This window comes from Staurois parvus, unplaced genomic scaffold, assembly GCF_062004578.1.
Source record: "Staurois parvus isolate SC_StPar_1 unplaced genomic scaffold, SC_StPar_1.0 ptg000906l, whole genome shotgun sequence".
NCBI classification, from domain to species: Eukaryota; Metazoa; Chordata; class Amphibia; order Anura; family Ranidae; genus Staurois; species Staurois parvus.
In genome coordinates this window covers 66,448-138,536 of record NW_028318702.1, presented here as the reverse complement: position 1 = coordinate 138,536, position 72,089 = coordinate 66,448, and the positions used below count along the sequence as shown (strand labels likewise).

Below are 72,089 nucleotides of genomic sequence, written 5' to 3'. Positions count from 1 at the left end.
GCTATGGGAGGCCCGTAATCTGCCAGCACCCTATGTCCAAAAATTCAACACACCAGCAGTGTGAAGAGACCTGAAAGTGGCACATGGCAGAGTGTGGCGATGGAGACAAAAGCAATGGGAGGCCGTACAGGGACCCATGAGAGACTCTGGACTTGGCAGCAGCATGAGGAGGCGGTATATAGGGGCCCATGGCAGATTAGGGGCCTGGCAGCAGCTATGGGAGGCCCGTAATCTGCCAGCACCCTATGTCAAAAAATTCAACACACCAGCAGTGTGAAGAGACCTGAAAGTGGCACATGGCAGAGTGTGGCGATGGAGACAGCAGCAATGGGAGGCCGTACAGGGACCCATGAGAGACTCTGGACTTGGCAGCAGCATGAGGAGGCGGTATATAGGGGCCCATGGCAGATTAGGGGCCTGGCAGCAGCTATGGGAGGCCCGTAATCTGCCAGCACCCTATGTCCAAAAATTGAACACAACAGCAGTGTGTGAGGAGACCTGAAAGTGGCACATGGCAGAGTGTGGCGATGGAGACAGCAGCAATGGGAGGCCCGTAATCTGCCAGCACCCTATGACAAAAAATGGAACACACCAGCAGTGTGTGAGGAGACATGAAAGTGGCACATGTTTGTGGCATGATTCATGGCGGATTTAGTCAGTTGTGTCAGGAACTGGTGGTTTGAAATCCAGACTAATCCACGCCTGATTCATTTTCACAAACGTGAGTCTCTCCACACTTTGGGTGGACAGTCGTGTCCTCCGCGGAGTTACAATACCTCCTGCCGCACTAAACACGCGCTCCGATGCCACGCTACTGGCCGGGCATGACAGCCTTTCAAGGGCAAATTCAGCTAGTTGGGGCCAAAGGTCAAGTTTCGTTGCCCAGTAGTCAAGGGGATTGTCTACCTCGGTTGGCAGGGTGCTGTCCAAGTAGGCCCAAGCCTGTTGTTTGAGCTCCTGCTCCAGGTCCACCTGATGCTGCTGCTGCTGCTGCTGCGGCTGGTTAGTAGTTTCCTCACTGCGCTGGTGAAGAAAGCTACTCATCATTGACTGCAGACTGAGGCAGCCGCTGCTGGTGGAGCTGCCACTGCTCCTACCACCCCACCCCTCCCCTGCTGCCATGGCAGCGGAACGCGAGCGCACAGGGCCCACAGTGTCTGAGGATGGACGTTGGCGCACAAAGGCAGAGACCAACTGACTACATAGGTGGTTTTTATAGTACGTAATTTTGGCCTCCCTCTCAGGTGTGAAAAAGGCCACCATTTTGGAACGATAGCGAGGGTCCAACAAGGTGGACAGCCAAAAGTCATCCCTCTGTCTGATGGTTATTATTCGGCTGTCGCTACGCAAGCAACCGAGCATGCTATGGGCCATTTGCGCCAAGGAATGCGAGGGACTCCCTGCCTCCATCTCCACAGCATACTGCCACGGTGCGTCTGGGTCCTCAGTCTCCTCCTCCTCCTCTCCCAGATGCTCCTGCTCCTCCACTCCTGTCCGCTGAGTGGAAAAACCACCCATTTCACTCAATAATTCCTGAGCACAAATGTCCTCTACCTCCTCCTCTTCTTCCTGTCCTGCCCCCACAGGGGTCATGTGGCATTGAGATCTGTGCGCCACGTCTACCGCACCCTGACCAGCCATTGTTAACAGCATTTGTTCAAGGACGTGCAACAGAGGAATGACGTCGTTCATCCCATAGTCCTGCCGACTCACGAATAGCGTGGCCTCCTCAAAGGGCCTGAGCAAGCGGCAGGTGTCACGCATGAGCTGCCAATGGCTGACATCGAAGTTACACAGGGGAGTACCTTTATCCGCTTGTAACATCAGGAAATCGGTGATGGCCTTTCGCTGCTCGTAAAGGCGGTCTAACATGTGTAGGGTTGAATTCCACCTTGTTGCAACGTCGCAGATCAGGTGATGATGTGGAATTCCGTTCTGCCGCTGCAGCTCAATGAGGGTGTGCTTTGCGGTGTAGGAATGGCTGAAATGCATGCAAAGTTTACGTGACATTTTAAGGATGTCTTGCAGTGGGATGGTGGATTTTAGGAACCGCTTGACAACCAGATTGAACACGTGAGCCATGCATGGCCCATGGCACAACCTTCCTTGACGCAGAGCAGACACCATGTTCTTTCCGTTGTCGGTCAACATGGTTCCGATTTTCAGTTTGCGCGGAGACAGCCATCTGTCGATTTCTCTGTTCATTACGCTCAGAAGTTCCTCCCCTGTGTGACTACGTTCGCCAAGGCATACCAGGTGCAGCACAGCGTGACACCGTTGCGCCCTGCACATGTGATATGCCGGTCGGGTAATGGGACTTGGCACGGGGGTGGCGGCTGAGGACACGGCGGAAGAAGAGGTGGTAGAGGTGGACATGTTTGCTGGACCAAGGACGTGCAAACGTGGAGGCAAAAGCGTCATGACCTGTCCAAGTTGCTGGTGCGGCTGTGCCGGCACCACGTTCACCCAGTGGGCCGTAAATGACATGTACTGTCCCTGACCGTAGTTACAGCTCCACACGTCGGCGCTGCCGTGCACTTTGGCAGAGACCGACATGCTCAAAGACTGGCCCATCATCTCTTCTACATGTGAATGCAGGGCTGGCACTGCCTTTTTGGCGAAGAAATGACGGCTTGGCACTCTCCACCGCGGCGCGGCACAAGCCATCATTTCTCGGAAAGGTGCTGAGTCCACCAGTTGGAAAGGGAGGGACTGCAGCACCAGCAACTTGGACAGGAGGACGTTCAGCTTTTGCACCGTCGGGTGCGTGCTCGCAAACTGTTGTCTCTTGGAAACGTATTCCAAGAAAGACTGCTGACGGAATCCGAGAAGAGGAGTAGCAGGAGAAGGAGCATCTGAACGAGCGGAAGATGCCAACGAGCGACAACTCCCCTCAGCAGAGGTGTTGGAGCCTTGACTGGCTGATAGAGGGCGATTGACGACGTCGGGTGACGGAGCAAGTAACGGAGCGGGTGATGGAGCGGGGGCTGGGGCAGGCAGAACCGCCGTATCTTTATCACGGTTTTCCCAGGCCACCGAATGGTGACGCTGCATATGCTGACGCAACGCTGTAGTCCCAACATGGGCCCCCTGGCCACGCTTGCATTTCTGGCCACATAGTCGACATACGGCTACATTTACTTCCTCGGGCGGCTTGACGAAAAATTGCCACACCACCGAGTAGGAAACTTTGCCCCCGCTACTCCTCACTGGCTGACTGCTACTTCCTCCGTGCGCACCGGCACCACTACTGGCCATGGTGGTAGGCTGCAGTGGAGCTGGTGCTCTACTCCGTGGCCGTTTGGCTCCACTGACACTGCTGCGACCCTGCTGCCTCCTGGGCAACCCACCGACTGTTTTGCTCGCTGCCAAGCTGGCACCCTCTTCTCCTGATGATGCGGAAGCAATAGCCTGATGACGACGAGGCTGCCAAGTGCGATCAGCCTCATCATCATCAATTAGGGTCTCCGCCTCACTACTAGCCCCCTCGGCTGCATGTGGGTCAGGAGACAGACCTGTCTCTAGACCGGCTACCGAGCCACTCTCCTCGCCAGTACTTCTTCGCCTGGCTGCTGAAGAGGCGGATGTCTCCCCCCGTTCCTGACCGCCCTCTGTTAGCTCTTCCTCACTGTACAGTGGGGCTGAGCCCACAGCATGCGATACTTCGCTTGGTGAGGGAACAGCAAAGGACAGGGGCAGGTAGAGGACACGTGATTTCAGTGGGCTTGCTCCCGGGCCATGCCAACTAACGGTTGTGTCTGACGTACACACTGACCGTTGGCTGTAGGTGTCAGAGGTGACCTGGGAAGAGGAAGACGACCGAGCCAACCAATCGATGACGGCAGGGTTGTCGGTGGAGACACGACCGCTGGATGACACCGGGAGCACTGGCCTCTGGCTGCGACCAGTGCTGCCTCGACCCCTTCCTCTGCTGCCACGTCTGCTCGCTCCTAAAACATTGCCTCCTCTGCCACTCCTCTGCATGTTGTCTGACATACTCTTTAATTCAACGATTATGTGTCCCTGAGTAACAATTCTGTGTCCCTGAGTAACAATTCTGTGTCTGTCCCTGAGTAACAATTCTGTGTCCCTGAGTAACAATTCTGTGTCCCTCAGTAACACTTCTGTGTCCCTCAGTAACAATTCTGTGTCCCTCAGTAACAATTCTGTGTCCCTCAGTAACAATTCTGTGTCTGTCCCTGAGTAACAATTCTGTGTCCCTCAGTAACAATTCTGTGTCCCTGAGTAACAATTCTGTGTCCCTCAGTAACAAATCTGTGTCCCTGAGTAACAATTATGTGTCCCTCAGTAACAATTCTGTGTCTGTCCCTGAGTTACAGTTCTGTGTCCCTGAGTAATTGTTCTGTGTCCCTGAGTAACAGTTCTGTGTCCCTCAGTAACAGTTCTGTGTCCCTCAGTAACAATTCTGTGTCTGTCCCTGAGTAACAATTCTGTGTCCCTCAGTAACAATTCTGTGTCCCTCAGTAACAATTCTGTGTCCCTCAGTAACAATTCTGTGTCTGTCCCTGAGTAACAGTTCTGTGTCCCTGAGTAACAGTTCTGTGTCCCTGAGTAACAGTTCTGTGTCCCTCAGTAACAGTTCTGTGTCCCTCAGTAGCAATTCTGTGTCTGTCCCTGAGTAACAATTCTGTGTCCCTCAGTAACAATTCTGTGTCCCTCAGTAACAATTCTGTGTCCCTCAGCAACAATTCTGTGTCTGTCCCTGAGTAACAGTTCTGTGTCCCTGAGTAACAGTTCTGTGTCCCTGAGTAACAGTTCTGTGTCCCTGAGTAACAGTTCTGTATCCCTCAGTAACAATTCTGTGTCTGCCCCTGAGTAACAATTCTGTGTCCCTCAGTAACAATTCTGTGTCCCTCAGTAACAATTCTGTGTCTGTCCCTGAGTAACAGTTCTGTGTCCCTGAGTAACAGTTCTGTGTCCCTGAGTAACAGTTCTGTGTCCCTCAGTAACAATTCTGTGTCTGTCCCTCAGTAACAATTCTGTGTCCCTCAGTAACAATTCTGTGTCCCTCAGTAACAATTCTGTGTCCCTCAGTAACAATTCTGTGTCTGTCCCTCAGTAACAATTCTGTGTCCCTGAGTAACAATTCTGTGTCCCTCAGTAACAATTCTGTGTCCCTCAGTAACAATTCTGTGTCCCTCAGTAACAATTCTGTGTCTGTCCCTCAGTAACAATTCTGTGTCCCTCAGTAACAATTCTGTGTCCCTCAGTAACAATTCTGTGTCCCTCAGTAACAATTCTGTGTCTGTCCCTGAGTAACAGTTCTGTGTCCCTGAGTAACAGTTCTGTGTCCCTCAGTAACAATTCTGTGTCTGTCCCTCAGTAACAATTCTGTGTCTCTCAGTAACAATTCTGTGTCCCTCAGTAACAATTCTGTGTCTGTCCCTGAGTAACAGTTCTGTGTCCCTGAGTAACAGTTCTGTGTCCCTGAGTAACAATTCTGTGTCCCTCAGTAACAATTCTGTGTCCCTCAGTAACAATTCTGTGTCTGTCCCTGAGTAACAGTTCTGTGTCCCTGAGTAACAGTTCTGTGTCCCTGAGTAACAGTTCTGTGTCCCTGAGTAACAGTTCTGTGTCCCTCAGTAACAATTCTGTGTCTGTCCCTGAGTAACAATTCTGTGTCCCTCAGTAACAATTCTGTGTCCCTCAGTAACAATTCTGTGTCCCTCAGTAACAATTCTGTGTCTGTCCCTGAGTAACAGTTCTGTGTCCCTGAGTAACAGTTCTGTGTCCCTGAGTAACAGTTCTGTGTCCCTCAGTAACAATTCTGTGTCTGTCCCTCAGTAACAATTCTGTGTCCCTCAGTAACAATTCTGTGTCCCTCAGTAACAATTCTGTGTCTGTTCCTGAGTAACAGTTCTGTGTCCCTGAGTAACAGTTCTGTGTCCCCGAGTAACAGTTCTGTGTCCCTCAGTAACAATTCTGTGTCTGTCCCTGAGTAACAATTCTGTGTCCCTCAGTAACAATTCTGTGTCCCTCAGTAACAATTCTGTGTCCCTCAGTAACAATTCTGTGTCTGTCCCTGAGTAACAGTTCTGTGTCCCTGAGTAACAGTTCTGTGTCCCTCAGTAACAATTCTGTGTCTGTCCCTCAGTAACAATTCTGTGTCCCTCAGTAACAATTCTGTGTCCCTCAGTAACAATTCTGTGTCTGTCCCTGAGTAACAGTTCTGTGTCCCTGAGTAACAGTTCTGTGTCCCTGAGTAACAATTCTGTGTCCCTCAGTAACAATTCTGTGTCCCTCAGTAACAATTCTGTGTCCCTCAGTAACAATTCTGTGTCTGTCCCTGAGTAACAGTTCTGTGTCCCTGAGTAACAGTTCTGTGTCCCTGAGTAACAGTTCTGTGTCCCTCAGTAACAATTCTGTGTCTGTCCCTGAGTAACAATTCTGTGTCCCTCAGTAACAATTCTGTGTCCCTCAGTAACAATTCTGTGTCTGTCCCTGAGTAACAGTTCTGTGTCCCTGAGTAACAGTTCTGTGTCCCTTAGTAACAGTTCTGTGTCCCTGAGTAATAGTTCTGTGTCCCTCAGTAACAATTCTGTGTCTGTCCCTCAGTAACAATTCTGTGTCCCTCAGTAACAATTCTGTGTCTGTCCCTGAGTAACAGTTCTGTGTCCCTGAGTAACAGTTCTGTGTCCCTGAGTAACAATTCTGTGTCCCTCAGTAACAATTCTGTGTCTGTCCCTGAGTAACAATTCTGTGTCCCTCAGTAAAAATTCTGTGTCCCTCAGTAAAAATTCTGTGTCCCTCAGTAACAATTCTGTGTCTGTCCTTGAGTAACAATTCTGTGTCTGTCCCTGAGTAACAATTCTGTGTCCCTCAGTAACAATTCTGTGTCCCTCAGTAACAATTCTGTGTCTGTCCCTGAGTAACAGTTCTGTGTCCCTGAGTAACAGTTCTGTGTCCCTGAGTAACAGTGCTGTGTCCCTCAGTAACAATTCTGTGTCCCTCAGTAACAATTCTGTGTCTGTCCCTGAGTAACAATTCTGTGTCTGTCTCTGAGTAACAATTCTGTGTCCCTCAGTAACAATTCTGTGTCCCTCAGTAACAATTCTGTGTCTGTCCCTGAGTAACAGTTCTGTGTCCCTGAGTAACAGTTCTGTGTCCCTGAGTAACAGTTCTGTGCCCCTCAGTAACAATTCTGTGTCTGTCCCTGAGTAACAATTCTGTGTCCCTCAGTAACAATTCTGTGTCCCTCAGTAACAATTCTGTGTCTATCCCTGAGTAACAGTTCTGTGTCCCTGAGTAACAGTTCTGTGTCCCTGAGTAACAGTTCTTTGTCCCTCAGTAACAATTCTGTGTCTGTCCTTGAGTAACAATTCTGTGTCCCTCAGTAACAATTCTGTGTCCCTCAGTAATAATTCTGTGTCCCTCAGTAACAATTCTGTGTCCCTCAGTAACAATTCTGTGTCTGTCCCTGAGTAACAGTTCTGTGTCCCTGAGTAACAGTTCTGTGTCCCTGAGTAACAGTTCTGTGTCCCTCAGTAACAATTCTGTGCCTGTCCCTCAGTAACAATTCTGTGTCCCTCAGTAACAATTCTGTGTCCCTCAGTAACAATTCTGTGCCTGTCCCTGAGTAACAGTTCTGTTTCCCTGAGTAACAGTTCTGTGTCCCTGAGTAACAGTTCTGTGTCCCTGAGTAACAATTCTGTGTCCCTCAGTAACAATTCTGTGTCTGTCCCTGAGTAACAATTCTGTGTCCCTCAGTAACAATTCTGTGTCCCTCAGTAACAATTCTGTGTCCCTCAGTAAAAATTCTGTGTCCCTCAGTAACAATTCTGTGTCTGTCCCTAAGTAACAATTCTGTGTCTGTCCCTGAGTAACAATTCTGTGTCCCTCAGTAACAATTATGTGTCCCTCAGTAACAATTCTGTGTCTGTCCCTGAGTAACAGTTCTGTGTCCCTGAGTAACAGTTCTGTGTCCCTCAGTAACAATTCTGTGTCCCTCAGTAACAATTCTGTGTCTGTCCCTGAGTAACAATTCTGTGTCTGTCCCTGAGTATCAATTCTGTGTCCCTCAGTAACAATTCTGTGTCTGTCCCTGAGTAACAGTTCTGTGTCCCTGAGTAACAGTTCTGTGTCCCTCAGTAACAATTCTGTGTCTGTCCCTAAGTAACAATTCTGTGTCCCTCAGTAACAATTCTGTGTCCCTCAGTAACAATTCTGTGTCCCTCAGTAACAATTCTGTGTCTGTCCCTGAGTAACAATTCTGTGTCTGTCCCTGAGTAACAATTCTGTGTCCCTCAGTAACAATTCTGTGTCCCTCAGTAACAATTCTGTGTCTGTCCCTGAGTAACAATTCTGTGTCTTTCCCTGAGTAACACTTCAGTGTCTGTCCCTGAGTAACAATTCGGTGTCCCTAAGTAACGTTTCTGTGTCCCTAAGTAACGTTTCTGTGGCCCTAAGTAACGTTTCTGTGGCCCTAAGTAACGATTCTGTGGCCCTAAGTAACGTTTCTGTGGCCCTGAGTAACGTTTCTGTGGCCCTAAGTAACGTTTTTGTGGCCCTAAGTAACGTTTCTGTGGCTCTAAGTAACGTTTCTGTGGCCCTAAGTAACGTTTCTGTGTCCCTAAGTAACGTTTCTGTGTCCCTAAGTAACGTTTCTGTGGCCCTAAGTAACGTTTCTGTGTCGCTAAGTAACGTTTCTGTGGCCCTAAGTAACGTTTCTGTGGCCCTAAGTAACGTTTCTGTGTCCCTGAGTAACGTTTCTGTGTCCCTAAGTAACGTTTCTGTGTCCCTAAGTAACGTTTCTGTGTCCCTAAGTAACGTTTCTGTGTCCCTAAGTAACGGTTCTGTGGCCCTAAGTAACGTTTCTGTGTCCCTAACTCTGTCCCTAATACAGAGAGGTCTGCCTCTCTTGAAAGACTGGAGGCAAATGGAGAATTCTAAAATGGCCGCCATTTATAGCTCGACCATTACACAGTGCTGGCTGGCTGGCTGCTGATTGGCTAATGCGATCACATGTCATGAATGAATGAATTATGGGTCAGCGCGCCTTGTCTGCGCGCCTTCCCAGACATCCCCGCTCCGTCGCCGCACATGTCGCCGCCATTTTAGGAAAAATTTCGATTCGCGCATCCGAAGTATGCTAATTTTCGGATTCGGCGTGAATCAAAATTTTTCTAATATTCGAAACGAATTCCACTTCGCCTACTTCGATTCGCTCATCTCTAGTAGTAACCCCAGAGATTACCCTGTACATTTTTATATAATTTTATATTTTTTTAAATTTTGATATTTTAAATATTTATTGAGAGAGGGTGTGTTGAATGTGATTGTTTAACATTTAGTCTCTATATGGTATTTTTACGGTTAATAGGTTTTAGTATAACAGAGAAAACATAGCAGCTAAATAAACTTGAAACATAAATACCTAGGGATTTTTAATGTGCCAACCAAACAACAAAAAATATTTTCATAAAAATACAAATTTTTGTTGAGATATACATAAAAATCAGCATAATGCAGCTAATGTTAAAAAAACATAAAGGTATCCTTGTGGTTAGTGTCTACAGTAATTTCCATTCTCAACATGTTTCATCAATCATTGCCTTCCTCAGGAGAGAACAGGAAAAATACATATGGATAGCAGTAAAAATAGAAAAATACATAATTAACAATATAAACAAGACAGTGTACAATTTAACATACAGTGCAATTAAAATCAAATACACTTGAGAATATACACAAAATTTTATAACAATAAATATAAATATTAATCCTCTGGAGGACAACTTGCCAAGAGTTTAAACCACACATTTTCATTAATATAGATAGAATGCATGGATCAGCAGCCCCTTGAGAAGGGGTGTTTAGTAACCACAGGAGAGGCACAAAATACAGAGATGACCCCACTTAATTAAATCTAAGAGAAAAAATGTACATCTGAATAAGTTTGAAGAGTATATAAATAAAAATATAAAATTATACAATTACAAGACGAGGGAACAAAAAAAATCCAATTTAGTTGCTCACTCTAACCCTAACCTAAACCTAATCCCTAACCCTAAACTTTAACCCTAACAAAATAAAAAAAAATAATTAACAAATAATAAATGTATTATTATTTATTCTTATTTATTTTTAATACATTAATAATAATTAACTAATTAACCAACCCATAACTCTAATCCTAACCTCTAACCCTATTCTAACCCTCATAAAAATAAATAAATAAAAAACAATACAGAGAAGCTGATGAAAGAGCTAAAAAAAAAAGAGGGAAAACGCAGTAACAAATGATGAAACAGATGATATTTTTTTCTATTGGCTATTAAAAAGAAAACAGCAAAGCTCAAAAACACTTTAAAAAGGCTGTACAAAAACACGCAAAAATGCGACAAAACGCACTAAAAAAGTGCTAAAAATGCGACACTCAGGTGAGAATGCAGCCTGAAAGATGTTCAGATGATAAATTGTTTCTTTCACAGTTGGGTTTAATTGAATGTGGAACATTTATGGACACCTAAATCACATACTGTATATCAGATGCAGAACTATTTTTGAATTGATTTTATTGTTTGAGGAACAGATTGGATACAGATTGTTTTATGGTATCGATGTATTAAAGTGCCGCATCTATTTATTAATATATGGAAATACAAACTCTTCCCCTAAATGTATTAATTGTATGCTTAGCTGTTTACCGAGGAGCAGGGTCAGTAGGGGGCCCCATGAGATGCCCCTGGTACCTTTTTCATAGGATTTTTTGAGTTTGGGCAAGAACACAGGGGCCCCATGATCCCCTATTGCCCGGAGGCCCCATGAGTTGTCAGTCCGCCCCTGCCAAGGAGTTCAGATTTAACCCTTTATATACTACTATGCCCAATGGTGTATTATGGTTTTGTGCTGCCCTAGGCAACACTAAATCGTGCCCAACAAAACACTTGTGTGTTCAGGAGAGGAGCATTTTGGTTGAAAAAATTCTTGATGCGCCTAAACACGCCTAAGCACTAGGTGCGTTTAGCACTTGAGCATTTTTAAAATTTCTATAGCCAGAAGAAAGTAATATCCTGGCCAATGAAATACACACCCAAGCCCTTGACGCATCTAAACTCGTTTTAAAAAAACAGCCTATGCGCATTTTTAAAGCTGTTTTGAGCTGATTTGATGCCAAGAGAAAAGCATTTAGAAGAGCCCCGGTGTGCATGAGCACTAATTGAGAGCATTTTCTACAGAGGAGTAGGAATTAGTCATTTGTCAGAGGTAATAAAAAAAAGAACTAAATGAATGCAATTTTTTTATTGCGAAAAAAGGCAAACATTAGAAGGAAAATCAAACACAGCAAACACTTTTCTCCTGCGCTGGGGATGATCTCAGCAGAGACAATGTGAAGGTTCTGGAATATGCACTGCTTGCTGCCCTCAACAGACCGGGGTGGTCCAAAGTCACTAAATGCAAATGAAAAAAAACAAAAAGACCTAGCGCATTATCGTTTAGAAATATTTATTGAGAAAAAAAAAAAGTAAGTATCATACTCACAATGGACATATAAAACACAAGTATATCACAACGAACAAGGTGTTCAATCCAAAATTGATTGCAGTCAGCTGGGCATTGTGTCTCTCTCTGTGAACGAGCTAACATAACTCAACACAGGCAACCAATGGGCTGTCACTGTGGCGTCACATGGGGGGATATCTAGAGGGAGGCGGATCACGCTGCGGTCCACCTGCGCTCCACCGGGGGCCAATGAGAGCCAATTGAGAAATACAGAGGCTCTCACAGGGAAACGGGACTGTATGCACTATCCTGGAGGGGACAGAGGTCCCTGTGTTCCACCTGCGTTCCACTTAGAGCCTCCCTCTAGATATCCCTCATCTGACTCCACAGTGACAGCCCATTGGTTGCCTGTGTTGAGTCACGTTAGCTCGTTCACAGAGAGAGACACAATGCCCAGCTGACTGCAGTCAATGTCCGACGGTCCAGCAGTGTGGCGGTGGACCTGGCATGCGTTGCAGTCATATCTAATACACTGGTTCCTTTTACACAGCATTGACATAACACTCTTCATGCCTTTCATCATCCCACCACTGTGTCATCTGACTCAACATCATATGCACATACAGAAGTGTAAGTCTTTATGCATTCATTATCATATGTCATTTTTTTTTTCCTAAGCATACTGTTTTTTACTTATGCTATTTATTATAATTCAATTCAATTATGGAAATATACAGTGGGGCAAAAAAGTATTTGGTCAGCCACCAATTGTGCAAGTTCTCCCACTTAAAAAAATGAGAGAGGCCTGTAATTGGCATCATAGGTAGACCTCAACTTGGAAAGAATTTATTTGCAAATTATGGTGGAAAATAAGTATTTGGTCACCTACAAACAAGCAAGATTTCTGGCTCTCACAGACCTGTACCTTCTTCTTTAAGAGGTTCCTCTGTCCTGCACTCATTACCTGTATCAATGGCACCTGTTTGAACTTGTTATCAGTATAAAAGACACCTGTCCACAACTTCAAACAGTCACACTCCAAACTCCACTATGGTGAAGACCAAAGAGCTGTCAAAGGACACCAGAAACAAAATTGTAGACCTGCACCAGGCTGGGAAGACTGAATCTGCAATAGGCAAGCAGCTTGGTGTGAACAAATCAAGTGTGGGAGCAATAATTAGAAAATGGAAGACATACAAGACCACTGATAATCTCCCTTGATCTGGGGCTCCACGCAAGATCTCACCCCCTTGGGGTCAAAATGATCACAAGAATGGTGAGCAAAAATCCCAGGACCACACGGGGGGACCTAGTGAATGACCTGCAGAGAGCTGGGACCAACGTAACAAAGGCTACCATCAGTAACACACTACGCTGCCAGGGACTCAGATCCTGCAGTGCCAGACGTGTCCCCCTGCTTAAGCCAGTACATGTCCGGGCCCCTCTGAAGTTTGCTAGAGAGCATTTGGATGATCCAGAAGAGGACTGAGAGAATGTCATATGGTCAGATGAAACCAAAATAGAACTGTTTGGTAGAAACACAACTCGTCGTGTTTGGAGGAGAGAGAATGCTGAGTTGCATCCAAAGAACACCATACCTACTGTGAAGCATGGGGGCGGCAACATCATGCTTTGGGGCTGTTTCTCCGCAAAGGGACCAGGACAACTGATCCATGTACAGGACAGAATGAATTGGGCCATGTATCCTGAGATTTTGAGTGCAATCCTCCTTCCATCAGCAAGGGCATTGAAGATGAAACGTGGCTGGGTCTTCCAACATGACAATGATCCCAAACACACCGCCCGGGCAACGAAAAAGTGGCTTTGTAAGAAGTATTTCAAGGTCCTGGAATGGCCTAGGCAATCTCCAGATCTCAACCCCATAGAAAACCTTTGGAGGGAGTTGAAAGTCCGTGTTGCCCAGCGACAGCCCCAAAACATCACTGCTCTAGAGGAGATCTGCATGGAGCAATGGGCCAACATACCAGCAACAGTGTGTGCCAATCTTGTGAAGACTTACAGGAAACGTTTGACCTCTGTCATTGCCAACAAAGGATATATAACAAAGTATTGAGATGAACTTTTGATATTGACCAAATACTTATTTTCCACAATTTGCAAATAAATTCTTTCCAAATCAGCCAATGTGATTGTCTGGATTTTTTTTCTCATTTTGTCTCTCATAGTTGAGGTCTACCTATGATGCCAATTACAGGCCTCTCTCATCTTTTTAAGTGGGAGAACTTGCACAATTGGTGGCTGACTAAATACTTTTTTGCCCCACTGTACCACCTGTGCAAAAAGAGACATGCGTTTCTCTAAATAAGCATTTTCACATTGCATAGGTTCATCATTTAAAGGACAGTTGGCAGTAATATGACCTAATGCATGACAATGATAACATTTTATATGTTCTGTAACCAGACCTCTAAACAGCCTCAGGGACCTTCCTGACCTATTTGGCCAATCTCTAGGTCCTGAGCCTACAGTCTCATTGTCTGAAACAATAGTCTTGTCATTTTTCCCTGAGCCCTTGACTCCTGGAACAGTCTTACCGGATCCTCCGGATAGTTGTCCACCCCTAGCGACATTGGGGTATGGCCCACATGAATGCAACAAGTCCTCAGTGGCTGTATATCTCTCCACCAGGTCCACCAGCTCATTTGCAGACTTAGGGTCTCAATGGCCGACCCACTTCCTCAAAGTGGCAGGGAGCGCACGTAAATATCAGTCTATGACCACACGCTCCACAATCTGAGGGGCTGACAATACCACTGGCTGGAGCCACTTCCTGGTGAGATATATTAAGTCAAACATCTGGGAGCGGGGTGGCTTGTCAGTATTATAATGCCACTGATGCACCCGTTGAGCCAGGACTGCAATGGTGACACCCAGGCGTGCAAGGACCTCAGCCTTCAGCTTCTCATAATCCTGGGCAGCATCTGGTTCCAGGTCATAATAGGCTTTTTGAGGTTCACCTTTCAAAAATGGTGCAAGCAGTCCTGCCCATTGCTCTTTTTTCCATCCTTCCCGAACAGCAACTCTTTCAAAAGTTGTGAGGTAGGCTTCCACATCATCTGCAGGCGTCAATTTTTGCAAAAAATAGCTGGCCCGCACTACTTTCTGTTCCACTGGCAGCGGATCTGCTGACTCTCTTTAATTCCAATTCCAGGTGTTGGGCCACCTCCTTAAGGAGCTCTCGTTCTGCTTGTTGGGCCTCTGCAAAATGGCGATTCTACCGTTGTGCTGCATTGGCCTGCAGCAAGGCTCTTATCACATCCTCCATCTTCCCACTTGCTCAGGAAGTTGCCTGCCAAATTCCACCATATGTGGGGTAGCTCAGGTGGGGGATCTCCTTCCCTGGGAAAAAGGTAGACCACACAGCAGGCTTTCTTCAAAATGTGACTGGTTGTCAGTTTTATTTAAAAGGTTTGCAAAATATCAAAACAAACAAAACATCAAAATAAACCCTTGCCATCCAGGTACTAACTAAACATAGAACTTTTTCCTCTCTCACTGGTGAAGGGCTTCTCCCTGTCACCAACCAAAACAAAACCATAAGCAAACCTTTTCTCTTGTTTGTATAACAACCACTTTCACACACAGCTCTCTCAGGAGTGGCTCTCTGAGTCCCGGGCCACCAGCGACTCTTTTCTCCAGCCCTGCCTTATTTATAGCACCTGCTGGTGGTCATCAGTGGACCACAAAATCAGGTCCGGAACCACCTCTGCCATAGTGGCCCAGAAAAGTGGATTTCACCTTAAACTCCCAAGTATGACCGAATGCGAGGTGACAGATAGCTTTCATCATTCACCTCGCCGTTCATACTGTCACAATATATATACATATATATATATATATATATATAGTCATCAAGTGTCATCTTATGCCTAGCCCTTATTACTAATCACTCCGTATGCTAAATTGTGTCATTACCTTTGTTACAGCGGGGTTCCAGTTGAAAAAAAAAAGTCAGCAGCTACAAAAACTGTAGCTGCTGACTTTTAAAATACAGACACTTACCTGTCCCTCGGTCCAGCGGTGTCTTCACCATGGCTGGTTTCACTGGCCATCTTCTCTCCCTGGCGCCGGCATCTTCACTGTGGGCACCCAGCTGTGACAGCTTGTGGCTTCACAGCCAGGTGCCCACTGCGCATGTGCGAGAAGCGCTGCGCTTTGTGAATGGTCCCGTAGTCTTCTGGAACCTGTCACGTGTCCCTGAAGACTTTGGGGAGGGAGGGGGGAGGACAACTTCCTGCTTCTGATGGCCTTAGGTGATAGCAGCAGAGGTTGGTACCTGTCAAATTCGGGTACCCGCTCCCCCCACTCCCCAAAGGTGCCAATCCCTAATGGGGGGCGGGGGACAAAGGCTTAAATTTTAACTCCCCCTTTTGGGTGAAGCTCCGCTTAACCCTTTGAGGACCGTAAGATTTTGGAACGCCAAAAGAATCAATTTTTTTGTTTTTAAAGTTCGTACACTTCAGTTGCTGTAACTAAGCCATTTCATGAAATAATTGACAAAAAGCTAGATCCATTTGTTGTTTGTTGATAAGAACTAAAATTTTGACTCAAACCAAAAAAAAAAAAAGAGTTTTAAGTTCTTAATCAGATGATACACGCAATTAAAAACATGGGACAAATACGTCCCTTGGTCCTCAAAGGGTTAAATCCATTTTCATGTTACCTAGTTAACAACCATATTAGGTGCCAATATATTAAGTTTGCCTTTACTAACAGGTTCACTGGCTGTTTTCTTTGACATAGTACTATTACTGATTACTAGGTATTACAATCAGTTGATTTTATGTGATATTGCATGCTTTGTACTCTCAACCTAGTTTGTCAGAGGGGCTCAATCCCTTGAGGAGGTCGAGCCAAAAAACAGGGGAGCCATCTTATCCTGCTGCTCCTTTGGGGGTAGCACTACATTTATATATGCAATATTTTATATTTATCTGAACAAAATAGAAAAATATATAAATAAAAAATATGCAAAATACGTGTGCAAAAGGTATCAATGAATTAAAGTGCTCACCAATGCCAAATGTCTGCAAAGCAAAATAGGTGAGTTGGAAGCTTTGGTGTATGAAGAGAACTATGATTTAATTGGTATTGCTGAATCTTGGCTTCATTCTTCACATGCCTGGGCCATTAATATTCCTGGCTATGTTCTCTTTCGGAGAGACAGGGTAAATAGGAAATGTGGTTGTGTCTGTCTCTATGTGAGAAGTGATCTCAGAGCAAGTGTGAAAGAGGACCTAGTTGATGGAGAGTGTGATGAGGCTGAAGTATTATGGGTGGAACTGCACATGGGGGTGCGTACTACAAAGGTAATCATTGGAGTTTGTTATAGGCCACCAAGTGTTAATGAGGAGGTGGAGACTCCTGATCTGCAAAGATAGAAAGGACTGCAAGGGCTAGGACAGTGATAATAATGGGGGATTTTAACTACCTGAAAATTGACTGTAATGGCACTGCAGGAAAAGTTTAAAGGGCAAAAATTTATAAATCTACTACAGGACAATTTTATGGTACAGTTCATAAAGGCCTCAACTAGGAATGATGCTGGACCTGGTCATCCTAAACCATGCAGAGCTTATTACAAATGTCCATATAAAAGAACATCTGGGTAGCAGTGACCATAACATGATTTCATTTATTGTTAGCTGTAAACAGCAAGCCCATATGTGAAAAATAAAAACGCTCAATTTTAAGAGAGCTAATTTTCTAAGGCTAAGAGCTGCCTTTCCAAGACTTTGACTGGGAGGGAATGCTGGCATCGATGAACACAACACAGAAATGGAAGTTCTTCAAAAAGTCTGTATGTGAACACACTGCTAAATATATTTAAAAGGCTAAAAATCAAACCTATGATAAAGATAAAAAGATATAGATATTAAGAAAAGAGCTTTTATTAAATATAAAAATGAAGGAATGCTATCATCATTTAAACATTACAAAGAATATAACAGAATATGTAAAAAGGAAATCAAGGCTGCAAAAATTGAAAACGAACAAAAGATTGCAAAAAGATAGCAGAACCAGTGCCAAAAAATTCTTCAAATATATTAATAGTAAAAAGGTCCAGTCCAAGCATGTAGGCCCTTTACAAAATAATCTAGAGTGGGACCAAATTTGATGCCTAAAACTTTAATTTCCTGTCGGGGCTCCGGGAAAGCGTCTGTTAGTTCAAAGCCTTTGCCTTCCTCTCCCATGCAGAAGACCTCACTCTTATCCTGATCGAACTTTGAGTCAGATGCCTCAGTTTCATCATCGAGACCACCTCCTCCGCCTCCTCTGTCCCAGAGATGAAAACAGACACATCATCAGCATAGGCCACAACCCTCAGAGGAGGCTCACAATTAAATATATGTAAATCATTCATCTGTATTTCAGTATGTTTGGCACTATGCCTCACTGTATACAGTTTTCTTCAATTTTTTTTGTGAATCTTTTTCAGTTTATTACTTAACCACTTCCAGACCGGACACTTTTACCCCCTTCCTGACCAGGGCAATTTTCAGCTTTTAGCGCTATCACACTTTGAATGACAATTGCGCGGTCATGCAACACTGTACCCAAATTAATTTTTTACCATTTTTTTGAGATAGATAAAGCTTTATTTTGGTGGTATTTATTCACCACTGGGATTTGTATTTTTTTTGCTATGTAAATGAAATGTCCAAAAAATTTGAAAAAAAGTGTTTTTTAAATAAAATTTTGCAAATAAATAATATTTCATCATAAATCTTAGCCAAAATTTATTCCGTTATCTTTTTAGTAAAAAAAAAAATCCAAATTAGTTTATAAGCAAAAATTATAATTTTTAAACATTTTTTTTTACATTTTTATTTTATTTTTTTATTATTATTTTTTATTTTTTTTTTTTTTTTTTACATACTGTCACCCTAGCAGTACAGTGTTACCATGGTGACACTGTACTACTTGTGAGGGGTGATGAAGATTTTTTTTTTTTTACACTGATTGCTTTTACACCCATATAGGATATAAAAGCAATAATTTTTCTTTCTCTCTGTGTGCATTCCTGCACTCATTGAAAAGAACTGAGTGAGCTGTGATTGGTCATAGCTTGTCACATGGTACAAGGCTGTTTTGAATAGCCTTGTACCATGTGACCTCTGTGATCATTCACAGATTTCACACATAGTAAGCAATGATGTCACAAGTGACATCTTGCTTACTACTTTGCATGTGATCACTGATTGGCCAATCAGTGATCACATGATCGGGACCTCGTACAGAGGTCCCGTCCGACGATCGGTGTTTCACTGTGTCCGGAGGACACAGAGGGCACCGGATCGCGGTGCTGCGCGCTCCCAGGGAGCGTGCACAAGCAGGGTGCGGGGAGGCCGTTTATAGACGGCCACCCGACCCTGCAGTGCCACCGTCGGGAAGTGGTTAAGGATTCAGCCAGTAACTGCACTTTATGTTAAGCAATTAGCCTGCAATAGTTTCTAATTTGCTGCATGCCTACCTGACAACCCGACAACCCAACACCCAACTGAATCAGCATGCATGGCAGAAAGACAAGTTTCTGCTAATTGTGAGGCAATGGCTTAAGTGAGCCATACATGGTTATTTTTTTTTCCATTCAACTGGCCAGCTGAACAACTTAACCAATTCCCATATTCACACATTCAATGCGGAAGGGGTAATCCTCCCTGCTGTATCATTGTATTCTGACAGTGGGACTCCCCTGCCTTCAGAATTGGCTGCATGCACTAATTGAGTGAAAATGTATCAGCAAGTCGGTTCATGAAAAGTTGATCAATAGATCGAATGTTCAAAATTCCGATCTATGCATGTCCACCTTAAGAATTGCCAGCCTGAACCTGGAATTGCTGTACCTGGCAGGATCTCCCAGTAAGAAATGTTGCCAGATTCACAAAAAAAGTATTTGCATAAGAAAACTGTACATAGTGGGGATGATTGGAAACATAATGAAAAACAGATTCTACGGAGTTTGGGTTTACCTGGTGTAGTGCACCCCTGAAGCAGCAGCAGTGTGAATAAGTGGACACCCAATATTACCTCGTTAATCACTCTGACATACCCCTAACAAAGAATTGGACAACACCAAATTAAGTGAAGCTTTGATTCTATTAATGTCTGACAGCTTGAACAATGATAAAGCAGCAAAATAAAAGAGCAATAGAATGCAATACCCCTAATACTATACAGAGAGCTTCTACACTAAATATGTCAGTGTAACAAAAGGCAGAGGATAACTGGACCCAGATTTAACAAATTACTTAGATCCGCTTAAACTGTAACAAGGGCACAAAAAAGGGGTACAATGATGGTTGCTGAAACCTCTTTAAACTACACCCCGATCAGGTCCCCTTAGAGTGGCCCAGCTCAAGTTCAAGTCTGTTCAAGTCTGCCTGCAGTACTTCAGAAGGTATTCATTAACCAACTCCCCATAGGAGAGTGGGACTTAGTTGGTAAGGCCTGTGAAGATGGATACATGGTTATCAAGATTTTGCAGCGTCCTCAAAAAAAAAAAAAAACAAGGTTGGGTAAGCCTTACATCTTGCTGCATTAGTTGGGGCCCTTAGGGTGGTGCACAATTGATGGAGCTCAATGATCTTCACCTGATTAGAGTCAATGGGCAATTTTAGCAGATGGAACTATATGGGGTTTATCCAGAAAACGTAAGTCAGTTGTAGAGATAAAACAAGCTCAAGGTGGAAGAAAGGGGGCAGAGGAAAGGGTTATCAATATAATGGTATTGAGTCAAGAAGGGGGGATAGTTTTGAGTTTTGCAAAAGGTGTGGTTAGGCTGGACGACTGCAGAAGGGGTGGTAGAGGTAAGCAGTAGTGGACTAAAGTGTCAATGTCTGCTGATCAGTGTAAGGAATAGATTAACAACCCTCTAACCAACTCCTGCTCTTCTGCAGTAGGGCCTGGTGGTGGAGGGGCCCTGCATACGCTGATGTGAGGACCTTCGGCTAACCCGCTTAGCTTTTCTGCATGGCCAGGGTTGACTGTGCCCAGTTCTGTGTCTCTGGAACACAAGGAGATAGGCTCTGCCTCTGGAACAACCAAAGATGTCTCTGAGCTGCTGAGGAACAAGCTGTGCAGGCACACAAGTGCTGCAAACTAATGTACTAGTGGCTACTGTAGTTTTCCTAGGCAGCTTTGTAAACGTTTTCTCTCCTTTTCTCTCCAGCTGCAGAGACTCCTGGGAGTTGTAGTTTTTTTTCCAACAAAAAGCAGTCCCACCTGGGGTCAATGGAACAACATATCCCATGATCCTTCCCCTTAACACACTTTTCCCCAGTCTGGGCCAATCAGGAGGGGAGAATGAAAGTCAATGTGAACATAATATGCAGACATGCTGAGACATGCTGAGACTTGCTTTCCCACAGTGACTGACATAACAAGTTAGTCTTTACTTAAGAAGCTGTGTGCCAGCACTTGGCTACACTGGAATTGGGCTTTAAAATGCTAAACATTAAAAAGCACAATTCCAGTAGTAGAGTTTATATATATATATATATATATATATATATATATATACATATATATACACAGTTGCAAGAAAAAGTATGTGAACCCCTTGGGATTACATGGAATTTTGCATGAATTGGGCATAAAATGTGCTCTGAACGTCATCTAAGTCACAACAATAGAAGAACACAGTATGCTGAACATAATACTACACAAACATTAGATGTTGATATGGTTTAATTGCACATAACATGTAAACATTCACAGTGCAGGGAGGAAAAAGTATGTGAACCTTTGGACTTAATAACTGGTTGACACTCCTTTGGCAGCAATAACCTCAACCAAACGTTTCCCGTAGTTGCAGATCAGACCTGCACAACGATCTGGAGTAATTTTGGACCACTCCTCTTCACAAAACTGTTTCAGTGTAGCAATATTCTTGGGATGTCTGGTGTGAATCACTCTCTTAAGGTCATGCCACAGCATTTCAATCGGGTTGAGGTCAGGACTCTGACTGGGCCACTCCAGAAGGCGTATTCTCTGCTGTTGCAGCCATTGTTTTGTTGAATTACTTGTATGCTTTTATGCCCAATTCATGCAAAACTCCACGTAATCCCAAGGGGTTCACATACTTTTTCTTGCAACTGTATGCCAAAATGTATTCTGCTACATTACTTTATAAAAAAAAAAGCCATACAAATATGTGTATATTATTTAGTTTGTTTGAAAGGTATAGAGTATACAGCCTATGGTATATATACTGGATGTTTCAAATTTGTCAACCCTGAAGTTCTGACTGCCTACCCCAATTTTTGAGGCCCAAAAATGTCAGGACAGTGAAAATACCCCCAAAATGACCAATTTTTTGGGAAATTGATGCTCCAGAGTATTTAGTAAGAAGCATTGTAAATTTTCTGAAGTTTTAATTTTTTTGCCACAATTTTTTGAAAATTTAAAAAGTAAATAAAATTTGATTTTTTTTCACAAAGTTGACATTTTAAACACTTATGTCTCATAGGAATACTTACAATTGCACCCCAAAAACACATTCTTCTACTTCTCCGAAGTATAGGGATACCACATACAGTGAAGGAAATGCGTATTTGATCCCCTGCTGATTTTGAATGTTTGCCCACTCACAAAGAAATGATCAGTCTAAAAATCGAATGGTAGGTGTATTGTAACACTGAGAGACAGAATAGGAACAATAAATTCCAAAGAAATGCATGTCTGATTTGCATGTTCATGAGGGAAATAAGTATTTGATCCCCTTCACAAAACATGACTTAGTACTTGGTGGCAAATCCCTTGTTGGCAATCACAGAGGTCAGATGTTTCCTGTAGTTGGCCTCCAGATTTACACACATCTCAGGAGGGATTTTGGCCCACTCCTCTTGGCAGATCCTCTCCAAGTCATTAAGGTTTGGTGGCTGACATTTGGCAACTCAAACTTTCAGCTCCCTCCACAGATTCTCAATCGGATTAAGGTCTGGAGACTGGCTAGGCCACTCCAGGACCTTAATGTGCTTCTTCTTGAGCCACTCCTTTGTTGCCTTGGCTGTGTGTTTTGGGTCATTGTCATGCTGGACACCCATCCACGACCCATTTTCAATGCCCTGGCTGAGGGAAGAAGGTTCTCACCCAAGATGCGTCCCTTTGATGCGGTGCAGTTGTCCTGTCCCCCTAGCAGAAAAACACCCCCAAAGCAGAATGTTTCCACCACGTTTGACAGTTGGGATGGTATTCTTGGGGTCATAGGCAGCATTCCTCCACCTCCAAACACGGCGAGTTGAGTTGATGCCAAAGAGCTCAATTTTGGTCTCATCTGACCACAACACTTTCAACTAGTCCTCCTCTGCATCATTCAGATGTTCAGTGGCAAACTTCACACGGGCCTGGACATGTGCTTTCTTGAGCAGAGGGACCTTGTGGGCACTGCAGGATTTCAATCCTTGTCGGCGTAGTGTGTTACCAAATTTTTTCTTGGTGACTGTGGTCCCAGCTCCCTGGAGATCATTGACAAGATCCTGATCATTTCTTTGTGAGTGGGCAAACATTCAAAGTCAGCAGGGGATCAAATACTTATTTCCTTCACTGTATGTGGGATTCTATTTTTCAGCCTAGGGGCCCAAAATCCAGCGATGACCTTCAAGCTTTCAATGAACATAAATTCGGCATCTAGTTTCCTGACTACCTATCACATGTTTGGAGGCCCTACAGTGCCAGGACAGCAAAAACTCCCACAAAATTACCATATTTTGGAAAGCAAAAGTGTTGTTTAAGACGCGTTGTTGAGTCTTTTGAATATTTCATTTCTTGCCACACTTTTTTTGGAAAATGAAGAAAGTTGTAAATTAGTAAGATATTTCTAACACACAATACAGTATGGGCATACTTAGAATTACACCCCAAATCACATTCTGCTTCTCCACCTGAGTATGGGAATATCATATATCTGACACTTTTTCACAGCTTATCCTCAAAGAAGGGCCCAAAGATCAAGAAGCAACTTTCAAGGGGCATAAATTTGAAGATTTCATTTTTTTGCCACACATTTTTGGAACAGGCAGAAAGAAAATGGAATTCTATTTTTTGTCTTTTTAGTAAGATATTTCTCACATTCAGCATGAGACTTTTTCAATGTTTGGACTAATTATGTACTGGACATTGTATTTTGTGTAGTACAAATATCAATCACCACTGTATCAAAAACAGTGCATTGTAAAGCTCATCTTTATACATCTCTAAGTGATCAGGGAATAGATTAGTGTAGCATCACCTACATTCACAAGCCACTTTATTAGGTACACCTTCCTAGTGCCAAGAAAATATCTCCCACACCATTACACCACCACCAGCCTGAACCTTCGATACAAGGATGGATTCATGCTTGCATGTTGTTTACGCAAATTCTGACCCTACCATCTGAATGTCGCAGCAACCAGTCTGCCCATTCTCCTCTGACCTCTGACATCAACAAGGCATTTTTGTCCACACAACTGCCGCTCACTGGATATTTTCTCTTTTTCGGACCATTCTCTGTAAACCCTAGAAATGGTTGTGTGTGAAAATCCCAGTAGATCAGCAGTTTTTTAAACACTAAGACCAGCCCGTCTGGCACCAACAACCATGCTACGCTCAAAGTCACTTAAATCCCCTTTCTTCCCCATTCTGATGCTCGGGTTGAAATTCAGCAAGTCGTATTCACCACGTCTACATGCCTAAATGCATTGAGTTGCTGCCATGTGATGGGCTGATTAGCAATTTGTGCTAATGAGCAATTGAGCAGGTGTAACTAATAAAGTGGCCGGTGAGTGTTTAGCAGCCCCTATTCCTTTTCTACTGGTACAGAACACGATTGCTGGCTTACACTGGTCTGGTGACACACTCACTGGCCTGGCAGCAATCAACAATACTGTTGCTGGCTGCACTGGTTTGGTGACAATGGAACTGGTGGTGTGGTGATCAGGAACATTGTTGCTGACTTAAGCCAGTCTGGTGATGCTAAGACTGGTGTGGCTAGCAATCAGGGACACTGTTGTTGATTTACTATACACTGTTCTGCAACACTGGCCCTGGTGTGGTGGTGATCCAGAACACTTTTGCTGGTTGCACTGTTCTATCAATATTTGGGCTGATGTAGTGGCAATCAGGAACACAGTAGCTGGCTTGCACTTGTCTGATGACACTGTACTGGTGTGGGGGTGATCTGGAACATTGTTACTGGCTTACACTGCTCTGATGACACTGTACTGGTTTGGGGGTGGTCTGGAACATTGTTACTGGCTTACACTGCTTTGATGACACTCTACTGGTGTGGGGGTGATCTGGAACATTGTTACTGGCTTACACTGCTCTGATGACACTGTACTGTTTTGGGGATGATCTGGAACATTGTTACTGGCTTACACTGCTCTGATGACACTGTACTGGTTTGGGGGTGATCTGGAACATTGTTGCTGGCTTACACTGCTCTGATGACACTGTACTGGTGTGGCGGTGATCTGGAACATTGTTATTGGCTTACACTGCTCTGACGACACTGTACTGGTGTGGGGGTGATCTAGAACATTGTTGCTGGCTTACACTGCTCTGGTGACACTGTACTGGTGTGGCGGTGATCTGGAACACTGGCGTCGTGATCTCTACTGGCGTCGTGACGTCAGGGGCTCTGACGTCACAACACTAAAAGCAACACACAGCAAGTATCCAGCAATATTGAAACATACATTGTGGATCCAAATTTCAACATTTTAATGTGTTTTTAACTTGAAATACATGTGAGTGCACTACTTTATTTAATACATTAATTCTAAAGAGTATAAGGCACTATATTTCTTCATTATATTTCATGGCTATTATACCTATGGAGAAAAATTCCTAAAGAAGCATGGAGATCCCCTAGTGGGAAGAGGGATATTTCCATCCATCCATCTGACTCCAACATGCAAGGAGACCCCCTGCTATGAAGAGGGAATACCCCATCCATCCCAAGGAAAGAGGGATAATTCTATCCATTTACCACTAAATCCAATTAAAAGGACACAAGCTTTATATGACCTCACTTAACGGTCTGGTCATATGCACCAGGTGAGAGCACAACCGGTGAAGGTGTACAATATTTTTTTTAATGATTGGTGGACTGCAATTTTATTATTTTGTATCACAGCACTAGAAGAAGTGTCAAAGTCACAGACTTAATAAGGACATGTTTGCAGCAGCAATATATAGCATTGATATTGATATAGATATATATACTGGAATATTATTTATTTAATATTTATTTATTCACACTTTTTATTATTGCAATTGGTAATGGAGCACGACACTATTTTTGATTTTATTCTCTATGACACAATGGTATGAGTATATGTAGAGTGTAAGAGAACCACATATTTTCTCAATTTTTACACAAAATTTTATTTTCACTATTGTATTAGTTTTTACACCATTTTTAGCATCGTTTATAATATTTCATTATTTATTAACACTCTGTATACACCATAGTAGCTCACAAGACCCCACACTTTAGTAGTAGTTCATATAGGATGCTTTTGGCATTGCCTTAGAGTAGGAAAGTGTTCTTTACATTTCCAGCACTGGGAAACTCACGCTCATATAATCTTGAGGTCCCAGTGCTAGAAAAATAAGTACCACAGTCCTGTGCATTAGCATACCCATTGATATATTTTTACTCAGCCCACTGTATGGAGTTTTCAGAAATATGTGCGTCTTTTTTTGCAATGCCCATCCTCATTGTGAGCAGTACTACAGATATTCAGGCCCCATTCACACCTAAGCGTTTTGTAGCTCAAAGCTCCAAAGACTTAGCATCCAAAATCTCATGTATTTCAAATGTACCTGTTCACACATAGGAATAATTTGAGGTTTTTAGCTAGAATAAGAAGATGATCTTCTTCTGAGCTACTTTCTTTAAATTTAAAACACTTTTGACCCCAGTAAATGTAAATGGAAACTGCTAACAAATTAGCAAACGGGCACAAAACATAGGTTAAAATGCACATATTGTGTGTTTCTCACCATAGTAACTAACTTACCAACCCTCAAGCCTCAGACGCCCACAAAACCGCCTGTGCAAATGTACAAAAAAAAAAAAAAAAAAGCTGCAAAACGACCAAAGATGTTTAGCTCAAGCATGATGCAGTTTAGGCACCTTGGGCATCTTTTTGTAAACATATATAAAGTTGTAAAAAAAAATCTCATACTATCATTCTACATGTGAGAGATTGGATACAACTGCATTAGCATCTGTATACATCATAGAACACCATAGAAATAACTGACCTACTAAAGTATGACCAAAGGTGAAGATAGAGTAGGAAATAGGTAACCTGTTTTAAGGCTTTTATTGCTATATGTGCCCCATCTAAGAGATTTCTCTTTACCCCCTGTCCTGTACACACAAATGGAAGTGAGAAAAAATGTTTCAAAAGTGAGAGAAATTCACTCCAAGAGAGTCATCACCAAAACATCTTTCCCCATTGGATGATTTCTACTCTATTCTTGTTCCGGTGACAAAAAAAAGTTTGGATTTCCCCGACTTTCAGTCCCGTGTCAATGGTCACCAAGAGAATTAGAAAGGGAAAAAATCTGCCCTTTCAGACAGCTATAAAAAACCCATGTGCTATTGTATCCAAAAACTGAAAAGGTTTTGCATTTAGTTACATTTTAAAGAATGCAAGTAGTTGTTGAATAATGCAATGGTAGGCATTTGGCAGCAGTAGCTTCAAAGCTATGGTGGTCAATGGAACACTGTTCAATGACCAACTGTAAATATTTCTTACAGGGCACTTCTCTAGAGTATCTCCAGTCCTCTGGAACTCCCTGCTCCAGTATATCCGGTAAGCTCCTGCCCTGTCCATCTTTAGGTGATCATTAAAAACTAATTTATGCAGGGAAGCCTACCACACCTCCACCTAAGAACTGTATTTGAGTCACCTTCCTCAGATCACCCCCTGCAGCAATTACCTTTTGTACCACCTCCCCCTCCCTTTAGATTGTAAGCTCCATGAGCAAGGTCCTCCTATTCTTTCTGTATTGAACTGTATTGTGCTTGTACTGCCCCCCTTATGTTGTAAAGCTCTGCGTTAACTGTTGGCTCTGTATAAATCCTGTATAATAATAATAATGATAGACACTTCAATAGCACCAAAGTTTTATTGGATCGAGACTGATAAAATCTACTAATTACAAATTTCAGTTTTTATTTGCTATAAAGGGGTAGTTTGGCTTTAAACTGTAAAAATGTCTATCCTAGAATTTTTTTTATAGAGTTTTTGACATCCTTATTTCTCAGGCTGTAAATAAATGGGTTGACTGTCGGGTTAATGATGGTGAAGACTATACTGACGGTTCGATCATAGGTTGGTGAGTAGATGGACCTTGGCCGAAAGTACATGAATATTATTGTGCTGTAGAAGAGGATGACCATGGTGAGATGAGATGAACAAGTGGTGAATGTCTTTCTACTTCCTTGGGTTGACTTTAGGGTCAATACTGCTTTGATGATGAATACATAGGACCCAAGGATTAAAAGCACTGGAGTAAAGGTGACAATGGAATTTTCAATTAAGTCAGCTGTCTGCAAAATGACTGAAAAGTCAGAACAGGTTAAAGTGATTATGACGGGATAGTCACAAAAGAAGTGTTGGATTACCCAACCACAGAAGAGCTGAGAAGAAGCCAGCCAAATGCAGTATATAGAGTGGAGGCAAGCAATAATCCAAGAAAAAGCCACAAAACAGATACATGCTGTCTTGTTCATCATCAAAGTGTACTGTAGGGGAAAACAAACTGCACAGTAGCGATCAAAGGCCATGATGGTCAACAAAAAACAATCCATGTTGCCCACTACTAAGAAGGAAAAAAGCTGGAAAAAACAGCCTTGGACAGAGATGTGGGTGTCTCCAGACAGGAGACCATACAAGGCCCTGGGGATGATAATGGAGGTAAAACATACATCCACAAAGGCAAGGTTCCTCATCAAGACATATTTTGGGGTGTGAAGTTGGTGCTGTGACACAAAAAGCACAAAGATGAACAGATTTCCTGTAATGCAGAGGATATACGCAGTCAAGAAGAAGCAGAGGGCAGGCAAAAGAAGATGAGGCATATCGGAAAATCCCAACAGGACAAAACCAGAAAAAGTCTTATTTTCATGAAGCTCCATATGTATATTAACCAGTTATGTATATGATAAAAACACGTAGATTACTGGATGCAGCACATCTGAAGAAAGTGAAAATTTGTTTTAAAAAACCAAGTCAAATAGGCATAATACACAACTAACAAAATAAAGGGACTATGCAGGCCAAAGCCGAATACAATGAAGGACAAGTCACACATATACAATACTTATTGGGCGACCCAATGGAAATAGCTATGTAAGCTTTTGTGAGTGGAGTCACAATAGCCATAGCAATCCACATAGCTTCTATTTGGTCTGGGGGTGGATATGAGTCCCATTAAGGAAGCTGTAGGGAAAAATTAAACATAGAAAATGTTTAAAAAGTACAAATCCAGTACTGTATTTTTAAGACTTGAAAAAGTTGCTGTTGACACTGACTCTGTACCTCTTGTGACTTTTCCAAACAAGGAGATCTGACATCAGACTTACAGGAGGAAACCGCAGAATCGTTTGTAGTCACAGGTCCCCTTTATAGGCTATGCAGTAAGGGCAATGTGTTTAGCTGCCGCTGTGTGTAGATTTATTGCCCTCTGGTCAACTCGGCCAGCACTGAAATTAATCGCATATGTCTAAAGCAATCTTCTTCAGACTGTGAAAAGCCCAGTGACAAGATAGTTGTTTGCAGTTCTACAAAAAAAGAATTTTAGGAAGTTTTATTTTATTATGTAATAATATAAAATATTTTAAAAATGAACTGCGCTAACAAAAAGTGAAGCAAATGTGGAAACATTTTTTAAAAAATGTGCTTTAATAGTTTTTCAAAAGCAAACATTAATCAAATATTGTATCCATATCTCCTAAATTGTAAACTCCAAGGAGCAGGGCCCTCCTATCCCTCTTGTATTGAACTGTATTGTCTCCCTTTATATTGTAAAGCGCTGAGCAAACTGTTGGCGCCATATAAATCCTGTATAATAATAATAATAATAATAAATCCAGATAAATTAATAAAACGTCCTCTATAATATGTATATATGTAAAATCACAAGTCAGTTCTCCACCACCAAGACGTAGAGAGTCTAAGCTGGAACCACCACCAATGGAAAAGCCCTACCAACTATAAATGACCCTCTAAAAAGTAATTTATGATGAAACGCATAGGGAGGAGCTACATGCTGATGTCACCGCGTTCCAGTGATCCTGGAAATGAGGGTGGATTTGCAGTATATGCCGACCGGATAATGTTTTTTTTATTGTGCATCTATTCATGTGAGAGTAATACTTAGTTTAATGTTTTTAAGATGTTACACTATGTGGGTTGTTTGGTTTCATATCTTCTCATGAGTGCTGCTGGTATGGTGATGGGAGGAGGATTTCTTTGAAGATACCTGATGTTTCAGAAGAGTACCAACAGGAGGGATGTGTTCTTGGTGCTGTCTTTATCCATGAGCTCTATTGTACATGACTTATTTTTAGTTAGAGGGTCATTTATAGGTTTTAAGCCCGCATCTGTTCCTTTGGTGGTGGTTCCAGCATGGACTTTCTACATCTTGGTGGTGGAGAACTGACTCTGGATTGTGCTTTTACGTTTATGCACATTACAGAGGACATTTTGGTGAGTTATCTGAATTTTGGATACAATATTTGATTAACGTTTGTCTACTGTTGAAAGACTATTAGAGCGCATTTGAAAATAAAACAAATTTCCACATTTGCCCCACATTTTTTGGCTCAGCTCATTTACTAAAACACTTATATTCTCTATGACAAATATCTGATAGTGGAGCTGCGGCTCTTTAATCAATTTAATTTCATACACAAACACAATTTTTTGTTTTGTTTCTGAATAATATAAAATATTGTGATGGTGATTATTATTATTATTGCTACTACAACTCTTACTGCCAGACCACATCTTTCAGCACTTGCTTGGTGTGGGGTGGGAGAGCATAAAGTCCAGTAGTTTATCTGTAAGTAGTAGTTATCTGGAAAATGGCGTTTATGATAAGATCATCACAGCAGGGAGGTTGCCTAGGAGGACCCCATCAAAATGTAGCCATTAGGCCCCATCAGCTGTAGTCACACCCCTGGCTTATGCATCTTATAAAGCGCTGAGCAAACTATTGGCGCTATATAAAGCCATAATAATAATATAAAGAACACTATGCAGCAATGGTTGAATACGGTATAGCATCTATTTACAGTGATGTGAAAGAGTATGTGCCCCATCCTGATTTTTTATTTTTTTGCATATTTGATGCACTTAAATGATTCTGTGCAATGTAGATGTAATGTGCAATGTAAAACATTCAGCAATTAATAAAGAATAATAAAAAAAGGCATCAGGAAGTGGCAGTAGCATCTCCTAAAGGCCTATCAACCAACGCTATACCACCTTCTGAAGAGCAATCTACCACTGTTGTCTGTCTGAAAGAAAACTTTATGTTTTCATGTGGAAGCTTCTTAATTCAGACGATTACCTGTCATTGGCCTGGACAAAGTTCATATTGTCTGTAGCACTCTGTAATGCCAGTTCCCTGTCCTCCAAGGACTGTACTGCAGTTTTATTTGCAACATGTGGGAATGGGAACTGCTCAAAGCAATGTGTGACCCTCCACTGGTTTTATAGAACAGACGGGACACAGAGCTTCTTGTCACATCTGACAGTTGGAATCCTCAGAGATCTCAGCATCTCCCACATGGCACAATTATAGCTCCGAGCTGTCAGCTATGCAGGGAAGCTAAATCATTATTTGATTAGGAGAAGAGTGAGTCCTTGATCTAATACTGACATATAAATCTTAGATTTAGGGATGAGGGTTGGATTCATTGCTATCATGGGTCAAATTTCTTTGACATAAACGTTTCAAAGTTTGCTGCTAGAAGTAATGAATAACCTATAATGCAGCATATTGCCTTTGCCCCAGGTCATCTGAATTTCAAGAAGCAATAATTTGAAGGATCGGATAACTCAGCCCCCTATTTTTAAAAATAACACTTGGGCTCATAGCAGCCTTATTGTCACGTACATTGGAACTATTAAGGGGGAACTGGCAATTCTGTTTAAGGAGAACATTTTTCTAATTTGAATTTGGTTCATGTCCCACATGGCAGTGCCCAGCTACCCATGCCTTTAATTGACAATAGCTGGATTAATAAACCTATAAATGGCCAGAATTGCATAACAAGATTTGTCCCACATAGACTTCAATGGGGGGTCACAAACCTCAAACTTAGAGCAAAATGATTTGTAACTTGAACCCCAGCAGCTTCACTCATCCCTATTGATATTACCTAAGTGTAGCACTACTCCTGGAGGAGACACTTGTATTTTTGCCCAGGTTTCCCCTTACTTCACCCCTCTGCCAAGCAGCCAAGCACAGTGTATTTCTGCAACCAAATGCACACACACATTTGCTCGTTGTCTTCAATGACCAGTCTAGGGCATGTTTGTTTTTGGAGTTTTGTTGTAGAACTGGGGATAGGCATAGGGGATTCAGAAGGATACTTCAAAATTAGAACTATTCACATTTTCCACCTGAACTTTCCTGCAGCTGAGCAGGCTCAGTTGCTCTTACAGGTTGTCCTGGCCCCTTGCCAGGCCCTCTGTTGGGGATTGGCCAGGATCCTCTAAGAGTACAGACCAGCCACTCCTCAAATCCACCCACTGCTTCTAGATTTTTCTCCAAAGTTCTAGAACATAGGGAAATTCCACAGGGCTGGTCTGCAGAGCCTCTCACCTCTGACCACAGTTTTACCCTGCTAGCTATTTCACCCAGGCTGCTACTCAGCCTTTCTGACTAACAGTTAAGCTAGACCTCCCCCTAACTAACTAGAAGAGTGCTACTCCTACTTCTCTAATCCTGACTCAGGCTATGTGCTGCCCTGGTACAATTGCAAAGGTAGAGTCCATGTAAATACAGAGCCTATCAGAAGTATTCTCCAGCAGTTGGTGTCTTCGGGGCAAGGTCTGATGACTTTACATCCAGGTAGCAGTGAACAACATTCTTCCGCTCCTCATGGGTGCTGTCCTCTGTCTGTCTACCTTATGGGCATTGGTCTGTTTGGGGACACTCTCAGCTCTCTCTCTGGCATGTCACGGGCCCTAAGACCTCTCCATATGGAACAATGTCTGTCTGGATCACAGGATCAGTGGGTCAGACCTGCCAACAGACCAAAGAACCGGTTAAGCACAGGGGCAGACTGACCATTTGGAAACTCGGGCATTGCCCGAGGCCCCGGGGTCAGAAGGGGGCCCCATGAGATGCCCCTGGTACCTTTTTCATAGGCTTTTTTGAGTTTGGGCAATGACACAGGGGCCCCATGATCCCCTATTGCCCGGGGGCCCCATGAGTTGTCAGTCCACCCCTGGTTAAGCATTAACTCCTACTCTCCCTTCCAGGACAGCACCTAACTGGGTTTTTTCAACCTGCTAACAAACTGATAGATGTTGGTGACACTTGCATAGGAATAGAAAAAGAAAAAATGAGAAGGGTGTAAAAGGAGTATTAAACACACAAAATACAGAAACTAGAAATGTATGCCAGATGTTATATGTTACAGTCTAAGAGATGCTAAAAAAAATACCCATGCCAATAATAAGTGGAGGGTGTAGCAGTAGAGAGTATAGCTCAGGGGTGGGCAAACTTTTTGACTTGAGGGCCGCAATGGGTTCATATATTGGACCCAGGGGCCGGACCAAGAGTAGATGAATGATGTGTATGTGTCATCCATAGTAAGTATAGTAATATTCCCCCATAGTAAGCATAGTAATTAATCCCCCATATAGTAATTAATCCCCCATATAGTAATTCATCCCCCATATAGTAATTCATCCCCCATAGTAATTCATCCCCCATATAGTAATTCATCCCCCATAGTATAATTCATCCCCCATAGTAATTCATCCCCCATATAGTAATTCATCCCCCATAGTAATTCATCCCCCATATAGTAATTCATCCCCCATAGTAATTCATCCCCCATATAGTAATTCATCCCCCATAGTAATTCATCCCCCCTATAGTAATTCATCCCCCCTATAGTAATTCATTCCCCATATTAATTCATCCCCCATATAGTATTTCATCCCCCACAGTACTATTCCCCCCAAGTAGTAAGCCAAGTCCCCCCTGTGTCAATTCACTTACCTTTGCTCCGCGCGTTCCTCTCGCCGTGTTCCCGCGCCGTTCCGGTCTTCAGGGCGGACTGTGAGAGGAGCCTAGCTCCCCTCCCCTCACGTTCGTCACGCTGCCCCGCCTACACACATCCTGACAGCCACATCCGCGGGCCGGATTAAAAGGTCCGCCAGGCCGTATATGGCCCGCGGGCCGTAGTTTGCCCATTGCTGGTATAGCCCATGGTGCTGTCTAGTGTGGCTAAATGAACATGTCATATGCAAATCCGGAATAAACTGTTTAAAATGTTGGATCACATTAACAAATGACAAAAAGGTTAATTACATAGCAAACAAGATACTATAACGATGCAAGGTAAGGCGTCTAAGTGTGGTCGCCCATTTCATGAAAATATTACATCCACCCAGACCAGAAATATCAGAATGTATCCTGTTAACCTTGTGATGTAAGGATCCATCTCTCAGTCTCCATTATTCTTTTAACTTCCCTCTTCCAATCTAAAATTGTTGGGCATTTTTTTCCTACTTCCAAAACCTGAAAGGACTGTGTGTCACGGAAGAGGTAATGGAGAGGAGTAAGAGTAGTTGTTTGTATTCATGGTAAAATAGATTCCCAAAATTGTTGAATCTTATTCCTAGTTCACCATACATGGAGTAATGATGCTTCTTGTACACATCCCCTCTGGCACCTAGAGGTTGTACCTGGGAAAATAAGAGGGAGGTTTATTGGGATAAAAATGTATAGCTTTTTCCTGTTTTAGAACTGATAGAGGAGATATGGGAAAGTCTGATAATCGTATGTAACTGAAAAGGTATAAATTAATGTCCCAACTCTTTCTTCTATTCTGTAATGAAGTAGGGGATCTGTCTGTATGACTTGATAAAAGTATGTACATTTGGAAGAGGAGATGTCCTGTATCTCAGTTTGTGGCACATATACAGTATGTGTTAACACACTGCATTGGACCAGATAGATCTGAATGGACCCTCATAGTTTTGACCTTTGCAGCAAGTGCATGAACAAGAACAAATACATGGTAGGATTACAACTATTATTATATTAATAAAAACTACAAATTTAAAAAGGCTGAATGTTATTTTTGAATTAACATTAACATGCTAAAGCTAATATAAGATTTTGGTGACTTGATTTACATCTACTTTAAATCCACACAGATACTTGTCAAAGTGCATTAGATCTTTTGTCCAATATTAATTAAAGTCCCAAGAACTTTTCAAACAAATCAACATAGGGTACAATGTATTATATTGTTGTAAAGGTCACATAGCTGTACATTAAATAATAACTAAGAAAGAAATCTGCAAGCAGCATGACAAATATATTAATCCATGTTTTACAGATCCGTAATGAGTTCTTCTGATGGTGTTTTAAGAAGAAACCTTGCAAAATGTGAGATATATAGTATGCTCTTCATATAGATCCAAAACATCAGATATTTAAACTCTAGGCCTCACATATACAGTAGGTAGAGGTTACAGCAAATATTTTATGTTAGGAATTTTATTACAGCAGTTTTTACCTTTTTGTTTCTCAGGCTGTAAATAAACGGGTTGAGCATTAGTATAATGATGCTATACACCACACTGATAATCCGATCTTTGGTTGGTGAGTAGATGGAGCCTGGCCAAAAGTACATAAATATGACTGTGCTGTAGAAGATGACCATGGTGAGGTGAGATGAGCAAGTGGAGAAGGTTTTCCATCTCCCTCGGGATGACTGTAAACTCAACACTGCTTTGATGATGAGTATGTAGGACCCGAGGGTGAAGAGAACCGGGCCAAAGATGACAATGGGACCTTCGATGAAGAGAACCTTCTGAAGAGTGTCTGATACTCCTGAACAGGCTAACATCATTATTACAGGAAAATCACAGAAAAAGTGTCGGATTAGCCAACTACAGTGCAGCTGAGAAGAAGTCAGCATGGTATATAAAGTAGAGTGGAGACACACGAGGATCCAAGAGATAGCCACGAGGCAGATACAAGTTCTCTTGTTCATAATTTTCAGATAACGTAGAGGTAAACAAACTGCACAATATCGATCAAAAGCCATGATGGCCAACAAAAAACTGTCCATGTTGCCCACTGCCAGAAACAAAAATAGCTGGGTGAAGCATCCAGTGAAGGAAATGTGATTGTCTCTAAAAAGAAAGCCATATAAGGCCCTGGGGATGATAACGGAGGTAAAAAATACATCCACAGAGGCAAGGTTCCCCATCAAAAGGAACATGGGGGTGTGAAGCTGAAGCTGTGATGTAACAAGTGTGAGGATAAAGGTGTTTCCTGCAATTGAAAAGACATAAACAACCAAGAATAAGGAGAAGAGAGAAAGGAAACTTTTAAATGATTCTCTCCAGATTTATCAAACGCAGACTCTCCCGCATAACAGGACCTGGGAAATCCCTCAAGGCCAGTGACTTGCTAAAGGCAGATTTAACAACCCTCCTCTCCAGTATCTTCCTAGGAAGAGACTTCATTTCCTCATCCATCACTCGCCACTACCGAAGCAATTTCAGACACGGGGAAACATAAGCTGGGAGCTTACCATGTTGGACCCTCAGACATTTCACTGGCCCACCATTCTCCTAGCTTTGAAGAAAAGGCCTAAACCAAGACTGAAAAATACCAACCCTCCCAGGCGGCTCCTCTGCCAGCATACTACCAAAATTATGTTTCATAAACATCAGAGAAAAGAAAAACCACTGGGTTGACCACACTTAGGCCACCCATTCGCTTGGGAAGGTAGGTTACAGACCACTTAGCTGCTTACCCAATTTGCAAGGCCGTAATCACCGAATTTGATGCCTAAAATTTTAATTTGCTCTGGGAGGGCATCTGCTAGCTCAAAGCCTTTGCCTTCCTCTCCCATGCAGAAGACCGCACTCTTATCCTGATCGATCTTTGAGTCAGATGCCTCAGCATACCGTTCCATCACCGAGATCACCTCCTCCGCCTCCTCTGTTTCAGAGATGAAAACAGACACATCATCAGCATAGGCCACAACCCTCAGAGGAGGCTCACAATTAAATATGTGTAAATCCTTCATCTGTATTTCAGTATGTTTAGCACTATGCCTCACTGTATACAGTTTTCTTTTTTATGTGTGAATCTTTTGCAGTTTATTACTTAAGGATTTAGCCAGTAGCTGAATTTTATGTTAAGCAATTAGCCTGCAATAATTTCTCATTTGCTGCATGCCTACCTGACAACCCAACACCCAACTGAATCAGCACGCATGGCAGAAAGACAAGTTTCTGCTAATTGTGAGGCAATGGCTTAAGTGAGCCATACATGGTTCATACATGGGCCAGCTGAACGAAAAAAACTTAACCAATTCCCATATTCACACATTCAATGCGGAAGGGGTAATCCTCCCTGCTGTATCATTGTATTTTGGGAGTGGGACTCCTCTGCCTTCAGAATTGGCTGCATGCACTAATAGAGTGAAAATGTATCAACAAGCCAGTTCATGAGAAGTTGAATAGATCGAATGTTCAAAATTCCGATCTATGCATGGCCACCGTAAGAATTGTCAGCCTGAACCTGGAATTACTGTTCCTGGTAGGATCTCCCGGTAAGAAACTTTGCCAGATTCACAAAAAAGTATATGCATAAGAAAACTGTACATAGTGGGGATAATTGGAAATATAATGAAAAAGATTCTATGGAGTTTGGGTTTACCTGGTGTAATGCACCCCTGAAGCAGCAGCAGTGTGAATAAGCCCTCTGAGACTAATCTGGAACAAAGACACCCAATATTACTTCGTTAATCGCTCTGACACACCCCTAACAAGGAATTGGACAACACCAAATTAAGTGAAGCTTTGATTCTATTAATGTCTAACAGCTTAAACAATGATAAAGCAGCAAAATAAAAGAGCAACAGAATGCAATACCCCTAATACTATACAGAGAGATTCTACTCTAAATATGTTAGTGTTACAAAAGGCAGAGGATAACTGGACCCAGATTTAACAAATTACTTAGATCAGCTTAAACTGTAACAAAAGCACAAAAAGGGGTACAATGATGGCTGCTGAACTGTAATAACAAAACCACTTTCAACTACACCCCGATCAGGTCCCCTTAGAGTGACCCAGCTATGTGCCTGCAGTACTTCAGAAGGTATTCATTAACCAACTCCCCATAGAAGAATAGGACTTAGGTGGTAAGGCCTGTGAAGATGAGTTAATGGTTATCAAGATTTTGCAGTGTCCTAAAAAAGAGAAAACAAACAAGGCCGGGTAAGCTTTACATCTTGCCGTGTTAGTTTGGGGCCCTTAGGGTGGTGTACAATTAATGGAGCTCAATGATCTTCACCTGATTAGAGTCAACGGCCAGTTTTAGCAGATGGAACTAGATGGGGTTTATCCAGAAAACTTAAGTCAGTTGTAGAGATAAAACAAGTCCAGAAGGAAGAAAGGGGGCAGAGGAAAGGGTTATCAATATAATGGTCTTGAGTCAAGAAGGGGGGATAGTTTTGAGTTTTGCAACAGGTGTGGTTAGGCTGAATGACTGCAGAAAGGGTGGTAGAGGTAAGCAGTTGTGGAATAAAGTGTCAATGTCTGCTGATCAGTGTAAGGTATAGATTAACAACCCTCTAACCAACTCCTACTTTTCTTCAGTAGGGCCTGGTGGTGGAGGGGCCCTGCATACGCTGATGTGATGACCTCTAGCTAACCCGCTTAGCTTTTCTGCATGGCCAGGGCTGACTGTGCCCAGTTCTGTGTCTCTGGAACACAGGGAGATAGGCTGGTAATTCCGCACAGTGCCTCTGGAACAACCAAAGATGTCTCTGAGCCACTGAGGAACAAGCTGTGCAGGCACACAAGTGCTGCAAACTAATGTACTAGTGGCTACTCTGTCCCCACTTCTACAGTTGCAAGAAAAAGTATGTGAACCCCTTGGGATTACGTAGAGTTTTGCATGAATTGGGCATAAAATGTGCTCTGAACGTCATCTAAGTCACAACAATAAAAGAACACAGTCTGCTGAACATAATACTACACAAACATTAGATGTTGCCATGGTTTAATTGCACATAACATGTAAACATTCACAGTGCAGGGAGGAAAAAGTATGTGAGGCCCTAGCTTAATGACTTCTCCCAGAGCTAATTGGAGCCAGGAGTGAGCCAACCTTGACTCCAATCAGTGTGATGATATTGGATGTGTTGCTGACAGCTGTCCTGCCCTTAAAAAACACACACCTGTTTTGGGTTTACTGGTTTCAAGAAGCACTGTCTGATGTGAACCATGCCTCGCAGAAAAGAGCTCTCAGAAGACCTACGATCAAGAATTGTGGACTTGCATGAAGCTGGAAAGGGTTACAAAAGTATCTCCAAAAGCCTTGATGTTCATGTGTCCACAGTAAGACAGACTGTCTACAAATGGAGAAAGTTTAGCACTGTTGCTACTCTCCCTAGTCGTGGTCGTCCTGTAAAAATGACTGCAAGAGCACAGCGCAAAATGCTGCATGAGGTAAAGAAGAATCCCAGAGTGTCAGCTAAAGACCTACAGAAATCTCTGGCACATGCTAACATTTTTGTTGACACATCTACAATAAGGAAAACATTAAACAAGAATGGAGTACATGGGAGGACACCACGGAGGAAACCATTGCAGTCCAAAAAGAATATTGCAGCACGTTTGAAGTTGCAAAAGAGCACCTGGATGTTCCACAGCACTACTGGCAAAATATACTGTGGACAGATGAAACCAAGATTGAGTTGTTTGGGAAGAACACACAACACTATGTGTGGAGAAAAAAAGGCACAGAACACCAACATCAAAACCTCATCCCCACTGTAAAACATGGCGGAGGGAGCATCATGGTTTGGGGCTGCTTTGCTGCCTCAGGGCCTGGACGGATTGTTGTCATTGATGGGAAAATGAAGCTGATGTTGTAATCCCAGAGATTAAGAGCTTACTTATTGTCTTATATGATGTGCTGTTGTGCACCTTTTTCAAACAGTCTTTCTTTTACAATATATTTATGTGGTCGTTGTGCAGAACAAGTTGTTCGTCCATTTGACAGGAAATGTGTTTTAAAGGAAGAGACTGAGTAGGACCTCCTGTCCTTGTCTAGGCAGACATGGCCTATGATGATCCATCCTAGGTCCAGATGCTGAGCATATGGTGCATTGTGTGGACCGTTGATTTGATGACGAACTTTGTGTACCCGTAGGATGTCTCAACCAAGTAACAGCACTTTCATCAAGGGCTGGTAATTAGTTGGCTATGTGCTTTAAGTGAGAAAGGTGAAAAGCAGCTTCAGGAGTAGGGATCTCTTCCTTGATGCTTAGAATCTGGTTGCACTCAGTGATAGTGGGCAAAGATATTGTCATTCAGAGGAGCAACTACAAGACCACTGGCTCTCCTACCTAAGACTTCTGTAGTGCTGGAACAAGTGCTTAGAGTATAAGGCAGAACATCTCCAGTTATGTTCAACAGTTCAAAAAACTGTGTTCTTGCAAGAGATCTGTTACTCTGATCATCCAGAATAGTATACAGTCTTATGGCCTTTTCAGGTTGACCTTATGGGGTATACATGGACCAAGCATATCTTTGCACAAGATTTGTCACAGAATCCTTCTCCACAGACCTCTGTACATGTAGAGAACACTGGGGTGGTAGGTGCTGCTTGATCTGGGCGCTCCCCGCCTTGCTTTGCCTCAGGAAGATTGTTTGTGAGCGTAGTAGAGTTGTGCAAATATTGATGAAGATCTTGCACATGGTCATCACTGTCACACTCTATACATTTGATGATCACTTTACAGTCCTTTGCAAAGTGTTCTGTGGAAGCACAGCATTTGTAGCAACCCCAAATTTCTTCAAAAGTTTTTTATGTTCTTGGAAGGTTTTTTTTCTGAAGCTGATACATTTCTTAAGTGCATGTGGTTTGTTATGTATTGGACATTGGCAATTTGGGTCCTCAATTCTCTTGTTTTGATCAGTCTTTTCAAGAACTGTAGCAGGTGCAGGTAGAACATTAGTCCTTTTCACTAACGCTGGACCTCTATGGTCTCTGTGCGACATACGTGTGTTTGTAGGTCTTGGAAAGAGTATACTGAAAAGGTTACAGTCCCCATATGAGAAACTCGGGTCATTCTTAGTGTCTGCAATTCTTTTGATGAACTCGCAGAAGTAGGAAAAGGAAGGAAAGGCAACTCTATGTTCTTATACTTTGATTCAAGCGCTGCCCATCTTTCTTGAATTCCATATGGTAGCTTGAGAACAATAGATTTGATGCCATGAGAGGTGTCAAGGTAACTGAGACCAGGTAAGTTGATGTCAGCCTTAACAAGTTGAAGCTCTAATAGAACATCGCTGAGTTCTTGAAACTTTAGATTGTCGCTAGCAGAAATCCTTGGGAAGCTTTGCAACCTTTTGAATAAAGCATCTTCAATGGCCTTTGGTCTGCCAAAGGTATGTTCATGTCTGCCCTAAGCAGCATTAAGGCCTGCAGCAGGGTTGTCAATATGAACTGCTTTGAGCCTTTTGATGCGTTCAGTAGACTGGGGACCTAGCCATCTGATGAGTAGATCTAATTCCTCTACCGCATTGATGTCTAGGTCACTCATTGTGGCCTTAAAAGCGGATTTCCAGCCTCTGTAATTTTCAGGCTTGTCATCAAACTTGGTGAGGCCTGTCTTATCAAGCTCTCTGCAGAGCATGTATTTAGCAAACTGTGACATGTCCGTGTTTTCAGATTTTGGGTACATGACTGCAGGAGGACCAGAGTTGGTTGTGACGGTTGGTGGACTTATGTGGAGTGACTTGGGAACATATGTTGCTGCTATGGCATTCAGTGCCAGAGCTAGCTTAGAGTCCATTGGTATGTTGGTTTGTAGAGTAGTGTGTTTGCTAGGAGGTACTCTGTTGGTGCCAAAGTATGATAGATGGTCTATTAAATACACACCAGTGTCTGCGGCTAGCTGAGATGCTGCAGTCTGATGTATTGGAGGATATAAGGGCAAATGGTCTTGAGGTACAGTCGGTGCAGAAAAGAGACTTTGATGTTGTTTGATGTTGTTGATGCAGACTTTGAGGCTGCTGTAACAGGGAGTTGATGTTCTGGAGAGGTGTGTGAAGAATCTGAAACATAAGATACAACTGAGTGTCTGGAACTGTTGTCTCTTTTGTTTTCACTAGCGGCTTGTTCTAAGACCCTTAACCTTTCCATGGCTGTGGCATGCTCACATTGTTTTTCCAAAACTTCAATTTCTGCCCTTTGGCGTATGGCTTCAGCTTCTTTCTCTGCTTTGTGATGTGCGGCCTGAGCCTCCATTTCTGCTTTCTTATATGCAGCCTGAACCTCAATTTGTGCGGCCTGAGCCTCTCTTTCTGCTTTCTGATGTGCGGCCTGAGCCTCCATTTCTGCTGCCTGAGCTTATCTTTTTGCTTTCTGATGTGCGGCCTGAGCCTCCATTTCTGCTTTCTTTTGGGAGAAAGCTGCCTGAATTTTTGAAGCTTCAGCATCAGTACAGGCTTTTACTAGTTGTTGACTGAGTGTAGAAGACCTTGATTGTATGGATTTGGAAGATCTTGAGGAGCATCTAGTAGATGCAGAGTGATAAGATCTGGATTCATGGAGCTGTGTTATTCTCACTTCTGCCTTTGTCTTTGTTCGCACCACTAAATTGTCTCTTTCAAGATTGAGCTCCTCAAAACTCATAAATTCTTCCAATGACCTTTGAGTGTTGTAATGCTTTAACAGAACAATATATTTAACACACAGTCTTTGATAATTCTCATAAGCAACATTCAATTGCTGGATAGCGCCCTCTAGTTGTATTGGCTCATGAGATTGTAGGGAGAGAGCAGACATGCATTTAACTACTTGCCCTCCTGAGGATTTACCCCCCTTCCTGACCAGACCTCTTTTTGCTACTCGGCGCTGCACTAATTCAACTGATAATTGCGCAGTCTTGCAATGCTGCACCCAAACGAAATTTACATCCTTTTTCACACAAATAGAGCTTTCTTTCAGTGGTATTTGATCACCTGTGCGCTTTTTATTTTTCACGCTATAAACAAGAAAAGACCAAAAATTTTGAAGAAAAACAATATTTTTTACTTTCAGCTATAAATAATATATAGTAAACTCAAAGTTAGTTAAATATTTAGGCCAAAATGTATTCTGCTACATGTTTATGGTAAAAAAAAATCACAATAAGTGTATATTGATTGCTTTGTGTGAAAGTTATAGCGTCTACAAACTATGGTATAGATACTGCAATTTGGGCAATTTTTTTGCTATGCAGCGCTGCGCTAGTTTAACGGACAATTGTGCGGTCATGCAATACGGTACATAAATGAAATTTATGTCCTTTTTTCACACAAATAGAGCTTTCTTATGGTGGTATTTGATCACCTGTGTCCTTTTAATTTTATAACCAGAAAAAGTTTTGAAGAAAAAATTAAAAAAAAAAATATTTTCTCATTTCGGTCATAAAAAATATCCACAAAAACTAACATTTTGTCAATAATTTAGGTCAAAATGTATTCTGCTACATGTTTTTGGTTAAAAAAATTCCAGTAAGTGTATATTTATTGCTTTGTGTGAAAGTTATAGCATCTACAAACTATGGTATAGATACTTCAATTTACACAGCTTTTACTTTCTGACTGCTCATCACATTTCTTGAGGTGCTAAAATATCACGATAGTACAAACACCCTCAAATGACCCCTTTTCGGAAAGTAGACACCCTAAGCTATCTGCTGAGGGGCATATTGAGTCCGTGGAAGATTTATTTTTTTCCAGAAGTTTCTGGAAATTGCCAAAAACATTTTTTTTTACACAAAGTTGTCATTTAAATTATTTATTTCTCGCACAAGCCATGGGTATAAGTGGAATTACACCCCAAAATACATTCTGCTACTTCTACCGAGTATGAGGATACCACATGTGTGAGACTTTTTTGGGTGCCTAGCCACATGCAGGAGCCTGAAATCCAATGACCATTTTGAAAGCCTTCCTTACTACCTATCACAGTTTTGAAGGCCCTGACATGCCAGGATAGCACCAAACCCCCCCCCAAATGACCTCTTTCTGAAAAGTAGACACCCCAAGGAATTTAAAAAGAGGCATGCTGAGTATTTTGCAGATCTCATTTTTTCTCACAAGGTTTTGAAATATAACAAATATGTTTTTGTTTTTTTTCTTCGTTTTCCAAAAACTTGTGGCAACAAATGAGATCTGCAAAATACTTACTGTGCTTCTTATCAAATTCCTCGGGGTGTCTACTTTCCAAAAAGGGGTCATTTGGGGGGGTTAGGTGCTATCCTGGCATTTCAGGGCCTCCGAAACTGTGATAGGTAGTCTGGAAGTGTAATGAGGAAATAAAGCCCTTTAAAAGCCCGAAGTTGCTTATTGGATTTTGGGGTCCTGTACTTGGCTAGACTGCCAAAACGTCTCTCACATGTGGTACCCCCATACTCAAGAGAAGTAGCAGAATGTATTTTGGGGAGTAATTCCACATATACGCATGGCATGTGTGAGCAGTAAATCATTTAAGCCACTGAGAGGCACAGTTGCTTAGTGGTTAGCGCATCTGCCTTGCATTAAATGGGTCATGGGTTCAATTCCTGACCATGGCGCCTCCTGCATGGAGTTTGCATGTTCTCCCTGTGCTTGAGTGGGTTTCCTCCGGGTACCCTGGTTTCCTCCCACACTCCAAAGACATGCTGGTAGGTTAAATGTCTCCTGTCTAAATTGGCCCTAATATGTGTATGTATGAATGTGAGTTAGGGACCTTAGATTGTACACCCCTTGAGGATTAGGGACTGATGTGAATGTACAATATATATGTAAAGTGCTGCGTAAATTGGCAGCACTATAGAAGTACCTGAAATAAATAATATATCAATTTAAGTGACAATTTTGTGTAAAAAAAAAATGTTTTGTCATTTTCCAAAAACTTGTGGTAAAAAAATAAATTATTCTATTGATTCAACTTGCCTCTCAGCAAATAGTTTGGGGTGTCTACTTTCCAAAAAGGGGTTGTTTTGGGGGGTGGGGGCATTCTATGCCCAGCATTAGAAGTTTATGCCACACATCACTCACTCTTCTAACCACCTGAAGACCAAGCCTTTTCTGACACTTTTTGTTCACATGAAAAAAAACTGTATTTTTTGCTAGGAAATTTATTTAAACCCCCAAACATTATATATTTTTTTAAAGCAAACACCCTAGAGAATAAAATGGTGGGTACTACAATTTTTTATGGCACATAGTACTCACGCAGCGATTTTTCAAAAGCAATTTTTTTAAAAAAAATACACTTTTTTTACTTTTAATGCCATACAACACAATATATTGGCCAATTATTTGGTAAAATATAAAAGACAATGGTATGCCGAGTAAATAGATACCAAACATGACATGCTTTAAAACTGCGCATGCCCCGTGCAATGGTGACAAACTGTAAACTTTTTAATATCCATAGGCAACGCTTTAAAAGCCTTTAAAAGCTATCATTTTAGATTTACAGAGGAGGTCTAGTGTTATAATTACTGCCCTTGATCTGACGTTCGTGGCGATACCTCACATGCATGGTGCAACCGCTGTTTACATACCAGCACAGGGTCAAGGCTTGTGCACAGAGGTGTGTGCGCATGGGAGGGGCAATTGTTTTTATTTTTTTTTAATTATTTTTACATTGTACCTTTAATTTTTTTTTTATCACTTTTAATGCTATAACAGGGAATGCAAATATCCCCTATAAATTCAATGGGCATTGTCATATATTCTTTTTTGAGAAATCTGGGGTCTATCAGACTCTGGATATCTCCTCTGCCCTTACATTATCTAATCAAACCAAAATTGGTGTGATCACATGCTTTCCCAATTTACAAATGGCGATGTTTATATCCTGCAAAACTGAAGTGATGAAATGCTTGTAGGTTCTGAATTCTTTGGTCTTGGTCTCCAATCAGTTCTATGGTCAGCTGGCAGAAACACCGGCTGCATTCTCAGGTTCCCCCGATGGCACGAGACTGCCCGAGAAGGCCGTGGAAGGCAGCGGGGGGGAGCATCATCTCCCGCTGCTTGTAAAAGCAATCCTTCAGTTAATTAGCCACTAGGATTGCTTTTACATGAAAGCCGATCGCCGGCTAAAAAGAAAACGATACCGGGATGATGCCTGCAGCTGTAGGCATCATCCTGGTATAACCATTCAAAGTCCAGTGATGTACCAGTACGTCAGTACGCCATTTAAAAATGGCGTTCTGCGCAGAGGTGCCACCTTGCCGCAGTAAAAACACTGTGGCTGGGCAGCAACCAGTTAACAGTATTAGACCATAAGTCTTTAATATTAGACAGCAATTCTTCTTTATCAGAACTAAAATTCTCTTGCACTTTCCAGGTTGGATTTCTTAAGCGTTTTTCTCTTTTATCTAAGTCCTGCTCTGGATGAAGCTCTGAATGTGGTTGTGTATTAGTTTCCCCAGACTGTATATTACTTTCCTGAAACATCACGTTAGCAAGGAGAGGGGTTGATAGAAAGTTTACAGAGAAATGTATCACTTTTTCTGTGGTTGAGTTCAGGTTTCAATGCAATGATTGCAGAAGGTTTTCTTTTTCTTTCTTATAAGTTCACAGACAAGAGTTGTGTGGTAATGTATACAGATGCAGTGAATAAACTTGCAGTTGTAAAACATTCACATCAATAATTTGTCCTGACACTGATGAGTGTTATGCTGGGATCAGGGGCGGACTGACCATTTGGAAACTCGGGCACTGCCCGAGGGCCCGGGGTCAGTAGGGAGCCCCATGAGATGCCCCTGGTACCTTTATCATAGGCTTGTTTTTAGTTTGGGCAAGGACACAGGGGCCCCATGATCCCTTATTGCCCGGGGGCCCCATGAGTTGTCAGTCTGTCCCTGTCTGGGATATACTTGGAGACATGTACAGACTTGTGTAGAGGTGGCTGCACTCTCTATAGCTGTTATATCCAGTATCCATGTAACATCTCACTGTGTATACTAGCTAGCAAGGATTCTTATGAAGACATTTCACTGGTCCTTTGACTAGCCAGGGTCCTATGAAGCATTCCACTGATCTTTTGACTGTTCTGTCCCTCCAATCTAAGCATTGATAGTGTGATCTCTGTAACTTACAGTTGTGATGAGATAGCGATAACTTAAACATCAGCTGGATACCACAGTCAGTGACTCAATCGATAAAACATCTTGCAGATCTTGTGACGTTTATTCCATAAACTGAGAGAATCTTACAACAATGAACATTCGATAGGTCAAAAGATCATAATGTTTCTGCTTCATGACATGAGGCTAGAGCTGCAATGCATTCCTGGGAAAGGGGGAGGGCTATCCAGGTATATTTACTCCCTTAACATTATAAGTCATAAAATGGACCTCCTCCATCTCTCTTGTATATATGTCTTTTTTTTCTTCTCTTTCTCTCGTCCTCCTACCCAGGGTGCCATTGACTTTTGAAAGGAGCAAGGAGCAATCTCCTGTATAATTCTCCCTCCCTCCCTTCCCTTTTTGTAGCAAGGCGATATTTGCTAGAAGATCTATTCCCCTCCCCCCCACTCTCCCCCCACTCAAGAATCCCCTCCTTCCCTCCCCAATAACCTTGGGCCTAAGTTTTGCCCTAGAATCTGTCGTGGGACATTCCCACTAGTGATTCCTATATTGGGGTGGGGCTCTAAACATGCATGCCCGCTCCGCCCACCTTCTCATGACATAGGGGATCTAGAGTTTGGCAGCACATTCGGCCACCATGCAACCTGTATATACCTTCTTGTCATGTGCCCGATTCCTACTGCCCATCCAACCCTCCTAATTTTTCAATGCATAAAAACTTCAGCCCCGGGGGGGTTACCCCCCTCTCCCCCTCATCCCCCTCTCCTCATCCCACACCGGTTTACCTTCTCCTTTTATTTACCGTCTGCCACTTTTGTTTTCGAGGCCCTGCGCACTCAGTAGACACCCCTGACCACTCCACAATGTCCATTTCCTGTAAATCTAATTTCCCACAAAAATCACTTAATTCTTCTGGGAATCTCAGTCTTGCCGGTTTCCCATCTTTCCACCCAATCAGACAGGCTGGGAAACCCCAGTTATATTGGATTTTTTTCTCTCTCATCTGTTCCAGCAATGGTTTCAGAGATCTTCTCCTGGCTAACATCTCTGATGCAATGTCAGCAAATATTTGCATCTTTAATCTCTCCATAGTTTATTTCAGTGATCTCTCTGAGCTTTTTCCATATTTTTTCTCTGTCCTTGTAGTGATGGAATCGAACAATCACATCTCTGGGCATATCTCTTGACACTCCTTGAGGTCGCCTTATCCTGTGTACTCTCTCCATTTTTAAGTGTTCTGTTATGGGTCTGCCCATCAATGGATTAAGCACATTCTTTATTTTGTCCCGCAAGTCTTCCCCTTAGGACTCTTCTGGTAAACCACGAAACATTAAATTGTTTCTTCTTTCTCTGTTCTCTTGATCTTCTAATTTGAATGTGAGCTTTTTCAGTTCTCTTTGCATCTCTTCGACCTGCGTCTATAGTTTAGTAATCAAAAGCGCCTGTGTCTCCATTTTTCCCTCTACTTCTTTCATTTTTCATAGACATCTCCAATTTTGCGAACATTTCCGCCATATCAGCTTTTGTAGGTATTTGTAATGTAGCTCCCTGTTGTTCCATAACACTTTGGTCTGTTATACTATCCACATTTATCAGATCAATAGTCTGTTTCGCTGCTTGTGTCCCTAGTGACAATCTTGATTGGTCTCCCACCCCTTTTCTAGTTCTCTCCTGTTATTTATTTCCTTATTGTGCTAGTATTCACACTAGTTTGGGTTTTTTTACCCCCCCCCCCCACTTTGGCTGATCTGCTCTTCATCTCTTTAAACTTTGCTACTAAGTTTGCTATCGATGCACAACTGCTGTATTATCCGTCCCTAAAGAAGACATTTTCCTTTGATGACTTTAACCTCTCCTATTATGTTACTTCGGGAGCAGAAGTGATCTAACCAAATCCACCAACCAGTGAAAACCAGTGAAAATCGCCTTTAACACACTGCTTTTTCTTCAGCCATGAAGTCACACTGCTTTCCTTTGGGACAACTTGTCACTTTCAAAATTGTCGCCCCCGTCACAGGGGCTGTCACCTGGGTAGTAACATGGGTAATCAAATGAGTGGTCACAGGGACCCTCTCACCATCCCCCTCTCCTCCAGGGCCACCACCCCAGGGATCCAGTGCGCCTCACCAACCCACCGCCTCTCCCAAGGGCACAGATCTTGGCTCCACCAATGACGCCCCTGGCCATCACGGGGACCACCACCAGGACGCCCGGACTCAGAGCTGCTGCAGCGTCCAGTGTCACACCCGCCCCGGCCCCAGGTAGGACAGGGCTCTGGGCGGTCAGTGGGGCAGATAAGGACAGGGATACACTCGTGGATAGCGGGTGCCTGGAGCTCATGCTGCTCATGCGCCATGTTCAGGCCCCTCCCCCCATCTCTTCTTCTTTTTATTTTTTGAGAAAAAAATATATTTGTGACTTTTTGCTATTAAACATGTCCAGTACAAAAAATTTAAAAATCTAATTTTCTCATAAATTCAGGCCAAAATGTATTCTGCTCCATGTCTTTGCTAAAAAAAAAATCCTAATACATGTAAATTAATAGGTTTACGTGAAACTTACAGCGTTTACAAATGGCGGTATATATACTGAGATTATTTTATTTTACTAGTAATGGCGGCGATCAGCGACTTATAGCAGGACTGCAGGACTGCGGTGGGAATTCTGACACTGGGGGGAAACAACTCGATGTCACTGACATCCCCAGTGACACCAATACAGTGATCAGTGCTAATAAAAAGCACTGACACTGTGATAATGGCACTGGGCAGGAAGGGGTTAACATCTGGAGCAATCAAAGGGTTAACTGTGTGCTGTTTTACAGTGTGCTGTATTAGTGCTTTCCACTGTAAACATACTGCTATGCAGACCCACACAAAGCAGTAAGCAGGAGCTGACGGGGTGGAGAGATCTGTATTGTTTACATACAGTTCTCTCCCTCCATCGGCAATGCTCCATGATCACCGGGTGCCAGCAAGTAATCACCGGCCAGGACCCAGTGACAAATGGCGGCGTGGGTAGGGCGCGCATACGGCTTGCGCGCGTCCCCTACTCGGAAATGCAAAATCACGTATATATATACATGATTTTGAGCACCCATGCCACCCTGTAGCAGTATTACTGCTATAGGGCGGACGGGAATATTGTGTGTTTCTCCCCATAGTAACTAACTTACCAACCCTCAAGCCTCAGATGACCACAAAACTGTCTGTGCAAATGTACAAAAACGAAAAATCTGCAAACCGACCAAAGATGTTTAGCTCAAGCATGATGCAGTCTCAGGCATCTTAGGAATATTTTTATAAACATTTATAACGTTGTAAAAAAAACCTGATACTATCATTCTACACATGTGAGAGATTGGATACAACTGCATTAGCATCTGTATACATCATAGAACACCGTAGAAATAACTGACCTGCTAAAGTATGACCAAAGGTAAGTATTTTCTACAATTATGGATAGAGTAGGAAATAGGTGTAGCAGGAGATATTAATCCTGTCTCATGGCTGTGATCTGCTGACTGGCCTCTCCTGTGTAACCTGACACTTGCCCTGACACAGACAAAGCAGTGAGGGATTTCAGCCCCCCCTTTCTCCTCTCAGACTGTAAGAGAGAGAGAGCCAATTATGAGAGCCATTAAAGGAGCCAATGACAAGGACTCTTTCAAGCAGGAAGTGCAGCTGCAAAGCATTGTGGACGATGGAGTTTTGAACAGAAACGGCCTTATAGGCTAATATGGAGATAGAATTAAAAAAGAACCACGAAAGCCATCATGCTTAGGGAGAGCAGAGTGAAGGGGCCATCTGGGGTTTCTCCTGAAGGAGAGGGAGATTGCATGTGGCAGGAGAGAGATTGGACCTGGCAAAGAAGTGCTGATGGGCAGTGCACTGGATGCTTGGTGATCTGCATCAGACAAAGGAACATCCAAACTGAGAGAAGTGGTCTACAGTACAGTGCCTACACTGACAGTGTGAAGTGCTCATCGTGAGGTGACCAGAGGAACCTGTCATTTCCAGGACGATCGTTTGGGCCTTTGTCACAGGATCTGGTGAGAGGGATTTCTCCCACTGTCAGATGACAGGAACATTGCACACATACAGAGACATCATACCTTGCTCATATTCACCAGGCACTGGGTTGTGTAGATGGCCCTGCTGAACAGACACCGTGTATACAAATACTGCCACAGGATTACAATTACACTTTAAGTGTTTAAGGAGTTTAAGTGCACCAACGAAAGTGGCTATCTGAAGATCCCAACATTCATCCAGTTACAAAGAGACTAAAGTTACTGGTGCCATACGAGCACGCGCATGCGTAGTCAGGCCTCTATATTGCATGGTGTGTGAGGGAATAGCTTTACCTTGAAAGTAGCTATTAAGCATCAGTTGGGTACAGTGTTTTCCTATTGGGGTCATGGTGTCGGGGTTTAGAAGGAAGAAGTCTGACACAACAGAGAGTCATTCTTCTGCTCTCCTCCTGCTTGGACATCATGGGGCCAAATTTATGAAGAGGAGTTAAATCCACTTTGAGGTTGCCATTTAAGTGTTTGCCTCTGCTCTTGGGGTTATTCATGGTTGGAATCCCCTGAAAGCAGCCCGAGTGTAAAAGTGAGTTATATTGCTTTCCGTCACAGTATTTGTTGTTTTCTTGATTCTCCTAACATATACTGGTTGTTAATGTTTATTGTTAGATTTCCAGAGTTATGAAAAAACTCTATTAATATTTCTAGGTTCTTGTAGATGGTTGTGGGAAGAAATCCTTATGAAAACCAGGTCAATATGAGCAGTGTGACTTTATTTGATCACACACCAAAAATACAAAGTCAATAAAAAACAGTAAATTCAGACATATGTAGCTTAAAATGAAATAAAAATAAAGAATAAATTGCCTTGGATATTAGGAAATAATGTAGTTCCTTTGCATATCTTAGATAGAAGTTTTCTTGGCCTAGTTTAAGAAATGACCATGTGAGATTCAATTTCTTTTGTTCTTTGTCCAAGCATGTGCTTTGAGTAAGAGTGTGTGAAAAGAATGTCTCTGTGTGTGTGAGTGAATGAAGTGAAGTGTAGTCTATCTGAGAAACTTCTGCCTCGTTGTTTGAAAAGCTGCATACTTAAAATGCATGAGAAATTAGATCCTCCCATTAAGCTTTGTTTCAAATTCGCGGGCTTCTAAACCACTCCCATAATCAACTCCTAGTTTGAATAGAAACAGATGTTCCCATTCAAACCACCAAGTCATTATCATGATTGACATACAGATTATGAGAAAGGTTTCTGAAGTTCTTATATTACATACAACTGTCAAAATCCATGATTTATGACTACAATTTAAACTCTCAGACTCATTAAACGAATTCACAGTATGGTATACATTACATGAGTATTTTAAAAGAAAACATGACTTTAAACCTCTACTGATTACCTAGATTCAAACACAAATAATTCACATCTGACCACTCTAATACAAAACCTCACATTCACATCCAATTAAGAGGGAATATATATATATTCTGCCAGCATATATTTCAAAAACTACTAAAGACCGAATTAAAGTTTGGATATTAAAAAATTAATATTACATTCCCCTCTGTAATATGAAATTCATATTAATTTATAACAAGCACACATCATTTATATCACAAACACTCAGGTTTTGATTTAGTAATCTCAAATGTATCATTATTTGTAACTGAGTCAGCATAACCAGAAAGTAGTTTCCTCTGAAGTATATCTTGTAATAGATTATCTCCTTTCCTAATTTCACTTCTAATTCGCTTATAGAAACTGTTCATTTTACACATCAAACATAATTGAAATATAATACATAATATGATAATAATAAAAATAATTATTACAGGATGTAATAAAATATTTCCTGCTGCAGATGCAATTGAAGTTTTTCCCAACATTGATACAGTACGTTTAAATTTTGACCACCAAGAATGACCTGAAAATTCAGACCATTCATGTTCTATATCTTTTAAACTCCCTTGTTCATGTTTAAATAATATTTCTGCTTTTTGAAGTTCATCTGATAATGCTATCAGTAAACCTTCATCTTTTTGAATAACATTTGCCCAATCTCTCCATGGGAATTCATCCACTTGAGATATATTGTACTGTATGGGAAGAGCACTTATATTTTTCATAAGCATGTTTGTTAAATTCATTCTCATCCCATTAACACTTATTGCTGAAATATCTCCTTCTATACAGAACAAACCTCGACTTAAGTTTTCTGTATGTGTACAAGAAGAGAAGAAGGATTGAACCCTTTCTGAGTCAGACATAACTTGAAAACAAACTTTCTTTTTATCTACAATTGAGATGAACTCAGAAGTGGTTTTAACCTTTTCTATCCTTGCTGAACATAGAGTATGGTTATGGTAACAAGAATGAAATATACCTTTGTCTTGATTAGGTAGACAAATCACTTTAGACTGAAATTGTAAACATGAAGACAGATCTAATTGTTCTAACTCAAAATTATTATCAGTAAATGCAAAATCTGTATATTGCAGATGGTAATATAGTAACTGTGTGTTGCTAACTGGTAATCCCAAGACAGTGATTGGAACCAATATTTGTTCTTTTCCTGCTACAGGAATCATTGAAGAACTATAACATATGTTCTGATAACATCCAATCCACTTATTTACCCACAGATCAGTATGGTTTATGGCATATACATACTCTCTTGGTAAATTTTGTACAATACCTATAGGAGTTATTCCACTTTGAAAAGCTTGAGCTATTATTTTAAAATTTGTGGAATATTCCATCTGAATTTCTAAACATGCTCTGGCTATATGGGAATGCTGTTCACTTGACATTAAATTAAGAGTAATATTCTCTAAGTGTAATATAGATGGACCCATAATATTGGCTGTTTTAATCACCATATTTTCCAATATTTGATTCAAGTTTCTTTGTACTTTAATACTATTGCTTCCCACTAAACCGGCTGTCTCGAGATCAGACTTTAGTGTACTAATGTCCATGCTATTTGTAATACTACCAATAGAACCTATTCCTCCTAAAATACCTTCAACTATACCACGTTTATTCCTGTGAGGATTCCTAATATCAGTACCAAACCATCTTTCAATACCTAATTCCATGTTAACCAGATGTTCTTTACATTGTGGAAACCTTGTTGAGATTTTCCATTCTGAAATGTTAAAGTTCCACACTATAATAACAAACTTTCCTTCTCTCAACAGAAGTCTGGTCTGGAAATGGTTAATTTGGAAGGGACTGGCTGGAATAAATTTCTTATCCGTACACTGCGTTCTTTTAGGGGATAGTACAATTACATTTGTATTTACACATTTCTTTGGATAATTTTCTATTGATATGCAGCATTCATATATACCTGTATCATTAATTGATATAGTGTTTTGATGATACACAAAGTTATCATTATCCCAATTCAAATTACCAAAAATACTTTTATGGATAACATCAGTTTTATCATGAAGAAAACTTCCCAAAAATTCACCATTCCTTTTCCAAGTTAATAATGAATTTTGAGGTAGGTGTATTTGTATATTACACATCAAATTCAGGTTATCCTTTCCTTCTACAAGTCTTAATGATTGAGGAGATATTTTTATCTCTGGGACAATCAAATCTACCACAGTAACAATTACTTTGACTTTAGTTTGAACCAAAGCTCTTGTCACTTGGAAATCCCATATTTTCACTATGTCCTCTTTTTCATTACCATTAATATTCAAATGTTCAGGATCAAGAAAGTGTGAATAACTTTGTAATTGATACCAAATATCTGTTTTAGAACTTCCTATATTTCCAGTATTTAACATGTCTATGGAAATATCTCCTGACCAAATAGTAGGTTCATTTCCCTTTAAAACTATTAACCAGTATCCCATATCGGATAAATTACATTCAAAGTTACTAGTTTCGTTATTGATCCTATAAAATCCTTGCATTTTAACAAATTTTGATTTAGACTCTATTTTAGCTCTAACTTCAATATCATTATTATGAACGAAATACAATTCCGAACAACAAGTTCTACCATAACCTATGCACATATATCCTAGCAAGTCTTCAGCTGTATTAATGTTACTGTCTTTAGGAAAAAATCTTTTGTTCCTAATAAGTGTAGTGTTTTTCTTATGTAGGGCTTCAGTCTTGTTAACTTCTGCATTGCTGGAAAAGTTTATGTTGTAGATTACTAATATTGTCATTGTCACTAAGAAAATAATCAATCCTGTAATAAGTCTTTTCTTTCTACTGCTTTGATTTTCCTTATGTTCTTTTGTTGTAATGTTTATTTTTCTTTGGAATCTGCGATGCTTTGTTTCTTCCGGATTATTGAAATCCATGTCTGCAAAAGAAATGCAGTATCATTATCTCGGTATAAACAATTTGCATTGGTCACTGTGCATCCACATTGTTTGTTGTCTGCGCGCATTTTTTACTGAATTAAGAGGTCTTTGCACTTGTACCATTACTCCTTGAACATCCAAAATATCAAATGGACCTTCCCAGTTGCTTTGCCATGGTCCAGTTTTTCTGAAAGTTTTTACCATTACTTGTCCTCCTTTTTCGAACTTAGAAGAATGTGGAGGAACCATTTTTTGCATGCGAGTAGCTGCATGTGGTACAATAGTGTTCAGATTGTCTTGCAACATCTGTAACCACTTTGTTTTTTCTATTGCCTCTTTTTGCGGCGTTGACAAAAACGGTTCATGGGGAAAAACAATACGCATTTTCCTTCCTGTCATTAACTCAAAAGGAGAATACTGTGTTGCAGAAGATGTTGTACTTCTGACACTCATCAGAACCAATGGTACAGCATCAACCCAAGTATTTCCTCTGTCTAATAACATTTTTGCAATCCTTGATTTGACAGTCCTATTCATTCTTTCCACAATACCTGCAGATTGTGGATGATAGGGCACATGAAATCTCTGTTGTATACCCAAGATTTTACACATTGCCTGCATTATTTTACCTGTGAAGTGGGTTCCTCTGTCACTACTGAGGTTTGTTGGTATACCCCAGACTGGAAAAACATGATTAATTAGCATTTTAGCAGTTGTTAATGCATCATCTTTGCGAACAGGCAAGATTTCAATCCATTTTGAAAAAACATCAACTACAACTAAAGCATACCTGTACCCATTTTTACCTGTAGGTAACGGTCCTATATAGTCTAGTTGTAATGTGGACCATGGTCCATCTGCTGGAGGAGTTCTTTGTAATGGAGGTTTTTGACCCTTTGGTCGAGGATTCACTTGAGCACAGATTAGACAAGATTGAACTACACTGTCTACTGTTTCTTCCATTTTGTCCCAGTAAAATTTTTCCTTGAGTATTTCAAGCAATCTTTGTTTACCTATGTGACCTAAGCTTTCGTGATTGTACTTTGTAAATTCTACCTGTAGATGCTGCGGTATAACAGGACGCAGAAACCCGTTTAAGTCATGATACAAAATTCCATATTCACATATAAAGGGAAATTTTGGATCAACCTGAGAAGCAGAAAGAGATGGATCCCTTTTCTGTTCTTCTGCAAAGGAGGGAATCTGTGTGTCTGTCTTCCTAACAACATTAACTGAGACTGGTTCAGACTGCATCACTGGTACTCCGTGTAAAGCTGCTTCCTTTGCTAAGAGATCAGATGTTCTATTGCCTACACTCATCTCATCATTGTCCTTCCTATGAGATGGAATTTTTACAATTGCATAGGCAATAGGATTTTCCTCTGCTAGCTTAAAAATTGATTCAAGTGTCTCTTTGTGCACTAGGACTTTGTTAGATGCATCTACAAAACCTCTACGTTTCCAAATTGGTAAATAATCTGTCAGGGAACGTACAACATATGAACTGTCACTGTAGATCACTAATGGACTTCTGTTCTCTTCCTTGTCTAATGTCAACACAGTTTTTACTGCTTCAAGTTCTGCCCTTTGAGCTGAAAAATGTCCTGGCAATTTGTGCTGTATGGAATAATTACGCTCTGGATACCAAATTGAATATCCACTGTAATAATTACCTGACATACAGTATCTAGAACCATCAACAAATACAGGTTCATCAATTTTCTCTGCCTCTCTACGGAAAAGAGGAGAGGAAGTTTCTTGGACTTCACATAGACATTCATGTTCTAACCCGTTGTATTCCATCAACTGAGGTAGGACATACTTGGCATTATGTTCAACCTGTATTTGCTTAGGTGATAGAGCCAACAACCATTGAGAAAATCTTTGGTTGGAAACTCCAGGAACATTTTTCTCAAAAAGAAACTTCAAAGTGCTATGTGGAGTTTGTAGAATAATTTTGTTGAATCCTACAATATGCTCTGTTGCTTTTACTGCATAATGTACTCCCACAAGTTGTCTGACACAATCATCAAAACCTTTCTCTACTGGAGTAAGCAGACGTGAGAAGTATCCAAGACTTCTCCAGACTCCTCCCTGTTTCTGAATCAAGACAGCTGAGATTGCAGTTTCTGAAGCATGCACTTGCAAAGCAAATGGTGCTTGCTTATCAACAGTAGCCAAAGCTGGAGCTGTTTGCAAATCATTTTTCAACATCTCAAAAGCTTTTTGCTGTATTTCTGTCCAGGGACCAAATACATTTTCCTCATTGTACTTCAACAAATCATACAATGGTTTGGCTTTTTCTGCAAATGATTCGATAAAATCTCTAGAGAAATTTACCAAACCCAAAAACTGTCTCAGTGCTTTGAACGTTGTTGGTACAGGAAGTGACGCAATAGACTCAATTCTTTCCTGTAAAGGCTGTCTCTTTCCTGGACCAATCAAAACTCCAAGAAATTTTACTTCATTTTTCATGAGCTGAACTTTGCGTGTATTCAGCTTGAGACCTTCATCTTGCAGAAGTGTAAACAATTCTGCTAAGAGAGTCCTGTGTTCAGTTTCAGAATTCGTCATAAGCAAGATATCATCTACATATTGAATTAAACAATCAGGTCTAGAAAATTTAGACAAAACATTTGCTAATGCCTGATGAAATATAGATGGAGAAGAATGGAAGCCTTGAGGAAGACGATTGAAACAATACTGGACATTTTTGTGGATAAATGAAAACTTGTATTGGCAACTCTCAGCCAATTTAATACTAAAAAATCCATTTGCAATGTCAAGAACAGAGAACACTTTTGCATTGGCATTTATTTGTGACATGATGTCTGGAGTTTCTGCCACAATGGGTGTACAACTTGGAGTGTATTTGTTTAGCATTCTTAGATCTATCAATAATCTATATGCACTAGGGTCATCACGCTTTGCCACTACCCACAAAGGATTATTAGTAACTGAATTAGCTTTCCTGATGATACCCTGTTCCAAAAATTCTTGTATGATTACTGATACAGGTTCATCAGATTCTGGCGGCAACTTGTATTGTTTTAATGGGGGATGGTCTTTGCCTTGAATATTAACTTCAATATTTTTGAACAGTCCAGCTTCATTTTTACCTTGACTCCACAGTTTTTTGTGTAGTTGTACTAACTGTTTCAATTCCAGATTATCTCCAGTATCTGGCCATTTATAGTCAGCATCAATTGCTTCTGTCAAACAGATGCTACCGACTTCACAATAATCTGCTGGGTCAATTACCATAGGCTTACGATTAGCAGAGCCCTGCCAAACAATGCCATTGGCTAAATCAAGTATCCACCCTCTTTGAGACAAAACATCAGCACCAATAATGTTCTCTGATCCTTGACAATACCAAAAGTCTATCTCCATTTGCGAACATCCTGGTATTTCAAAAGACACATTTTTACATTTTTTAGCTTGGACATCACCTTTTCCATTGAAACCTACAACTGTGCATACTGTTGCATTAGATGGAATTGGTATTTTCATGCCTAAAACACTTATTTGGGCTCCTGAATCCAAAAGAATTGAAGATTTCTGTCCATTAATTTTAGCTTTTACATAAGGGCGGCCACACTTATCCAAGAAAATTGGAGCTACATATTCCAGACAATGGAGTTCAACTTCCTTTTCTTTTGCTAGTCATGGTGAAGGTAATAATGGCTGTCTTGAAGTACTGGATGAATGTGAGTTGTTCACATTTCCTCCATTACTAATTGACATTTCACTAATCTCTCTGATCAGAGGAGCGTAGGGTGAAGATAACTTAACTTCCTGTGAACGAATTGGAGCTGACGGTTCAGGAGAAATAAGTCCATTTTCTTTACCCAAATTTCTCATCTGAATGTCTTTCAAAAACTTCCTACACTGCCATTTCAAATGCCCAGGTTTTGCACAATAGTAACAAGTGAGTGGTCTTTGATTCCCTTGTCTTACTCTGTCATTCCTGCGGGGGGCAGCATTTCCTGTCTTGACTTTATCCTGACTGTCAGTCTTAGGATAATTATTCTCAATTAAATCAATTCTTGGTCTTACATTATTTAGCTTTAATTGTCTCCTAATTTTGTCAATAATATAGGCAGCGTCATCCAAATTATCCTTTTCATTAGCAATCAATAAAGATGCTGGATCAAGGTACTTAAATTTTTTTACAAAATCCTTGACCATAGCAGGGGTCTCATCTTGTAAATTAAAAATCATCCTGTATGCCTTAGAAAATCTGATCCTAAAATCATAAGGGTCATCATTAATAGTAGCTCTTAAGGAGTCTAAAATTTCCAAACTAGGTGTCTCCTCTCCTGTTGTGAACAGTAATAACTGTCGTAGTCTATCAGTAGCATTGCTATGAATTTCTATATCATCCTCATTCATGAAAGGAGTCTTGACTAACCTACGAGCCATAAAACTGGGGATCCACAACCCAAAAATGCGATTTCTTTGCTCATCAGTTAATTGAAACCTATCACAAAAATTCTCAAAAACATCGGAATTATGGAAAGAATTTTCTCTCATGTTATATGCTGGTATATCCTTCAATATTTTCATTAACTGATCCTGAATCTGTAACTTCAACTTAGATGCTCTAGCAAGTAATTTCTGTCTCTGAACAGTAGTCTCACCGCCTTCCTCATCACCCCTGGGTGAGTCCGGGATAAATGAAGCCTGGGCCGTTTCTGATTGTTTTTTCTTCGACACCACAGCTATTTGCTTATTTTTTAATATTGCAACATTTTGAGATTCAATTTCTTGCTCAAGATGTTCAATATAGGTACAAAAAGTTTCACAGTTTGCACAATTGGATTCAACAGTATCCTGCATGTCTGTACTCTGTAAGACATTTTTGCTATCTGTCTTAACAACACAAACCACATTTTTCTCTGGCAATTCAAATACCATAGAATTGAAAACTCTAACTAGCTTCACAATGTTACGCAATTTTCTTTTCATCTTATTAAACGTAAATCTAGAGCTATCAATATCAACATTAGCCTGCATACATTGATCATACATAGCTTTCCATAAACCAGTATCAGAAGCATGGCTAGCTAAACCTTGAAATTCCAATTTACTTTCATTAGCTAATGAATCAATAAATTCCATTTTTCTACTCACCGAATGTAGTAAATTTCCTCTTTTGTCCTGACTTAGAGACTTTTCTGGTCACCACTTGAATCCTCAGATCTCCACAACCAACGTTTTCCGTTCCAGGTTCTGCAATCTTTCCGAAGCTTAATCAATAGAAATAGTTCATCTCAATCCCCTCTGAAGAAGCGAGGATAAATTGAAAAAACGAGGAAAAATTGAATGGCTGGCACTCGCCAATAATGTTAGATTTCCAGAGTTATGAAAAAACTCTATTAATATTTCTAGGTTCTTGTAGATGGTTGTGGGAAGAAATCCTTATGAAAACCAGGTCAGTATGAGCAGTGTGACTTTATTTGATCACACACCAAAAATACAAAGTCAATAAAAAACAGTAAATTCAGACATATGTAGCTTAAAATGAAATAAAAATAAAGAATAAATTGCCTTGGATATTAGGAAATAATGTAGTTCCTTTGCATATCTTAGATAGAAGTTTTCTTGGCCTAGTTTAAGAAATGACCATGTGAGATTCAATTTCTTTTGTTCTTTGTCCAAGCATGTGCTTTGAGTAAGAGTGTGTGAAAAGAATGTCTCTGTGTGTGTGAGTGAATGAAGTGAAGTGTAGTCTATCTGAGAAACTTCTGCCTCGTTGTTTGAAAAGCTGCATACTTAAAATGCATGAGAAATTAGATCCTCCCATTAAGCTTTGTTTCAAATTCGCGGGCTTCTAAACCACTCCCATAATCAACTCCTAGTTTGAATAGAAACAGATGTTCCCATTCAAACCACCAAGTCATTATCATGATTGACATACAGATTTTGAGAAAGGTTTCTGAAGTTCTTATATTACATACAACTGTCAAAATCCATGATTTATGACTACAATTTAAACTCTCAGACTCATTAAACGAATTCACAGTATGGTATACATTACATGAGTATTTTAAAAGAAAACATGACTTTAAACCTCTACTGATTACCTAGATTCAAACACAAATAATTCACATCTGACCACTCTAATACAAAACCTCACATTCACATCCAATTAAGAGGGAATATATATATATTCTGCCAGCATATATTTCAAAAACTACTAAAGACCGAATTAAAGTTTGGATATTAAAAAATTAATATTACATTTATTATTTCCCATAGAGGTCTACAGTAAAGCTGATCTCTGTGTTTTATTATAAAGTGTGTGCTTTTCATTGGTCCTTGCACTTACACTATTGCCAGGTGTGCCAGTGTGGGCTGAGACAGTTCTTGGGGTTGAAAGGAGGAGTGGCGGAGTGAACAAACTTAAGCAGCCCCTTCGGGGGTATCGCTACATGTGGGGGCTCGTCCGGGATTACTTGCTGCTCAATCACCCAACAACCACTCAAGCAGTGCCCTATACCAACTCCTAAGATGGACGTCGCAGCTGCGAGCAAGTGGTGCAGCAGGGAAAATGCTTGCCCAGAACGGAGTGTAGTGGTCGAGTTCCCCAGAGAAATGGGGACCGAAGAACAGATTACCAAGATAGTGAATGCACTACCCACAGAGGGAAAGAAAACGTGGGTGATAGATGTGATACCCGCCTCAGACACCACCCTGGCATATGCCCTGCTAGAGTGGAAGAAGGGGATCCCTGACAGTTTCCAAGGAGCCAATATCCAATAGAGGATGGGACAAGGCTCCAGTTACTTCAGTTGAACATCCCCGGGCCTAGTTGTGCAAAACCTGAGAGGGAAGAACCCCTGTCCCAGACACCTCTAGCCACCATAGGCCCGGAATTCCTCACTGCATTGGGGGACTTCATGTTAAAATTCCGCAAAGACCCCTCTCCATACACAGGGATGTATCGGAAGCTCCGATTCTTCTCGGGTAGGCAACCAATACCTACTGGGGAGGATGGCTTTGAAGAGTGGCTAGACCAAGCCATGCAAGCACTAAGTGAATGGGACATTCCTGAGGCCCACAAGAAACAGAGGATTACGGAGAGCCTAAGGGGCCCTGCATTGGAGGCCATTCGCAACCTAAAACTTAGCAAACAGGATTGCACTGCTCAGGGCTATCTAGATATTTTACAAGATGTATTTGGGCGCACTGAGAAGGCTTCAGACCTCATCTATCAGCTAGAGCATACCTACCAAAATGAAGGGGAGAAACTCTCCAGTTACATGGGACGTCTAGACAAGATAATACACCAAATTCTGCTAAAAAGGGGAATAGGCCCTGAAAGAGTAGATGAGGTTCGGGCGCAACAAGTCCTACGGGGAGCCAGGCCCCTAGACCCTATTGCCATTCTATTACGAACTCGGCGAGATGGTGGCCTCCTGAACTATCCAGACTTGATCCGGACTGTGAGAGAAGAGGAAGCCATGTTGGATGACAAAGAGAGACAGTCAGACTCTGTTGTAGGGGTCCGGGTAGTCAATGTGGGAGGTGACACCCCTGAAGTTGAACTCCTTAAGATTCAGGTGTCCCAATTAATGGAGATGGTGACCTTACTAATGGCGGGACCGTCGGGTTTAGAAAGAGAGACGAGAGCAGTTTCTGAAAACCTGTCAGGAGTTGCCCCAACGCAAGCAACTAGTCCCACCATTCAAATGACCTGCTTTAATTGTGGAGGGACCGGACATGTCAGGAGAGTCTGTCCGAGCCCCAGGAAGCCTGAAGCTAAGCGCCAAAAACCGGCGGAAAACTTCAGAGGGCCCTGGTGAAGGAGCAACCCAGGGACCCCACCACCACAGCTAGCTCCACTCAACCAAGTAAAAGGGGGGTGAGGAGAAAATCTGGTCCTATCCAGAAGGACCCCACCATCCCTTACAAACAGCCTAGGGAAGATGCCACTTCACCTCAGGGAGTCAGTGCACACCTCAAACCTGGGAGTCAACCACGGCTTAGGCCGAGTCAAAACTCCCCCAGGAGGGGAGTAAGGATAAGAACTGCAGAACAGAAGAAGACGGCTACCTGTTCACCACTCCCTGAGAATTTAGTGGGACCCTCCCCTGTCGTCCCGATTCAGGTAGAAGGGATTTATACCAGGGCTCTTCTGGACACCGGAGCCCAAGTAACCCTTCTGTATCGATATTTCTATGACAAGCATCTGAAGCATTTGCCCTTGCAGAAGCTGGAGGATCTGGAAATATGGGGCATAGGAACCCAGAAGTTTCCCTATGATGGTTACCTATCGGTCAGACTAACTTTTGATCCTTCCATGACAGGGAAGGCTGAGACTTTCGAAGCCTTAGCCATCATCTGTCCCCGGCCGCCTGGGGCCAATAGGAGTCCCCTAATCATAGGGACCAACACCAATCTTGTCAGAAGGCTGTTGGTGCCATTGGTCGAAGAGCCCAATGATCAACCCACTTCTGTACATCCCATGCTGAGGCAAGCATATCAGCGCCTGGTACAAGAAAGGAGAACCCCAGCGGAAAGAATAGGGAAGATATGGCGCCTGGATCAACATGAGAAGGTGCTACAACCCGGAGAGGTGGCGTGTTTACAGGCATCAGTCAAATTGACCTGGAAGCAGCCAGGCCCCTTCATTGTCCTTGAGGCTGGTGGCTGTGAAGAGAACACAGGAGTGGAGATCCTCCCGGAGGTAGTGTCAACAAAAGCGCTACGGAGGAGCCACGGAAAGGTTTCGGTCAGTGTTCATAACCCAACTGCTGCCCCAGTGAAAATCCCAGCTCGGGTGCTGTTAGGACATGTGGATCCTGCAACTCCAATCTTGCCCACTGAGCTAGGGGACGGAAGAGAGAAAGAAATCCCTGTCGATGCGTTTTACCCAAGGAACACCCCCCTTTCCCCGGAATGGAGAGAGAGAGAGCGAAGAATCAACTCCTAGGGTGGCGGGCTGCATTCTCCAGAAGTGAGTTCGATGTGGGGTGTGCAGAGAGTGCCCATCATCGGATCCGGCTTCGAGAAGACGCTCCATTCAGGGAAAGGGTTCGATGAGTTCCATTGGGAGATTTGGAAGACCTGCGTGAGCAATTGGCAGAGTTGAAGAGGACAGGCATCATCAGAGAGTCCCGAAGCCCATACGCCTCTCCGATAGTGGTGGTCCGGAAGAAGAACGGATCTTTAAGATTGTGCATCGACTACCGGACGCTAAACCGAAGAACTGTTCCTGATCAGTATACCACCCCCAGGATAGAGGATGCTTTGCAAAGCCTATCAGGGGCAAAGTGGTTCAGTGTGCTGGACCTGAAGAATGGGTATTACCAGATCCCCATGCACCCAGAAGACCGAGAAAAGACCGCGTTCATAACCCCAATAGGGTTCTTTGAATTTGACCGGATGCCTCAATTTTTGTGCAACTCTCCAGCCACCTTTCAAAGGCTGATGGAGAAGACGGTGGGTGACATGAATTTAATTGAAGTACTGGTATACTTGGACGACATCATTGTGTTCGGGAAGACCCTAGAGGAACATGAGGAGAGATTGGAGAAGGTACTCAAGAGACTTCATGATGAGGGACTGAAGTTGTCTTTGGAGAAGTGCCAGTTTTACCAACCCTCGGTCAATTACCTGGGTCATATCGTATCTGCCGATGGAGTGGCCACTGACCCCAAGAAGCTGGAAGCTGTTACTTCGTGGCCGAGGCCCACAAATGTCACAGAGCTCAGATCTTTCCTGGGGTTTTGCTCCTATTATCGCAGATTCGTCCAGGGCTTCGCTCGGATAGCCCGTCCACTCAATGAACTGCTCAGAAACGAAGAAGACAATGATGATGCAGATCTTTCTAGACCTGCGAAGCCAGCAGTGGGACCCAGGAGGCCTAGGGAATCTATTCAAGGACAATGGACAACCCAGTGTGAAGAGGCCTTTGAACGGCTGAAAAAAAGTCTAACCACCGCTCCAATCCTGGCCTATGCAGACCCAGCCAAGCCGTACGAATTGCATGTGGATGCAAGTAGAGATGGGTTAGGGGGAGTCCTCTATCAAGAACAGAATGGATGCTTGCGACCTGTCGCCTATGTGAGTCGGGGTTTGGCGTCCGCTGAGAAGAACTACCCCACCCACAAGCTTGAATTCTTGGCCTTGAAGTGGGCAGTAGTGGACAAACTTCGAGATTACCTATATGGAGCAGAATTCGTGATAAAAACAGATAATAACCCCCTCACATACATTCTCACTACAGCTAAGCTGGATGCTACTGGCCACAGGTGGTTAGCTGCCTTATCGGAGTTCACTTTCAGCCTCAGTTATCGGCCAGGGATTGGGAATAGGGATGCAGATGCCTTATCCCGAAGACCTCACTGTTCCAAGGATTCCCCAGAAGAGTGGACTCAGGTGCCCTCTGAAGGGGTACGAGCCTTATGCCAAGGAGTGGAACACCGAACAAGAGGTGGGTCCAGGGCAGAAGACATTGGGATTTCGGCATCTGGCGTTCCCAGGTGTTATTGCAATGTCACCCAGGTTGGGGGTGAAGGCCTGCCCAAGCTTTCCAGGAAGGATCTGCGAAGAGATCAGTTGGAAGACCCCCTCTGCGGCCTAGTATTGAAGGCTTTAGAAAGCAAAAGCCCTGATTTGCTTCTTACATCGTCAAGGGAGGCCCGGCGGCTACATCATGAGTGGGATCAGCTACAGTTACGCCACGGAGTGGTCTACCGAACGGGCCCCTCTGATGATCCTGAAGAGAAATGGCAGCTATTTTTGCCCGCAAAACACAGAGAAACGGTGCTGACTGCTCTCCATGATGACCATGGCCATCTGGGACCAGAAAGAACCTTTTGTTTGGTAAGAGACCGCTTCTACTGGCCCTGCATGCGGACAGAAGTTGAAAGTTACTGTCACTCCTGCATCCGATGTATTCAGAGGAAGACTCTGCCTCAACGAGCTGCCCCAATGGGCCACCTTCAAAGTCAGGGACCCATGGAGTTGGTGTGCATTGACTTCCTGTGCCTGGAGTCGGATCAGAGTGGACAGGGAAATATCCTGGTAGTGACTGACCATTTTACCAGGTATGCCCAGGCTTTTCCTGCTAGAGATCAGTTAGCATCAACTGTGGCAAAGATTTTAGTAAAAAGGTTCTTTGTGCATTACGGACTACCACAACGTATCCACTCAGACCAAGGGAGAGATTTCGAGAGCAATCTCATCAAGAGACTCTTGAGTCTACTAGGCATCCAAAAGTCGAGGACTACTCCATACCATCCTCAGGGAGATCCTCAGCCAGAGAGATTCAATCGTACCCTCCTGAATATGCTCGGGACTTTGACTTCAGTGCAAAAGCAACACTGGAGTAAGCATGTAGCAGCCATCGTACATGCCTACAATAGCACTGCCAACGACGCTACAGGATACTCTCCTTACCGGCTGATGTTCGGCCGGGAAGCTCGACTGCCAGTAGACTTGGCTTTTGGAACCTCTGTAGACCATACCTCTGCAGCTTCCCATAGAGGATATGTGGACCGCTTAAGGAAAAGCCTGAAGATTGCTTATGAGAAGGCTCAAGCCACCTCAGATGCCAGGGGACAGAGAAACAAAGAGAACTTTGATCTCAGAGTGCGAGTACAGGACTTACAATCTGGAGACAGAGTCTTACTGAGGAATCTGGGCATCCCTGGAAAACACAAGCTGGCGGATAGGTGGCGATTAGAGCCCTATGTCATCTGCAAACAATTGCCTGGATTGCCAGTTTACCAGATTCGACCGGAAAAGGGTGTTGGCCCACTCAAAACCTGGCACCGCAACCACCTTTTGCCTTTGTCAGATGCAGTCCGTCTACCATCACAATCTGATCCACAGTCTACCCCCTCAACTTCTCAGAGAACTAGACCTGTGACCAGGTCTCAACCCACACCACCTCCTGTAAATGAAGAGGACAGTGAGAGTGAGGAGGTAGGGACAGATTTGCTGTGGCCATCTGACATTTCCGAACCCACCACTCCTTGTTCCACTGGAGTGACTGACGTAGTTCCTCTTAGGCCAGAGGCTCCTGAATTTGTACCTCAGGCTCAACATACAGAAGATTTGCAAGAGCCTGAGCCCTCTCTATCCGAGTTAGAACCTGAAGACTCTGGGTCCATTGTTGCTGAGGGAGAAGACGTGGAGGAAGCTGAACTGGGAGAGACAGAGTGCGTCGAGCAAGAAGCAAGGGTTGATGAGTCAGTAGTGTCAGAACCAACATCGGAAGCAACGCCAGAACCATTGCTAGAGCCCAGAGAACAGAGAGAGCGTAGAGTTATTCAACCCCCAAAAAGACTGACATATGATGTGTTGGGTGAAAACTCTGAGGAAGTAGTACATGCTTCTAGAAGGAATCTCGTGACGCCTGGTTCTCCTACAGCAGTTTCGGTAGAGAACAGCCCCAACTCACCCCCTGGCACATCTGGTTGGGCCATTCCCATTAGTGTGGCCTATGGGCAGGACAACCCTCACTTTGCTACATGGTGGGAGGTTCCTCTGCCAGATTCTTATGCAAGTGTGAATAATTTAATTTCCTGTGTGTACTAATTTGTTTTCTCCGCGTGTATATATCAAGCATGTACCAGGTCAAGGATTGTTACTGCCTTTGGAGGACCAAAGGTTCTTTGGTGGGGGGAGTGTGTAGCAGGAGATATTAATCCTGTCTCATGGCTGTGATCTGCTGACTGGCCTCTCCTGTGTAACCTGACACTTGCCCTGACACAGACAAAGCAGTGAGGGATTTCAGCCCCCCTTCTCCTCTCAGACTGTAAGAGAGAGAGAGCCAATTATGAGAGCCATTAAAGGAGCCAATGTCAAGGACTCTTTCAAGCAGGAAGTGCAGCTGCAAAGCATTGTGGACGATGGAGTTTTGAACAGAAACGGCCTTATAGGCTAATATGGAGATAGAATTAAAAAAGAACCACGAAAGCCATCATGCTTAGGGAGAGCAGAGTGAAGGGGCCATCTGGGGTTTCTCCTGAAGGAGAGGGAGATTGCATGTGGCAGGAGAGAGATTGGACCTGGCAAAGAAGTGCTGATGGGCAGTGCACTGGATGCTTGGTGATCTGCATCAGACAAAGGAACATCCAAACTGAGAGAAGTGGTCTACAGTACAGTGCCTACACTGACAGTGTGAAGTGCTCATCGTGAGGTGACCAGAGGAACCTGTCATTTCCAGGACGATCGTTTGGGCCTTTGTCACAGGATCTGGTGAGAGGGATTTCTCCCACTGTCAGATGACAGGAACATTGCACACATACAGTGACATCATACCTTGCTCATATTCACCAGGCACTGGGTTGTGTAGATGGCCCTGCTGAACAGACACCATGTTCACTTTGCTATACAAATACTGCCACAGGATTACAATTACACTTTAAGTGTTTAAGGAGTTTAAGTGCACCAACGAAAGTGGCTAGCTGAAGATCCCAACATTCATCCAGTTACAAAGAGACTAAAGTTACTGGTGCCATACGAGCACGCGCATGCGTAGTCAGGCCTCTATATTGCATGGTGTGTGAGGGAATAGCTTTACCTTGAAAGTAGCTATTAAGCATCAGTTGGGTACAGTGTTTTCCTATTGGGGTCATGGTGTCGGGGTTTAGAAGGAAGAAGTCTGACACAACAGAGAGTCATTCTTCTGCTCTCCTCCTGCTTGGACATCATGGGGCCAAATTTATGAAGAGGAGTTAAATCCACTTTGAGGTTGCCATTTAAGTGTTTGCCTCTGCTCTTGGGGTTATTCATGGTTGGAATCCCCTGAAAGCAGCCCGAGTGTAAAAGTGAGTTATTTTGCTTTCCGTCACAGTATTTGTTGTTTTCTTGATTCTCCTAACATATACTGGTTGTTAATGTTTATTATTTCCCATAGAGGTCTACAGTAAAGCTGATCTCTGTGTTTTATTATAAAGTGTGTGCTTTTCATTGGTCCTTGCACTTACACTATTGCCAGGTGTGCCAGTGTGGGCTGAGACAGTTCTTGGGGTTGAAAGGAAGAGTGGCGGAGTGAACAAACTTAAGCAGCCCCTTCGGGGGTATCGCTACATAGGTAACCTGTTTTAAGGCTTTTATTGCTATATGTGCCCCATCTAAGAGATTTCTCTTTACCTCCTGTCCTGTACATACAAATGGAAGTGAGAAAAAATGTTTCAAAAGTGAGAGAAATTCACTCCAAGAGAGTCATCACCAAAACATCTTTCCCCATTGGATGATTTCTTCTCTATTCTTGTTCCAGTGACAAAAAAAGTTTGGATTTCCCTGACTTTCAGTCCCGTGTCAATAGTCACCAAGAGAATTAGAAAGGGAAAAAATCTCCCCTTTCAGACAGCTATAAAAAACCCCATGTGCTATTGTATCCAAAAACTGAAAATGTTTGCATTTAGTTACATTTTTAAAGAATGCAAGTAGTTGTTGAATAATGCAATGGTAGGCATTTGGCAGCAGAAGCTTCAAAGCTATGGTGGTCAATGGAACACTGTTCAATGACCAACTGTAAATATTTCTTACAGGGCACTTCTCTAGAGTATCTCCAGTCCTCTGGAACTCCCTGCTCCAGTATATCCGGTCAGCTCCTACCCTGTCCATCATTGGGTGATCATTAAAAACGAATTTATGCAGGGAAGCCTACCATACCTCCACCTAAGAACTGTACTTGAGTCACCTTCCTCCTATTCCTTCTGTTTTGAACTGTATTGTACTTTTACTGCCCCCCTTATGTTGTAAAGCTCTGCGTAAACTGTTGGCTCTGTATAAATCCTCTATAATAATAATAATGATAGACACTTCAATAGCACCAAAGTTTTATTGGATCGAGACTGATAAAATCTACTAATTACAAATTTCAGTTTTTATTTGCTATAAAGGGGTAGTTTGGCTTTAAACTGTAACAATGTCTATCCTAGAATTTTTTTTATAGAGCTTTTGACCTCCTTATTTCTCAGGCTGTAAATAAATGGGTTGATAGTCGGGTTAATGATGGTGAAGACTATACTGATGGTTCGGTCATAGGCTGGTGAATAGATGGACCTTGGCCGAAAGTACGTGAATATTACTGTGCTGTAGAAGAGGATGACCATGGTGAGATGAGATGAACAAGTGGTGAAGGTCTTTCTACTTCCTTGGGCTGACTTTAGGGTCAACACTGCTTTGATGATGAATACATAGGACCCAAGGATTAAAAGCACTGGAGTAAGGATGACAATGGAAGTTTCAATTAAGTCAGCTGTCTGCAAAGTGACTGGCAAGTCAGAGCAGGTTAGAGTGATAATGACGGGATAGTCACAAAAGAAGTGTTGGATTACCCAACCACAGAAGAGCTGAGAAGAAGCCAGCCAAATGCAGTATGTAGAGTGGAGGCAAGCAATAATCCAAGAAAAAGCCACAAAACAGATACATGTTCTCTTGTTCATCATCAAAAAGTACTGTAGGGGAAAACAAACCGCACAGTAGCGATCAAAGGCCATGATGGCCAACAAAAAACTACCCATGTTGCCCACTACTAAGAAGAGAAAAAGCTGGAAAAAACAGCCTTGGACAGAGATGTGGGTGTCTCCAGACAGGAGACCATACAGGGCCCTTGGGATGATAATGGAGGTAAAACATACATCCAAAAAGGCAAGGTTCCCCATCAAGACATACTTTGGGGTGTGAAGTTGGTGCTGTGACATAAAAAGCACAAAGATGAACAGATTTCCTGTAATGCAGAGGATATACGCAGTCAAGAAGAAGCAGAGGGCAGGCAAAAGAAGATGAGGCATATCGGAAAATCCCAACAGGACAAAACCAGAAAAAGTCTTATTTTCATGAAGCTCCATATGTATATTAACCAGTTATGTATATAAGGGAGTCCCATTAACGGATCTGTAGGGAAAAATGAAACATAGAAAATGTTTAAAAAGTACAAATCCAGTACTGTATTTTTAAGATTTGAAAAAGTTGCTGTTGACACTGACTCTGTACCTCTTGTGACTTTTCCAAACAAGGAGATCTGACTTCAGATGTACAGGAGGAAACCGCAGAATCGTCTGTAGTCACAGGTCTCCTTTATAGGCTATGCAGTAAGGGCAATGTGTTTATCTGCCGCTTTAGTGTAGATTTATCACCCTCTGGTCAACTCAGCCAGCACTGAAATTAACCGCATATGTCTAAAGCAATCTTCTTCAGACTGTCAAAAGCCCAGTGACAAGATAGTTGTTTGTAGTACTACAAAAAAATAATTTTAGGCCGTTTTATTTAATTATGTAATAATGTTATTATTATTATTATACAGTATTTATAAAGCGCCAATAGTTCGCTCAGCGCTGTACATTACAAAGGGAGACAGAACATGCAACAGTACGATAACAATATAATGTGATACACGAGGGGTTCGAGGGCCCTACTCTTTCGAGCTCACAATCTAGGAGGGAGGGGATAGCGGTACAGGAGGAGATAGCTGTGGGGGATGGAGTGGTTGGAAGAGTGGAGGAGATCAGCAATTAGCATGGGGTGGGGTAGGCTTCCCTGAAGAGGTAGGTTTTCAGGGTGTGCCTAAATGAGAGGATAGTAGTTGATAGTCTGTTGGATTGGGGTAGGGAGTTCCAGAGTATGGGTGACGCTCTGGAGAAATCCTGGAGGCGGGCATGGGAGGAGGAGACTAGGGAACTAGAGAGAAGGAGGTCTTGAGAGGAGCGGAGTGTGCGTGTTGGGTGGTACTTGGCTATTAGGTCGGTGATCTAATTTGGGGCAGTATGATGGACAGCTTTGTACGTCAGTGTTAGGATTTTGAATTTGATCCGTTGTGCAATCGGAAGCCAGTGGAGGGATTGGCAGAGGGGGGTGGAGAAAACGGAGCGGTTGGTAAGGTGGATGAGTCTGGCC

The 72,089-nt window shown here is 42.3% G+C and overlaps 4 protein-coding genes across 4 annotated transcripts; all 4 read right to left on the bottom strand.

The window, feature by feature from the left end:
* Window positions 1-27,601: 27,601 nt before the first annotated feature.
* LOC149442156 (olfactory receptor 1L4-like) lies at window positions 27,602-28,660 on the bottom strand. Its single transcript, XM_089656439.1, has one exon. The coding sequence runs from the start codon at window positions 28,625-28,627 to the stop codon at window positions 27,707-27,709; it is 921 nt and encodes a 306-aa protein (XP_089512565.1). The 5' UTR covers window positions 28,628-28,660; the 3' UTR covers window positions 27,602-27,706.
* Window positions 28,661-28,922: 262 nt separating this feature from the next.
* LOC149442155 (olfactory receptor 2AG2-like) lies at window positions 28,923-36,676 on the bottom strand. Its single transcript, XM_089656440.1, has 3 exons — window positions 36,538-36,676; window positions 35,264-36,027; window positions 28,923-28,931 (listed from the first exon to the last, which is right to left on the bottom strand). Exons 1-3 carry the CDS (start codon window positions 36,674-36,676, stop codon window positions 28,923-28,925), a joined length of 912 nt encoding a protein of 303 aa, XP_089512566.1.
* Window positions 36,677-52,405: 15,729 nt separating this feature from the next.
* On the bottom strand, window positions 52,406-60,524 carry LOC149442154 (uncharacterized). Its single transcript, XM_089656442.1, has 2 exons — window positions 60,360-60,524; window positions 52,406-55,222 (listed from the first exon to the last, which is right to left on the bottom strand). The coding sequence occupies exon 2, from the start codon at window positions 55,218-55,220 to the stop codon at window positions 52,503-52,505; it is 2,718 nt and encodes a 905-aa protein (XP_089512568.1). The 5' UTR covers window positions 55,221-55,222; window positions 60,360-60,524; the 3' UTR covers window positions 52,406-52,502.
* A 9,494-nt stretch (window positions 60,525-70,018) lies between these two features.
* LOC149442153 (olfactory receptor 1L6-like) lies at window positions 70,019-71,044 on the bottom strand. Its single transcript, XM_089656438.1, has one exon. The coding sequence runs from the start codon at window positions 71,042-71,044 to the stop codon at window positions 70,124-70,126; it is 921 nt and encodes a 306-aa protein (XP_089512564.1). The 3' UTR covers window positions 70,019-70,123.
* Between the last annotated feature and the right edge of the window lie 1,045 nt (window positions 71,045-72,089).

Excerpts from the sequence above, each read along its gene's own strand:
- LOC149442156 (XM_089656439.1), bottom strand. The coding sequence starts at position 28,627 with ATGGAGCTTCATGAAAATAAGACTTTTTCTGGTTTTGTCCTGTTGGGA.
- LOC149442155 (XM_089656440.1), bottom strand. The coding sequence starts at position 36,676 with ATGGAACGGTATGCTGAGGCATCTGACTCAAAGATCGATCAGGATAAG. Across the intron at positions 36,028-36,537 it reads AATTTTAGGCATCAAATTCG|GAAACACCTTTATCCTCACA; the intron begins GTGATTACGGCC and ends TTTCAATTGCAG.
- LOC149442154 (XM_089656442.1), bottom strand. The coding sequence starts at position 55,220 with ATGGATTTCAATAATCCGGAAGAAACAAAGCATCGCAGATTCCAAAGA.
- LOC149442153 (XM_089656438.1), bottom strand. The coding sequence starts at position 71,044 with ATGGAGCTTCATGAAAATAAGACTTTTTCTGGTTTTGTCCTGTTGGGA.